Source organism: Gorilla gorilla, chromosome 6 (assembly GCF_029281585.2).
Source record: "Gorilla gorilla gorilla isolate KB3781 chromosome 6, NHGRI_mGorGor1-v2.1_pri, whole genome shotgun sequence".
In the NCBI taxonomy this organism is placed as follows: Eukaryota; Metazoa; Chordata; class Mammalia; order Primates; family Hominidae; genus Gorilla; species Gorilla gorilla.
The window spans coordinates 1093836-1165924 of NC_073230.2; positions in this window are offsets into that span (position 1 = coordinate 1093836).

The following is a 72089-nucleotide window of genomic DNA, read 5'->3' on the forward strand; positions in this document are numbered from 1 at the left end:
CATCTGTATAAAGAAGGAGATAACTACACCGCTACCTGTATGAACATGGAAATATCTACACCGCTATCTGTTTGAACATGGAAATATCTACACCGCTATCTGTATGAACATGGAAATATCTACACCGCTATCTGTATGAACATGGAAATATCTACACAGCCATCTGGATGAACATAGAAATATCTACACCGCTATGTGTATGAACATGGAAATATCTACACCGTTATCTGTATGAACATGGATATATCTACACAGCCATCTGGATGAACATGGAAATATCTACACCGCTATCTGTGTAAACATGCATACAATTTCACCGCTATCTGTATAAACATGGAAATATCTACACCGCTATCTGTATGAACATGGAAATATCTAAACCGCTATCTGTATGAACATGGAAATATCTACACTGCTATCTGTTTGAACATGGAAATATCTACACCGCTATCTGCATGAAAATGGAAATATCTACACTGCTATCTGCATATACATGGAAATATCTACTCAGCTATCTCTTTACACATGGAAATAACTACACCGCTATCTGTATGAACATGGAAATATCTACACCGCCATCTGTATGAACATGGAAATATCTGCACCGTCAACTGTATGAACATATAAGTATCTACACTGCCATCTTTATTAAGATGGAGATATCTACACCGCTATCTGTATAAACATGGAAATATCTACACCGCTATCTGTATAAACATGGAAATATCTACACCGGTACCTGTATAAACATGGAAATATCCGCACCGCTATCTGTATGAACATGGAAATATCTACACCGCTATCTGTATGAACATGGAAATATCTACACCGCTATCTGTATGAACATGGAAATATCTACACCGCTATCTGAATGAACATGGAAATATCTACACCGCTATCTGTTTGAACATGGAAATATCTACACCGCTGGCTGCATGAAAATGGAAATATCTACACAGCTATCTGCATATACATGGAAATATCTACACAGCTACCTCTTTACACTTGCAAATAACTACACCACTATCTCTATAAACTTGGAAATATCTACACCGCCATCTGTATGAACATGGAAATATCTGCACCGCCATCTGTATGAACATATAAACATTTACACAGCCATCTGTATTAAGAAGGAGATATCTACACCGCTATCGGTATAAACATGGAAATATCTACACCGCTACCTGTATAAACAAGGAAATATCAGCACCGCTATATGTATGAACATGGAAATATCTACACCGCTATCTGTATGAACATGGAAATATCTACACCGCTATCTGTATGAACATGGAAATATCTACACCGCTACCTGTATAAACATGGAAATATCAGCACCGCTATCTGTATGAACATGGAAATATCTACACCGCTATCTCTATGAACATGGAAATATCTACTGCGCTATGTGTTTGAACATGGAAATATCTAAACCGATATCTGCATGAAAATGGAAAAATCTACACAGCTATCTGCATATACATGGAAATATCTACACAGCTATCTCTTTACACATGGAAATAACTACACCGCTATCTGTATGAACATGGAAATATGTTCACCGCCATCTGTATGAACATGGATATATCTACACAGCCATCTGGATGAACATGGAAATATCTACACCGCTATCTGTATGAACATGGAAATATCTACTCCGCTATCTGTGTAAACATGCATACATCTTCACCGCCACCTGTATAAACATGGAAATATCTACACTGCTATCTGCATGAACATGGAAATGTCTACACCGCTATCTGTTTGAACATGGAAATATCTTCACCGCTATCTGGATGAAAATGGAAATATCTACACAGCGATCTGCATATACATGGAAATATCTAAACAGCTATCTCTTTACACATGGAAATAACTACAGCGCTATCTCTATAAACATGCAAATATCTACACCGCCACCTGTATGAACATGGAAATATCTGCACCGCCATCTGTATGAAGATATAAATATCTACACACCCATCTATATTAAGATGGAGATATCTACACCGCTATCTGTATAAACTTGGAAATATCTACACGGCTACATGTATAAACATGGAAATATCTACACCGCTATCTGTATTAACATGGAAATATCTACACCGCTACTTGTATAAACATGGAAATATCAGCACCGCTATCTGTTTGAACATGGGAATACCTACACCGCTATTTCTATGAACATGGAAATATCTACACCGCTATCTGTATGAACATGGAAATAGCTACACCGCTATCTGTATGAACATGGAAATATCTACACCACTACCTGTATGAAAATGGAAATATCTACACCGCTATCTGTATGAACATGGATATATCTACACAGCCATCTGGATGAACATGGAAATATCTACACCGCTATCTGGATGAACATGGAAATATCTACACCGCTATCTGTGTAAATATGCATACACCTTCACCGCAATCTGTATAAACATGGAAATATCTACACCTCTATCTGTATGAACATGGAAAAATCTACACCGCAATCTCAATGAACATGGAAATATCTACAACGCTATCTTTGTAAACATGCATACATCTTCACCGCTATCTGTATAAACATGGAAATATCTACACTGCTATCTGTATGAACATGGAAATAACTACACCGCTATCTGTATGAACATGGAAATATCTACACCGCTATCTGTTTGAACATGGAAATATCTACACCGCTATCTGCATGAAAATGGAAAAATCTACATGCTATCTGCATATACATGGAAATATCCACACAGCTATCTCTTTACACATGGAATTAACTACAACGCTATCTGTATGAACATGGAAATATCTACACCGCCATCTGTATTAAGATGGAGATATCTATACCGCTATCTGTATAAACATGGAAATATCTTCACCGCTATCTGTATAAACATGGAAATATCTACACCGCTATCTGTATAAACATGGAAATATCTACACCGCTACCTGTATAAACAAGGAAATATCAGCACCGCTATATGTATGAACATGGAAATATCTACACCGCTATCTGTATGAACATGGAAATATCTACACCGCTATCTGTATGAACATGGAAATATCTACACCGCTATCTGTATGAACATGGAAAAATCTACACCGCTATCTGTTTGAACATGGAAATATCTACACCGCTGTCTGCATGAAAATGGAAATATCTACACAGCTATCTGCATATACATGGAAATATCTACACAGCTACCTCTTTACACATGGAAATAACTACACCGCTATCCCTATAAACTTGGAAATATCTACACCGCCATCTGTATGCACATGGAAATATCTGCACCGCCATCTGTATGAACATATAAACATCTACACCGCCATCTGTATTAAGAAGGAGATATCTACACCGCTATCTGTATAAACATGGAAATATCTACACCGCTAGCTGTATAAACATGGAAATCTCTACACCGCTATCTGTATAAACATGGAAATATCTACACCGCTGCCTGTACAAACATGGAAATATCAGCACCGCTATCGGTATGAACATGGAAATATCTACACCGCTATCTGTATGAACATGGAAATATCTACACCGCTATCTGTATGAACATGGAAATACCTTCACCGTCATCTGTATGAACATGGATATATCTACACAGCCATCTGTATGAACATGGAAATATCTACACCGCTATCTGTATGAACATGGAAATATCTACACCGCTGTCTGTATGAACATGGAAATACCTTCACCGCCATCTGTATGAACATGGATATGTCTACACAGCCATCTGTATGAACATGGAAATATCTACACCGCGATCTGTATGAACATGGAAATATCTACACGGCTATCTGTTTGAACATGGAAATATCTAAACCCCTATCTGCATGAAAATAGAAATATCTACACAGCCCTCTGCATATACATGGAAATATCTACAAAGCTATCTCTATACACATGGAAATAACTGCACCGCTATCTCTATAAACATGGAAATATCTACAGCGCCATCTGAATGAACATGGGAATATCTGCACCGCCATCTGTATGAACATATAAATATCTACACCGCCATCTGCTTTAAGATGGAGATATCATCACCGCTCTCTGTATAAACTTGGAAATATCTACACCGCTACCTGTATAAACATGGAAATATCAGCACCGCTATCTGTATGAACATGGAAATATCTACACCGCTATCTCTATGAACATGGAAATATCTACACCGCTATCTGTTTGAACATGGAAATATCTAAACCGCTATCTGCATGAAAATGGAAATATCTACACAGCTATCTGCATATACATGGAAATATCTACACAGCTATCTCTTTACACATGGAAATAACTACACCGCTATCTGTATGAACATAGAAATATCTTCACCGCCATCAGTATGAACATGGATATATCTACACAGCCATCTGGATGAACATGGAAATATCTACACCGCTATCTATATGAACATGGAAACATCTACTCCGCTATCTGTGTAAACATGCATACATCTTCACCGCCATCTGTATAAACATGGAAATATCTACACTGCTATTAGCATGAACATGGAAATATCTACACCGCTATCTGTTTGGACATGGAAATATCTTCTCCGCTATCTGCATGAAAATGGAAATATCTACACAGCGATCTGCATATACATGGAAATATCTACAAAGCTATCTCTTTACACATGGAAATAACTACAGCGCTATCTCTATAAACATGCAAATATCTACACCGCCATCTGTATGAACATGGAAATATCTGCACCGCCATCAGTATGAAGATATAAATATCTACACCCCCATCTATATTAAGATGGAGATATCTACACCGCTATCTGTAAAAACATGGAAATATCTACACCGCTACCTGTATAAACATGGAAATATCAGCACCGCTATCTGTATGAACATGGAAATATCTACACCGCTATCTCTATGAACATGGAAATATCTACACCGCTATCTGTATGAAAATGGAAATAGCTACACCGCTATCTGTATGAACATGGAAATATCTACACCACTACCTGTATGAAAATGGAAATATCTACACCGCTATTTGTATGAACATGGATATATCTACACAGCCATCTGGATGAACATGGAAATATCTACACCGCTATCTGTATGAACATGGAAATATCTACACCGCTATCTGTGTAAATATTCATACATCTTCACCGCAATCTGTATAAACATGGAAATATCAACACCGCTATCTGTATGAACATGGAAATATCTACACTGCTGTTTGAACATGGAAACATCTACACCGCTATCTGTGTAAACATGCATACATCTTCACCGCTATCTGTATAAACATGGAAATATCTACACTGCTATCTGTATGAACATGGAAATATCTACACCGCTATCTGTATGAACATGGAAATATCTACACCGCTATTTGTTTGAACATGGAAATATCTACACAGCTATCTGCATGAAAATGGAAATATCTACACTGCTACCTGCATATTCATGGAAATATCTACACAGCTATCTCTTTACACATGGAAATAACTACACCGCTATCTGTATGAACATGGAAATATCTACACCGCCATCTGCATGAACAAGGAAATATCTGCACCGCCAACTGTATGAACATATAAATATCTACACCGCCATCTGTAGTAAGTTGGAGATATCTACACCGCTATCTGTGTAAACATGGAAATATCAGCACCGCTATCTGTATGAACATGGAAATATCTACACCACTATCTGAATGAACATGGAAATATCTACACCGCTATCTGTATGAACATGGAATTATCTTCACCGCCATCTGTATGAACATGGATATATCTACACAGCCATCTGGATGAACATGGAAATATCTACACCTCTATCTGTATGAACATGGAAATAGCTACACAGCTATCTGTATGAACATGGAAATATCTATACCGCTATCTGTATGAACATGGAAATATCTACCCTGCTATCTGTATGAACATGGAAATATCTTCACCGCCATCTGCATGAACAAGGATATATCTACACAGCCATCTGGATGAACATGGAAACATCTACACAGCTATCTGTATGAACATGGAAATATATACACCGCTATCTGTGTAAACATGCATACATCTTCACCGCTATCTGTATAAACATGGAAATATCTACACCGCTATCTGTATGAACATGGAAATATCTACACCGCTATCTGTATGAACATGGAAATATCTACACCGCTATCTGTATGAACATGGATATATCTACACAACCATCTGTATGAACATGGAAATATCTACACCACTACCTGTATGAAAATGGAAATATCTACACCGCTATCTGTATGAACATGGATATATCTACACAGCCATCTGGATGAACATGGAAATATCTACACCGATATCTGTATGAACATAGAAATATCTACACCGCTATCTGTATGAACATGGAAATAGCTACACCGCTATCTGTTTGAACATGGAAATATCTATACCGCTATCTGCATGAAAATGGAAATATCTACACCGCTATCTCTATGAACATGGAAATATCTACACCGCTATCTGTTTGAACATGGAAATATCTACACCGCTATCTCTATGAACATGGAAATATCTTCACCGCCATCTGTATGAACATGGAAATATCTTCACCGCTATCTGTTTAAACATGCATACATCTTCACCGCTATCTGTATAAACATGGAAATATCTACACCGCTATCTGTATGAACATGGAAATACCTACACTGCTATCTGCTTGAACATGGAAATATCTAAACTGCTATCTGCATAAAAATAGAAATATCTACACAGCTATCTGCATATACATGAAAATATCTACAAAGCTATCTCTTTACACATGGAAATAACTACACCGCTATCTCTATAAACATGGAAATATCTACACCGCCATCTGAATGAACATGGAAATATCTACACCGACATCTGTATGAACATATAAATATCTACACCGCCATCTGTATTAAGATGGAGATATCTTCACCGCTATCTGTATAAACTTGGAAATATCTACACCGCTATCTGTATGAACATGGAAATATCTACACCGCTATCTGTATAAACATGGAAATATCTACACCGCAACCTGTATAAACACGGAAATATCAGCACCGCTATCTGTAATGAACATGGAAACATCTACACCGCTATCTCTATGAACATGGAAATATCTTCACTGCTAACTGTATGAACATGGAAATAGCTACAACGCTATCTGTATTAACATGGAAATATCTACACCACTATCTGTATGAACATGGAAATATCTACACCGCCATCTGTATGAACGTAGAAATATCTACACAGCCATCTGGATGAACACGGAAATATCTACACCGCTATCTGCATGAACATGGAAATATCTACACCGCTATCTGTGTAAACATGCATATATCTTCACCGCTATCTGTATAAGCATGGAAATATCTACACCGCTATCTGTATGAACATGGAAATATCTACACTGCTATCTGTTTGAACATGGAAATATCTACACCGCTATCTGCATGAAAATGGAAATATCTACACAGCTATCTGCATATACATGGAAATATCTACAGAGCTATCTCTTTACACATGGAAATAACTACACTGCTATCTGTATGAACATGGAAATATCTACACCGACATCTGTATGAACATGGAAATATCTGCACCGCCATCTGTATGAACATATAAATATCTTCACCGCCATCTGTACTAAGATGGAGATATCTACACCGCTATCTGTAAAAACATGGAAATATCTACACCGCTATCTGTATAAACATGGAAATATCTACACTGCTATCTGTATAAACATGGAAATATCTACACCGCTACCTGTATAAACATGGAAATATCAGCACCGCTATCTGTAAGAACATGGAAATATCAGCCCCTCTATCTGTATGAACATGGAAATATCTACACCGGTATCTCTATGAACATGCAAATATCTACACCGCTATCTGTTTAAACATGGAAATATCTAAACCGCTATCTGCATGAAAATGGAAATATCTACACAGTTATCTGCATATACATGGAAATATCTACACAGCTATCTCTTTACAAATGGAAATAACTACACCGCTATCTGTATGAACATGGAAATATCTTCACCGCCATCTGTATGAACATGGATATATCTACACAGCCATCTGGATGAACATTTAAATATCTACACCGCTATCTGTATGAACATGGAAATATCTACACCGCTATCTGTATAAACATTTAAATATCAGCACCGCTATCTGTATGAACATGGAAATATCTACACCGCTATCTCTATGAACATGGAAATATCAACACCACTATCTGTATGAACATGGAAATAGCTACTCGGCTATCTGTTTGAACATGGAAACATCTACACCACTATCTGCATGAACATGGAAATATCTACACCTCTATCTCTATAAACTTGGATATATCTACACAGCCATCTGGATGAACATGGAAATATCTACACCGCTATCTGTTTGAACATGTAAATATCTACACCGCTATATGCATGAAAGTGGAAATATCTACAAAGCTATCTGCATATACATGGAAATATCTACAAAGCTATCTCCTTACACATGGAAATAACTACACCGCTATATCTATAAACATGGAAATATCTACACCGCCATCTGTATGAACATGGAAGTATCTGCACCGCCATCTGTATGAACATATAAATATCTACACCGCCATCTGGATTAAGAAGGAAATATCTAAACCGCTATCTGTATAAACATGGAAATATCTACAACGCTGCCTATATAAACATGGAAATATCAGCACCGCTATCTCTATGAACATGGAAATATCTACACCGCTATCAGTATGAACATGGAAATATCAACACCGCAATCAGTTTGAACATGGAAATATCTACACCGCTATCTGTATGAACATGGAAATGCCTTCACCGCCATCTGTATGAACATGGGTATGTCTACACAGCCATCTAGATGAACATGGAAAGATCTACACCGAGATCTGTATGAACATGGAAATATCTACACCGCTATCTGTGTAAACATGCATACATCATCACCGCTATCTGTATAAACATGGAAATATCTACACCGCTGTCTGTATGAACATGGAAATATCTACACCGCTATCTGTATGAACATGGAAATAGCTACACCGCTATCTGTATGAACATGGAAATATCTTCACCGCCATCCGAATGAACATGGATATATCTACACAGCCATCTGGATGAACATGGAAATATCTACACAGCTATCTGTATGAATTTGGAAATATATACACCGCTATCTGTGTAAACATGCATACATCTTCACCGCTATCTGTATAAACATGGAAATATCTACACCGCTATCTGTATGAATATGGAAATATCTACACTGCTATCTGTTTGAACATGAAAACATCTACACCGCTATCTGCATGAAAATGGATATATCTGCACAGCTATCTGCATATACATGGAAATATCTACACAGCTATCTCTTTACACATGGAAATAACTACACCGCTATCTGTATGAACATGGAAATATCTACACCGCCATCTGTATGAACATGGAAATATCTGCACCGCCAACTGTATGAACATATAAATATCTACACTGCCATCTTTATTAAGATGGAGATATCTACACCGCTATCTGTATAAACATGGAAATATCTACACCGCTATCTGTATAAACATGGAAATATCTACACCGCTACCTGTATAAACATGGAAATATCAGCACCGCTACCTGAATGAACATGGAAATATCTACACCGCTATCTGTATGAACATGGAAATATCTACACCGCTATCTGTATGAACATGGAAATATCTACACCGCTATCTGTATGAACATGGAAATATCTACACCGCTATCTGTTTGAACATGGAAATATCTACACCGCTGTCTGCATGAAAATGGAAATATCTACACAGCTGTCTGCATATACATGGAAATATCTACACAGCTACCTCTTTACACATGCAAATAACTACACCGCTATCTCTATAAACTTGGAAATACCTACAGTGCCATCTGCATGAACATGGAAATATCTGCACCGCCATCTGTATGAACATATAAACATCTACTCCGCCATCTGTATTAAGGAGATATCTACACCGCTACCTGTATAAACATGGAAATATCTACACCGTTATCTGTATAAACATGGAAATATCTACACAGCTATCTGTATAAACATGGAAATATCTACACCGCTCTCTGTATAAACATGGAAATATATACACCGCTACCTGTATGAACATGGAAATATCTACACCGCTATCTGTATGAACATGGAAATATCTTCACCGTCATCTGTATGAACATGGATATATCTACAAAGACATCTGTATGAATATGGATATATCTACACCGCTATCTGTATGAACATGGAAATATCTACACCGCTGTCTGTATGAACATGGAAATATCTTCACCGCCATCTGTATGAACTTGGATATGTCTACACAGCCATCTGGATGAACATGGAAATATCTACACCGCGATCTCTATGAACACGGAAATATCTACACCGCTATCGGTGTAAACATGCATACATCTTCACCGCTATCTGTTTAAACATGGAAATATCTACACCGCTATCTGTATGAACATGGAAATATCTACACCGCTATCTGTTTGAACATGGAAATATCTAAACCCCTATCTGCATGAAAATAGAAATATCTACACAGCTATCTGCATATACATGGAAATATCTACAAAGCTATCTCTATACACATGGAAATAACGACACTGCTATATCTATAAACATGCCAATATCTACAGCGCCATCTGTATGAACATGGAAATATCTGCACCGCCATCTGTATGAACATATAAATATCTACACCGCCAACTGCTTTAAGATGGAGATATCTTCACCGCTCTCTGTATAAACTTGGAAATATCTACACCGCTATATGTATAAACATGGAAATATCTACACAGCTACCTGTATAAACATGGAAATATCTACACCGCTACCTGTATAAACATGGAAATATCAGCACCGCTATCTGTATGAACATGGAAATATCTACACCGCTATCTCTATGAACATGGAAATTTCTACACCGCTATCTGTTTTAACATGGAAATATCTAAACCGCTAACTGCATGAAAATGGAAATATCTACACAGCTAAATGCATATTCATGGAAATATCTACACATCTATCTCTATACACATGGAAATAACTACACCGCTATCTGTATGAACATGGAAATATCTACACCGCTATCTGTATGAACATGGATATATGTACACAGACATCTGGATGAACATGGATATATCTACACAGCCATCTGGATGAACATGGAAATATCTACACCGCTATCTGTATGAACATGGAAATATCTACACCGCTATCTGTATAAACCTGGAAATATCTACACAGCCATCTGGATGAACATGGAAATATCTACACCGCTATCTGTGTAAACATGCATACATCTTCACCGCATTCTGTATAAACATGGAAATATCTACACCGCTGTCTGTATGAACATGGAAATATCTACACCGCTATCTGTATGAACATGGAAATATCTACACCGCTATCTGTATGAACATGGAAATATCTACACCGCCATCTGTATGAACATGGAAATGTCTGCCCCGCCATCTGTATGAAGATATAAATATCTACACGGCCATCTGTATTAAGATGGAGATATCTACACCGCTATCTGCATAAACATGGAAATATCTACACCGCTATCTGTATAAACATGGAAATAACTACACCGCTATCTGTATAAACATGGAAATATCTACACCGCTACCTGTATAAACATGGAAATATCAGCACCACTATCTGTATGAACATGGAAGTATATACACCGCTATCTGTATGAACATGGAAATATCTACACCGCTATCAGTATGAACATGGAAATATCTACACTGCTATCTGTATGAACATGGAAATATCTACACCGCTATCTGTTTGAGCAAGGAAATATCTACACCGCTGTCTGCATGAAAATGGAAATATCTACACAGCTATCTGCATATACATGTAAATATCTACACAGCTATCCCTTTACACATGGAAATAACTACACCGCTATCTGTATGAACATGGAAATATCTACATTGCCATCTGTATGAACATGGAAATATCTGCACCGCCATCTGTATGAACTTATAAATATCTACACCACCATCTGTATTAAGAAGGAGATATCTTCACCGCTATCTGTATAAACTTGGAAATATCAGCACCGCTATCTGTATGAACATGGAAATATCTACACCGCTATCTCTATGAACATGGATATATCTACACCGCTATCTGTATGAACATGGAAATAGCTACACCGCCATCTGTATGAACATGGAAATATCTGCAACGCCATCTGTATGAGCCTCTAAATACCTACAGCGCCATCTGTATTAACAAGGAGATATCTACACCGCTATCTGTATAAACATGGAAATATCTACACCGCTGCCTGTATAAACATGGAAATATCTACACCGCTATCTATATGAACATGGATATATCTACACCGCTATCTGTATGAACATGGATATATCTACACAGCCATCTGGATGAACATGGAAATATCTACACCGCGATCTGTATGAACATGGAAATATCTACACCGGTATCTGTATGAACATGGAAATATCTACACCGCTATCTGTTTGAACATGGAAATATCTGCACTGCTATCTGCTTGAAAATGGAAATATCTAGTCTGCTATCAGCATATACATGGAAATATCTACACAGCTATCTCTTTACACATGGAAATAACTACACCGCTATATGTATGAACATAGAAATATCTACACCGCAATCTGTATGAACATGGAAATATCTACACCGCCATCTGTATGAACATATAAATATCTACACCCCCATCTATATTAAGATGGAAATATCCACACCGCTATCTGTATAAACATGGAAATATCGACACCGCTATCTGTATAAACATGGAAATATCTACACCGCTACCTGCATAAACATGGAAATATCAGCACCGCTATCGGTATGAACATGGAAATATCTACACCGCTATCTTTACGAACATGGAAATATCTACACCGCTATCTGTATGAACATGGAATTATCTTCACCGCCATCTGTATGAACATGGATATATCTACACAGCCATCTGGATGAACATGGAAATATCTACACCGCTATCTGTATGAACATGGAAATAGCTACAAAGCTATCTGTATGAACATGGAAATATCTACACCGCTATCTGTATGAACATGGAAATATCTACACTGCTATCTGTATGAACATGGAAATATCTACACGGCTATCTGTATGAACATGGATATATCTACACAACCATCTGGATGAACATGGAAATATCTACACCGCTATCTGTATGAACATGGAAATATCTACACCGTTATCTGTAAGAACATGGATATATTTACACAGCCATCTGGATGAACATGGAAATATCTACACCGCTATCTGTGTAAACATGCATATATCTTCACCGCTATCTGTATAAACATGGAAATATCTACACGGCTATCTGAACATGGAAATACCTACACCGCTATCTGTATGAACATGGAAATATCTACACTGCTATCTGTTTGAACATGGAAATATCTACACCGCTATCTGCATGAAAATGGAAATATCTATACTGCTATCTGCATATACATGGAAATATCTACTCAGCTATCTCTTTACACATGGAAATAACTACACCGCTATCTGTATGAACATGGAAATATCTACACCGCCATCTGTATGAACATGGAAATATCTGCACCGCCAACTTTATGAACATATAAATATCTACACCGCCATCTTTATTAACATGGAGATATCTACACCGCTATCTGTATAAACATTTAAATATCTACACCGCTATCTGTATAAACATGGAAATATCTACACCGCTATCTGTATAAACATGGAAATATCTACACCGCTACCTGTATAAACATGGAAATATCATCACCGCTATCTGTATGAACATGGAAATATCTACACTGCTATCTGTATGAACATGGAAATATCTACACCGCTATCTGTATGAACATGGAAATATCTACACCGCTATCTGTATGAACGTGGAAATATCTACACCGCTATCTGTTTGAACATGGAAAAATCTACACCGCTGTCTGCATGAAAATGGAAATATCTACACAGCTATCTGCATATACATGGAAATATCTACACAGCTACCTCTTTACACATGCAAATAACTACACCGCTATCTCTATAAACTTGGAAATATCTACAATGCCATCTGTATGCACATGGAAATATCTGCACCGCCATCTGTATGAACATATAAACATCTACACCGCCATCTGTATTAAGAAGGAGATATCTACACCGCTATCTGTATAAACTTGGAAATATCTACACCGCTATATGTATAAACATGGAAATATCTACACCGCTATCTGTATAAACATGGAAATATCTACACCGCTACCTGTATTAACATCGAAATATCAGCACCGCTATCTGTATGAACATGGAAATATGTACACCGCTATCTCTATGAACATGGAAATATCTACACCACTATCTGTATGAACATGGAAATAGCTACACCGCTATCTGTATGAACATGGAAATATCTACACCACTACCTGTATGAACATGGAAATATCTACACCGCTATCTGTATGAACATGGATATATCTACACAGCCATCTGGATGAACGTGGAAATATCTACACCGCTATCTGTATGAACATGGAAATATCTACACCGCTATCTGTGTAAATATGCATACATCTTCACCGCTATCTGTATAAACATGGAAATATCTACACCGCTATCTGTGTGAACATGGAAATATCTACACCGCTATCTGTTTGAAGATGCAAATATCTACACCGGTATCTGCATGAAATTGGAAACATCTACAGAGCTATCTACATATACATAGAAATATCTACACAGCTATCTCTTTACACATGGAAATAACTACACCGCTATCTGTATGAACATGGAAATATCTACACCGCTATCTGAATGAACATTTAAATATCTGCACCGCCATCTGTATGAACATATAAATAGCTACACGGCCATCTGTATTAAGATGGAGATATCTACACCGCTATTTTTATAAACATGGAAATATCTACACCGCTATCTGTATAAACATGGAAATATCTACCCCGCTACCTGTATAAACATGGAAATACCAGCACCGCTATCTGTATGAACATGGAAATATCTACACCACTATCAGTATGAACATGGAAATATCTACACCGCTATCTGTATGAACATGGAATTATCTTCACCGCCATCTGTATGAACATGGATATATCTACACAGCCATCTGGATGAACATGGAAATATCTACACCGCTATCTGTATGAACATGGAAATAGCTACACAGCTATCTGTATGAACATGGAAATATCTACACCGCTATCTGTATGAACATGGAAATATCTACACTGCTATCTGTATGAACATGGAAATATGAACACCGCTATCTATATGAACATGGATATATCTACACAACCATCTGGATGAACATGGAACTATCTACACCGTTATCTGTAAGAACATGGATATATCTACATAGCTATCTGCATATACATGGAAATATCTACAAAGCTATCTCTTTACACGTGGAAATAACTACACCGCTATCTCTATAAACATGGAAATATCTACACCGCCATCTGTATGAACATGGAAATATCTGCACCGCCATCTGTATGAACATATAAATATCTACACCGCCATCTGTATTAAGATGGACATATCTACACCGCTATCTGTATAAACCTGGAAATATCTACACAGCTATCTGTGTAAACATTCATACATCTTCACCGCTATCTGTATAAACATGGAAATTTCGACACCGCTATCTGTATGAACATGGAAATAGCTACACCGCTATCTGTATGAACATGGAAATATCTACACCACTATCTGTTTGAACATGGAAATATCCACACCGCTATCTGCACGAAAATGGAAATATCTACAACGATATATGTATGAACATGGAAATATCTACACCGTTATCTGTATGAACATGGAAATATCTTCACCGCCATCTGTATGAACATGGATATATCTACACAGCCATCTGGATGAACATGGAAATACCTACACAGCTATCTGTATGAACATGGAAATATATACACCGCTATCTGTGTAAACATGCATACATCTTCACCGCTATCTGTATAAACATGGAAATATCTACACTGCTATCTGTATGAACATGGAAATATCTACACTGCTATCTGTATTAACATGGATATATCTACACAACCATCTGGATGAACATGGAAATATCTACACCGCTATCTGTATGAACATGGAAATAGCTACACCGCTATCTGTTTGAACATGGAAATATCTGAACCGCTATCTGCATGAAAATGGAAATATCTACACAGCTATCTGCATATTCATGGAAATATCTGCACAGCTATCTCTTTACACATGGAAATAACTACACCGCTATCTGTATGAACATGGAAATATCTGCACGGCCATCTGTATGAACATATAAATATCTACACCGCCATCTGTATTAAGATGGAGATACCTACACCGCTATCTGTATAAACATGGAAATACCTACACCGCTATCTGTATAAACATGGAAATATCTACACCGCTATCTGTATAAACATGATAATATCTACACCGCTACCTGTATAAACATGGAAATATCAGCACCGCTATCTGTATGAACATGGAAATATCAGCCCCTCTATCTGTATGAACATGGAAATATCTACAACGCTATCTGTATGAACATGGAAATATCTACACCGCTAGATGTATGAACATGGAATTATCTACAACGCCATCTGTGTGAACATGGATATGTCTACACAGCCATCTGGAGGAACATGGAAATATCTACACCGCTATCTGTATGAACATGGAAATAGCTGCTACGCTATCTGTATGAACATGGAAATATCTGCACCGCCATCTGTATGAACATATAAATATCTACACCGGCATCTGTATTAAGATGGAGATATCTACACCACTATCTGTATAAACATGTAAATATCTACACCGCTATCTGTATAAACATGGAAATATCTACACCACTATCTGTATAAACATGGAAATATCTACACCGCTACCTGTATAAACATGGAAATATCAGCACCGCTATCTGTATGAACATGGAAATATCTACTCCGCTATCTGTATGAACATGGAAATATCTACACCGCTATCTGTATGAACATGGAAATAACTACACCGCTATATGTATGAACTTGGAAATATCTACACCGCTATCTGTTTGAACATGGAAATATCTACACCGCTGTCTGCATGAAAATGTAAATATCTACACAGCTATCTGCATATACATGGAAATATCTACACAGCTATCTCTTTACACATGGAAATAACTACACCGCTATCTCCATAAACATGGAAATATCTACACCGCCATCTGTATGAACATAGAAATATCTTAACCGCCATCTGTATGAACATATAAATATCTACACCGCCATCTGTATAAAGAAGGAGATAACTACACCGCTACCTGTATGAACATGGAAATATCTACACCGATATCTGTATGAACATGGAAATATCTACACCGCTATCTGTTTGAACATGGAAATATCTACACCGCTATCTGTATGAACATGGAAATATCTACACCGCTATCTGTATGAACATGGAAATATCTACACAGCCATCTGGATGAACATAGAAATATCTACACCGCTATGTGTATGAACATGGAAATATCTACACCGTTATCTGTATGAACATGGATATATCTACACAGCCATCTGGATGAACATGGAAATATCTACACCGCTATCTGTGTAAACATGCATACAATTTCACCGCTATCTGTATAAACATGGAAATATCTACACCGCTATCTGTATGAACATGGAAATATCTAAACCGCTATCTGTATGAACATGGAAATATCTACACTGCTATCTGTTTGAACATGGAAATATCTACACCGCTATCTGCATGAAAATGGAAATATCTACACTGCTATCTGCATATACATGGAAATATCTACTCAGCTATCTCTTTACACATCGAAATAACTACACCGCTATCTGTATGAACATGGAAATATCTACACCGCCATCTGTATGAACTTGGAAATATCTGCACCGTCAACTGTATGAACATATAAGTATCTACACTGCCATCTTTATTAAGATGGAGATATCTACACCGCTATCTGTATAAACATGGAAATATCTACACCGCTATCTGTATAAACATGGAAATATCTACACCGGTACCTGTATAAACATGGAAATATCCGCACCGCTATCTGTATGAACATGGAAATATCTACACCGCTATCTGTATGAACATGGAAATATCTACACCGCTATCTGTATGAACATGGAAATATCTACACCGCTATCTGAATGAACATGGAAATATCTACACCGCTATCTGTTTGAACATGGAAATATCTACACAGCTGGCTGCATGAAAATGGAAATATCTACACAGCTATCTGCATATACATGGAAATATCTACACAGCTACCTCTTTACACTTGCAAATAACTACACCACTATCTCTATAAACTTGGAAATATCTACACCGCCATCTGTATGAACATGGAAATATCTGCACCGCCATCTGTATGAACATATAAACATTTACACAGCCATCTGTATTAAGAAGGAGATATCTACACCGCTATCGGTATAAACATGGAAATATCTACACCGCTACCTGTATAAACAAGGAAATATCAGCACCGCTATATGTATGAACATGGAAATATCTACACCGCTATCTGTATGAACATGGAAATATCTACACCGCTATCTGTATGAACATGGAAATATCTACACCGCTACCTGTATAAACATGGAAATATCAGCACCGCTATCTGTATGAACATGGAAATATCTACACCGCTATCTCTATGAACATGGAAATATCTACTGCGCTATGTGTTTGAACATGGAAATATCTAAACCGATATCTGCATGAAAATGGAAAAATCTACACAGCTATCTGCATATACATGGAAATATCTACACAGCTATCTCTTTACACATGGAAATAACTACACCGCTATCTGTATGAACATGGAAATATGTTCACCGCCATCTGTATGAACATGGATATATCTACACAGCCATCTGGATGAACATGGAAATATCTACACCGCTATCTGTATGAACATGGAAATATCTACTCCGCTATCTGTGTAAACATGCATACATCTTCACCGCCACCTGTATAAACATGGAAATATCTACACTGCTATCTGCATGAACATGGAAATGTCTACACCGCTATCTGTTTGAACATGGAAATATCTTCACCGCTATCTGGATGAAAATGGAAATATCTACACAGCGATCTGCATATACATGGAAATATCTAAACAGCTATCTCTTTACACATGGAAATAACTACAGCGCTATCTCTATAAACATGCAAATATCTACACCGCCACCTGTATGAACATGGAAATATCTGCACCGCCATCTGTATGAAGATATAAATATCTACACACCCATCTATATTAAGATGGAGATATCTACACCGCTATCTGTATAAACTTGGAAATATCTACACGGCTACATGTATAAACATGGAAATATCTACACCGCTATCTGTATTAACATGGAAATATCTACACCGCTACTTGTATAAACATGGAAATATCAGCACCGCTATCTGTTTGAACATGGGAATACCTACACCGCTATTTCTATGAACATGGAAATATCTACACCGCTATCTGTATGAACATGGAAATAGCTACACCGCTATCTGTATGAACATGGAAATATCTACACCACTACCTGTATGAAAATGGAAATATCTACACCGCTATCTGTATGAACATGAATATATCTACACAGCCATCTGGATGAACATGGAAATATCTACACCGCTATCTGGATGAACATGGAAATATCTACACCGCTATCTGTGTAAATATGCATACACCTTCACCGCAATCTGTATAAATATGGAAATATCTACACCTCTATCTGTATGAACATGGAAAAATCTACACCGCAATCTCAATGAACATGGAAATATCTACAACGCTATCTTTGTAAACATGCATACATCTTCACCGCTATCTGTATAAACATGGAAATATCTACACTGCTATCTGTATGAACATGGAAATAACTACACCGCTATCTGTATGAACATGGAAATATCTACACCGCTATCTGTTTGAACATGGAAATATCTACACCGCTATCTGCATGAAAATGGAAAAATCTACATGCTATCTGCATATACATGGAAATATCCACACAGCTATCTCTTTACACATGGAATTAACTACAACGCTATCTGTATGAACATGGAAATATCTACACCGCCATCTGTATTAAGATGGAGATATCTATACCGCTATCTGTATAAACATGGAAATATCTTCACCGCTATCTGTATAAACATGGAAATATCTACACCGCTATCTGTATAAACATGGAAATATCTACACCGCTACCTGTATAAACATGGAAATATCAGCACCGCTATCTGTAAGAACATGGAAATAACCCCTCTATCTGTATGAACATGGAAATATCTACACCGCTATCTGTATGAACATGGAAATATCTACACCGCTATCTGTATGAACATGGAAAAATCTACACCGCTATCTGTTTGAACATGGAAATATCTACACCGCTGTCTGCATGAAAATGGAAATATCTACACAGCTATCTGCATATACATGGAAATATCTACACAGCTACCTCTTTACACATGGAAATAACTACACCGCTATCCCTATAAACTTGGAAATATCTACACCGCCATCTGTACGCACATGGAAATATCTGCACCGCCATCTGTATGAACATATAAACATCTACACCGCCATCTGTATTAAGAAGGAGATATCTACACCGCTATCTGTATAAACATGGAAATATCTACACCGCTAGCTGTATAAACATGGAAATCTCTACACCGCTATCTGTATAAACATGGAAATATCTACACCGCTGCCTGTACAAACATGGAAATATCAGCACCGCTATCGGTATGAACATGGAAATATCTACACCGCTATCTGTATGAACATGGAAATATCTACACCGCTATCTGTATGAACATGGAAATACCTTCACCGTCATCTGTATGAACATGGATATATCTACACAGCCATCTGTATGAACATGGAAATATCTACACCGCTATCTGTATGAACATGGAAATATCTACACCGCTGTCTGTATGAACATGGAAATACCTTCACCGCCATCTGTATGAACATGGATATGTCTACACAGCCATCTGTATGAACATGGAAATATCTACAACGCGATCTGTATGAACATGGAAATATCTACACGGCTATCTGTTTGAACATGGAAATATCTAAACCCCTATCTGCATGAAAATAGAAATATCTACACAGCCCTCTGCATATACATGGAAATATCTACAAAGCTATCTCTATACACATGGAAATAACTGCACCGCTATCTCTATAAACATGGAAATATCTACAGCGCCATCTGAATGAACATGGGAATATCTGCACCGCCATCTGTATGAACATATAAATATCTACACCGCCATCTGCTTTAAGATGGAGATATCATCACCGCTCTCTGTATAAACTTGGAAATATCTACACCGCTACCTGTATAAACATGGAAATATCAGCACCGCTATCTGTATGAACATGGAAATATCTACACCGCTATCTCTATGAACATGGAAATATCTACACCGCTATCTGTTTGAACATGGAAATATCTAAACCGCTATCTGCATGAAAATGGAAATATCTACACAGCTATCTGCATATACATGGAAATATCTACACAGCTATCTCTTTACACATGGAAATAACTACACCGCTATCTGTATGAACATAGAAATATCTTCACCGCCATCAGTATGAACATGGATATATCTACACAGCCATCTGGATGAACATGGAAATATCTACACCGCTATCTATATGAACATGGAAACATCTACTCCGCTATCTGTGTAAACATGCATACATCTTCACCGCCATCTGTATAAACATGGAAATATCTACACTGCTATTAGCATGAACATGGAAATATCTACACCGCTATCTGTTTGGACATGGAAATATCTTCTCCGCTATCTGCATGAAAATGGAAATATCTACACAGCGATCTGCATATACATGGAAATATCTACAAAGCTATCTCTTTACACATGGAAATAACTACAGCGCTATCTCTATAAACATGCAAATATCTACACCGCCATCTGTATGAACATGGAAATATCTGCACCGCCATCAGTATGAAGATATAAATATCTACACCCCCATCTATATTAAGATGGAGATATCTACACCGCTATCTGTAAAAACATGGAAATATCTACACCGCTACCTGTATAAACATGGAAATATCAGCACCGCTATCTGTATGAACATGGAAATATCTACACCGCTATCTCTATGAACATGGAAATATCTACACCGCTATCTGTATGAAAATGGAAATAGCTACACCGCTATCTGTATGAACATGGAAATATCTACACCACTACCTGTATGAAAATGGAAATATCTACACCGCTATTTGTATGAACATGGATATATCTACACAGCCATCTGGATGAACATGGAAATATCTACACCGCTATCTGTATGAACATGGAAATATCTACACCGCTATCTGTGTAAATATTCATACATCTTCACCGCAATCTGTATAAACATGGAAATATCAACACCGCTATCTGTATGAACATGGAAATATCTACACTGCTGTTTGAACATGGAAACATCTACACCGCTATCTGTGTAAACATGCATACATCTTCACCGCTATCTGTATAAACATGGAAATATCTACACTGCTATCTGTATGAACATGGAAATATCTACACCGCTATCTGTATGAACATGGAAATATCTACACCGCTATTTGTTTGAACATGGAAATATCTACACAGATATCTGCATGAAAATGGAAATATCTACACTGCTACCTGCATATTCATGGAAATATCTACACAGCTATCTCTTTACACATGGAAATAACTACACCGCTATCTGTATGAACATGGAAATATCTACACCTCCATCTGCATGAACAAGGAAATATCTGCACCGCCAACTGTATGAACATATAAATATCTACACCGCCATCTGTAGTAAGTTGGAGATATCTACACCGCTATCTGTGTAAACATGGAAATATCAGCACCGCTATCTGTATGAACATGGAAATATCTACACCACTATCTGAATGAACATGGAAATATCTACACCGCTATCTGTATGAACATGGAATTATCTTCACCGCCATCTGTATGAACATGGATATATCTACACAGCCATCTGGATGAACATGGAAATATCTACACCGCTATCTGTATGAACATGGAAATAGCTACACAGCTATCTGTATGAACATGGAAATATCTATACCGCTATCTGTATAAACATGGAAATATCTACCCTGCTATCTGTATGAACATGGAAATATCTTCACCGCCATCTGCATGAACAAGGATATATCTACACAGCCATCTGGATGAACATGGAAATATCTACACAGCTATCTGTATGAACATGGAAATATATACACCGCTATCTGTGTAAACATGCATACATCTTCACCGCTATCTGTATAAACATGGAAATATCTACACCGCTATCTGTATGAACATGGAAATATCTACACCGCTATCTGTATGAACATGGAAATATCTACACCGCTATCTGTATGAACATGGATATATCTACACAACCATCTGTATGAACATGGAAATATCTACACCACTACCTGTATGAAAATGGAAATATCTACACCGCTATCTGTATGAACATGGATATATCTACACAGCCATCTGGATGAACATGGAAATATCTACACCGATATCTGTATGAACATAGAAATATCTACACCGCTATCTGTATGAACATGGAAATAGCTACACCGCTATCTGTTTGAACATGGAAATATCTATACCGCTATCTGCATGAAAATGGAAATATCTACACCGCTATCTCTATGAACATGGAAATATCTACACCGCTATCTGTTTGAACATGGAAATATCTACACCGCTATCTCTATGAACATGGAAATATCTTCACCGCCATCTGTATGAACATGGAAATATCTTCACCGCTATCTGTGTAAACATGCATACATCTTCACCGCTATCTGTATAAACATGGAAATATCTACACCGCTATCTGTATGAACATGGAAATACCTACACTGCTATCTGCTTGAACATGGAAATATCTAAACTTCTATCTGCATAAAAATAGAAATATCTACACAGCTATCTGCATATACATGAAAATATCTACAAAGCTATCTCTTTACACATGGAAATAACTACACCGCTATCTCTATAAACATGGAAATATCTACACCGCCACCAGAATGAACATGGAAATATCTACACCGACATCTGTATGAACATATAAATATCTACACCGCCATCTGTATTAAGATGGAGATATCTTCACCGCTATCTGTATAAACTTGGAAATATCTACACCGCTATCTGTATGAACATGGAAATATCTACACCGCTATCTGTATAAACATGGAAATATCTACACCGCAACCTGTATAAACACGGAAATATCAGCACCGCTATCTGTAATGAACATGGAAACATCTACACCGCTATCTCTATGAACATGGAAATATCTTCACTGCTAACTGTATGAACATGGAAATAGCTACAACGCTATCTGTATTAACATGGAAATATCTACACCACTATCTGTATGAACATGGAAATATCTACACCGCCATCTGTATGAACGTAGAAATATCTACACAGCCATCTGGATGAACACGGAAATATCTACACCGCTATCTGCATGAACATGGAAATATCTACACCGCTATCTGTGTAAACATGCATATATCTTCACCGCTATCTGTATAAGCATGGAAATATCTACACCGCTATCTGTATGAACATGGAAATATCTACACTGCTATCTGTTTGAACATGGAAATATCTACACCGCTATCTGCATGAAAATGGAAATATCTACACAGCTATCTGCATATACATGGAAATATCTACAGAGCTATCTCTTTACACATGGAAATAACTACACTGCTATCTGTATGAACATGGAAATATCTACACCGACATCTGTATGAACATGGAAATATCTGCACCGCCATCTGTATGAACATATAAATATCTTCACCGCCATCTGTACTAAGATGGAGATATCTACACCGCTATATGTAAAAACATGGAAATATCTACACCGCTATCTGTATAAACATGGAAATATCTACACTGCTATCTGTATAAACATGGAAATATCTACACCGCTACCTGTATAAACATGGAAATATCAGCACCGCTATCTGTAAGAACATGGAAATATCAGCCCCTCTATCTGTATGAACATGGAAATATCCACACCGGTATCTCTATGAACATGGAAATATCTACACCGCTATCTGTTTAAACATGGAAATATCTAAACCGCTATATGCATGAAAATGGAAATATCTACACAGTTATCTGCATATACATGGAAATATCTACACAGCTATCTCTTTACAAATGGAAATAACTACACCACTATCTGTATGAACATGGAAATATCTACACCGCTATCTGTATGAACATGGATATATCTACACAGCCATCTGGATGAACATGGAAATATATACACCGCTATCTGTATGAACATGGAAATATCTACACCACTAAGTGTGTAAGCATGCATACATCTTCACCGCTATCTGTATAAACATGGAAATATCTACACCGCTATCTGTTTGAACATGGAAATATCTAAACCGCTATCTGCATGAAAATGGAAATATCTACACAGCTATCTGCATATACATGGAAATATCTACACAGCTATTTCTTTACACATGGAAATAACTACACCGCTATCTGTATGAACATGGAAATATCTCCACGGCCATCTGTATGAACATATTAATATCTACACCGCCATCTGTATTAAGATGGAGATATCTACACCGCTATCTGTATAAACATGGAAATATCTACACCGCTATCTGTATAAACATGGAAATATCTACACCGCTATCTGTATAAACATGGAAATATCTACACCGCTACCTGTATAAACATGGAAATATCAGCACCGCTACCTGTATAAACATGGAAATATCAGCACCGCTATCTGTATGAACTTGGAAATATCTACACCACTATCTGTATGAACATGGAAATATCTACACCGCTAGATGCATAAACATGGAATTATCTTCACTGCCATCTGTATGAACATGGATATGTCTACACAGCCATCTGGATGAACATGGAAATATCTACACCGCTATCTGTATGAACATGGAAATAGCTACACCGCTATCAGTATGAACATGAAAATATCTGCACCGCCATCTGTATGAACATATAAATATCTACACCGCCATCCGTATTAAGAAGCAGATATCTACACCTCTATCTGTATAAACCTGGAAATATCTACACCGCTATCTGTATAAACATGGAAATATCTACACCGCTATCTGTATAAACATGGAAATATCTACACCGCTATCTGTATGAATATGGAAATAACTACACCGCTATCTGTATGAACATGGATATATCTACACAGCCATCTGGATGAACATGGAAATATCTACACCGCTATCTGTATGAGCGTGGAAATATCTACACCGCTATCTGTGTAAACATGCATACATCTTCAGCGCTATCTGTAAAAACATGGAAATATCTACACCGCTATCTGTATAAACATGGAAATATCTACACCGCTACCTGTATAAACATGGAAATATCAGCACCGCTATCTGTATGAACATGGAAATATCAGCCCCTCTGTCTGTATGAACGTGGAAATAACTACTCTGCTATCTGTATGAACATGGAAATATCTACACCGCTATCTGTATGAACATGGAAATATCTACAACGGCATCTGTTTGAACATGGATATATCTACACAGCCATCTGGATGAACATGGAAATATCTACACCGATATCTGTATGAACATGGAAATAGCTACACCGCTATCTGTATGAACATGGAAATATCTACACCACTATCTGTATGAACATGGAAATATCTACACCGCTATCTGTATGAACATGGAATTATCATCACCGCCATCTGTATGAACATGGATATATCTGTACAGCCATCTGGATGAACATGGAAATATCTACACCGCTATCTGTATGAACATGGAAATAGCTACAGAGCTATCTGTATGAACATGGAAATATCTTCACCGCTACCTGTATAAACATGGAAATATCAGCACAGCTATCTGTATGAACATGGAAATATCTACACCGCTATGTGTACGAAGATGGAAATATCTACACCGCTATCTGTATGAACATGGAAATAGCTACACCGCTATCTGTATGAACATGGAAATATCTACACCACTATCTGTATGAACATGGAAATATCTACACCGCTATCTGTATGAACATGGATATATCTACACAGCCATCTGGATGAACATGGAAATATCTACACCGCTATCTGTATGAACATGGAAATATCTACACCACTAAGTGTGTAAGCATGCATACATCTTCACCGCTATCTGTATAAACATGGAAATATCTACACCGCTATCTGTTTGAACATGGAAATATCTAAACCGCTTTCTGCATGAAAATGGAAATATCAACACAGCTATCTGCATATACATGGAAATATCTACACAGCTATTTCTTTACACATGGAAATAACTACACCGCTATCTGTATGAACATGGAAATATCTGCACGGCCATCTGTATGAACATATTAATATCTACACCGCCATCTGTATTAAGATGGAGATATCTACACCGCTATCTGTATAAACATGGTAATATCTACAGCGCTATCTGTATAAACATGGAAATATCTACACCGCTATCTGTATAAACATGGAAATATCTACACCTCTACCTGTATAAACATGGAAATATCAGAACCGCTATCTGTTTGAACATGGAAATATCTAAACCACTATCTGCATGAAAATGGAAATATCTACACAGCTATCTGCATATACATGGAAATATCTACACAGCTATCTCTTTACACATGGAAATAACTACACAGTTATCTGTATGAACATGGAAATATCTACAACGCTATCTGTATGAACATGGAGATATCTACACCGCTATCTGTATGAACATGGAAATATCTACACCGCAATCTGTATGAACATGGAAATATCTTCACCGCCATCTGTATGAATATGGATATGTCTACACAGCGATCTGGATGAACATGGAAATATCTACACCGCGATCTGTATGAACATGGAAATATCTACACCGCTATCTGTATAAACATGGAAATAACTACACCGCTATCTGTATAAACATGGAAATATCTACACCGCTACCTGTATAAACATGGAAATATCAGCACCACTATCTGTATGAACATGGAAGTATATACACCGCTATCTGTATGAGCATGGAAATATCTACACCGCTATCAGTATGAACATGGAAATATCTACACTGCTATCTGTATGAACATGGAAATATCTACACCGCTATCTGTTTGAACAAGGAAATATATACACCGCAGTCTGCATGAAAATGGAAATATCTACACAGCTATCTGCATATACATGGAAATATCTACACAGCTATCTCTTTACACATGGAAATAACTACACCGCTATCTGTATGAACATGGAAATATCTACATTGCCATCTGTATGAACATGGAAATATCTGCACCGCCATCTGTATGAACTTATAAATATCTACACCGCCATCTGTATTAAGAAGGAGATATCTTCACCGCTATCTGCATAAACTTGGAAATATCAGCACCGCTATCTGTATGAACATGGAAATATCTACACCGCTGCCTGTATAAACATGGAAATATCTACACCGCTATCTGTATGAACATGGATATATCTACACCGCTATCTGTATGAACATGGATATATCTACACAGCCATCTGGATGAACATGGAAATATCTACACCGCGATCTGTATGAACATGGAAATATCTACACTGCTATCTGTATGAACATGGAAATATCTACACCGCTATCTGTTTGAACTTGGAAATATCTACACTGCTATCTGCTTGAAAATGGAAATATCTACTCTGCTATCTGCATATACATGGAAATATCTACACAGCTATCTCTTTACACATGGAAATAACTACACCGCTATCTGTATGAACATAGAAATATCTACACCGCAATCTGTATGAACATGGAAATATCTACACCGCCATCTGTATGAACATGGTAATCTCTGCACCGCCATCTGTATGAACAAATAAATATCTACACCCCCATCTATATTAAGATGGAAATATCCACAACGCTATCTGTATAAACTTAGCAATATCTACACTGCTATCTGTATAAACATGGAAATATCTACACCGCTATCTGTATAAACATGGAAATATCTACACCGCTACCTGTATAAACATGGAAATATCAGCACCGCTATCTGTATGAACATGGAAATATCTACACCGCTATCTGTATGAACATGGAAATATCTACACTGCTATCTCTATGAACATGGAAAGAGCTACACTGCTATCCGTATGAACATGGAAATATCTACACCACTACCTGTATGAAATTGGAAATATCTACACAGCTATCTGTATGATCATGGATATATCTACACAGCCATCTGGATGAACATGGAAATATCTACACCGCCATCTGGATGAACATGGAAATATCTACACCGCTATCTGTATGAAAATGGAAATATCTACACCGCTATCTGAGTAAATATGCATACATCTTCACCGCAATCTGTATAAACATGGAAATATCTACACCGCTATCTGTTTGAACATGGAAATATCTAAACCGCTATCTGCATGAAAATGGAAATATCTACACAGCTATCTGCATATACATGGAAATATCTACACAGCTATCTCTTTACACATGGAAATAACTACACCGCTATCTGTATGAACATGGAAATATCTGCACGGCCATCTGTATGAACATATAAATATCTACACCGCCATCTGTATTAAGATGGAGATACCTACACCGCTATCTGTATAAACATGGAAATATCTACAGCGCTATCTGCATAAACATGGAAATATCTACACCGCTATCTGTATAAACATGGAAATAACTACACCGCTATCTGTATAAACAGGGAAATATCTACACCGCTATCTGTATAAACATGGAAATATCTACACCGCTATCTGTATTAACATGGAAATATATACACCGCTATCTGTATGAACATGGATATATATACACCGCTATCTGCATGAACATGGAAATATCTACACCGGTATCTGTTTGAACATGGAAATATCTACACCGCTGTCTGCATGAAAATGGAAATATCTACACAGCTATCTGCATATACATGGAAATATCTACACCGCTATCTGTATAAACATGGAAATATCAGCACCTCTATCTGTATGAACATGGAAATATCTGCACCGCTATCTGTATGAACATGGAAATATCTACACCGCTATCTGTATGAACATGGAAATATATTCACCACCATCTGTATGAACATGGATATATCTACACAGCCATCTGTATGAACACGGAAATATCTACACCGCTATCTGTATGAACATGGAAATCTCTACACCGCTATCTGTATGAACATGGAAATATCTTCACCGCCATCTGTATGAACATATATATGTCTACACAGCCATCTGGATGAACATGGAAATATCTACACCGCGATCTGTATGAACATGGAAATATCTACACCGCTATCTCTGTAAACATGCATACGTTTCACCGCTATCTGTATAAACATGGAAATATCTACACCGCTATCTGTATGAACATGGAAATATCTACACCGCTGTCTGCATGAAAATGGAAATATCTACACAGCTATCTGCATATACATGGAAATATCTACACCGCTATCTGTATAAACATGGAAATATCAGCACCGCTATCTGTATGAACATGGAAATATCTGCACCGCTATCTGTATGAACATGGAAATATCTACACTGCTATCCCTATGAACATGGAAAGAGCTACACTGCTATCCGTATGAACATGGAAATATCTACACCACTACCTGTATGAAATTGGAAATATCTACACAGCTATCTGTATGAACATGGATATATCTACACAGCCATCTGGATGAAAATGGAAATATCTACACCGCCATCTGGATGAACATGGAAATATCTACACCGCTATCTGTATGAAAATGGAAATATCTACACCGCTATCTGAGTAAATATGCATACATCTTCACCGCAATCTGTATAAACATGGAAATATCTAAACCGCTAACTGCATGAAAATGGAAATATCTACACAGCTATCTGCATATACATGGAAATATCTACACAGCTATCTCTTTACACATGGAAATAACTACACCGCTATCTGTATGAACATGGAAATATCTCCACGGCCATCTGTATGAACATATTAATATCTACAAAGCCATCTGTATTAAGATGGAGATATCTACACCGCTATCTGTATAAACATGGAAATATCTACAGCGCTATCTGTATGAACATGGAAATATCTACACCGCTATCTGTATAAACATGGAAATATCTACACCGCTACCTGTATAAACATGGAAATATCAGCACCGCTACCTGTATAAACATGGAAATATCAGCACCGCTATCTGTATGAACTTGGAAATATCTACACCACTATCTGTATGAACATGGAAATATCTACACCGCTAGATGCATAAACATGGAATTATCTTCACTGCCATCTGTATGAACATGGATATGTCTACACAGCCATCTGGATGAACATGGAAATATCTACACCACTATCTGTATGAACATGGAAATAGCTACACCGCTATTTGCATGAACATGAAAATATCTGCACCGCCATCTGTATGAACATATAAATATCTACACCGCCATCCGTATTAAGAAGCAGATATCTACACCTCTATCTGTATAAACCTGGAAATATCTACACCGCTATCTGTATAAACATGGAAATATCTACACCGCTATCTGTATAAACATGGAAATATCTACACCGCTATCTGTATGAATATGGAAATAACTACACCGCTATCTGTATGAACATGGATATATCTACACAGCCATCTGGATGAACATGGAAATATCTACACCGCTATCTGTATGAGCGTGGAAATATCTACACCGCTATCTGTGTAAACATGCATACATCTTCAGCGCTATCTGTATTAACATGGAAATATCTACACCGCTATCTGTATAAACATGGAAATATCTACACCGCTACCTGTATAAACATGGAAATATCAGCACCGCTATCTGTATGAACATGGAAATATCAGCCCCTCTATCTGTATGAACGTGGAAATACCTACTCCGCTATCTGTATGAACATGGAAATATCTACACCGCTATCTGTATGAACATGGAAATATCTACAACGCCATCTGTTTGAACATGGATATATCTACACAGCCATCTGGATGAACATGGAAATATCTACACCGATATCTGTATGAACATGGAAATAGCTACACCGCTATCTGTATGAACATGGAAATATCTACACCACTATCTGTATGAACATGGAAATATCAACACCGCTATCAGTATGAACATGGAATTATCATCACCGCCATCTGTATGAACATGGATATATCTGTACAGCCATCTGGATGAACATGGAAATATCTACACCGCTATCTGTATGAACATGGAAATAGCTACAGAGCTATCTGTATGAACATGGAAATATCTACACCGCTACCTGTATAAACATGGAAATATCAGCACAGCTATCTGTATGAACATGGAAATATCTACACCGCTATGTGTACGAAGATGGAAATATCTACACCGCTATCTGTATGAACATGGAAATAGCTACACCGCTATCTGTATGAACATGGAAATATCTACACCACTATCTGTATGAACATGGAAATATCTACACCGCTATCTGTATGAACATGGATATATCTACACAGCCATCTGGATGAACATGGAAATATCTACACCGCTATCTGTATGAACATGGAAATATCTACACCACTAAGTGTGTAAGCATGCATACACCTTCACCGCTATCTGTATAAACATGGAAATATCTACACCGCTATCTGTTTGAACATGGAAATATCTAAACCGCTATCTGTATGAACATGGAAATATCTACACAGCTATCTGCATATACATGGAAATATCTACACAGTTATTTCTTTACACATGGAAATAACTACACCGCTATCTGTATGAACATGGAAATATCTGCACGGCCATCTGTATGAACATATTAATATCTACACCGCCATCTGTATTAAGATGGAGATATCTACACCGCTATCTGTATAAACATGGAAATATCTACACCGCTATCTGTATAAACATGGAAATATCTACACAGCTATCTGTATAAACATGGACATATCTTCACCGCTATCTGTATAAACATGGAAATATCTACACCGCTACCTGTATAAACATGGAAATATCAGCACCGCTATCTGTATGAACATGGAAATATCTACCCCGCTATCTCTATGAACATGGAAATATCTACACCGCTATCTGTATGAACATGGAAATAGCTACACCGCTATCTGTATGAACATGGAAATATCTACACCACTATCTGAATGAACATGGAAATATCTACACCGCTATCTGTATGAACATGGATATTTCTACACCGCTATCTGTTTGAACATGGAAATATCTACACCGCTATCTGCATGAAAATGGAAATATCTACACAGCTATCTGCATAAACATGGAAATATTTACACAGCAATCTCTTTACACATGGAAATAACTACACCGCTATCTGTATGAACATGGAAATATTTACACCGCCATCTTTATGAACATGGAAATATCTGCACTGACATCTGTATGAACATATACATATCTACACGGCCATCTGTATTAAGATGGAGATATCTACACCGCTATCTCTATAAACATGGAAATATCTACACCGCTATCTGTATAAACATGGAAATATCTACACCGCTATCTGTATAAACATGGAAATATCTACAACGCTACCTGTATAAACATGGAAATATCAGCACCGCTATCTGCATGAACATGGAAATAGCCCCTCTATCTGTATGAACATGGAGATATCTACACCGCTATCTGTATGAACATGGAAATATCTACACCGCTATCTGTATGAACATGGAAATATCTTCACCGCCATCTGTATGAACATGGATACATCTACAAAGCCATCTGGATGAACATGGAAATATCTACACCGCTATCTGTATGAACATGGAAATATATACACCGCTATCTGTGTAAACATGCATACATCTTCACCGCTATCTGTATGAACATGGAAATATCTCCACCGCTATCTGTATGAACATGGAAATATCTACACTGCTATCTGCATGAAAATGGAAATAAATACACAGCTATGTGCATATACATGGAAATATCTACAAAGCTATCTCTTTACACATGGAAATAACTACACCGCTATCTCTATAAACATGGAAATATCTACACTGCCATCTGTATGAAAATGGAAATATCTGCACCGCCATCTTTATGAAGATATAAATATCTACACCGCCATCTGCATTAAGATGGAGATATCTAAACCGCTATCTGTATAAACCTGGAAATATCTACACCGCTATCTGTATAAACATGGAAATATCTACACCGCTATCTGTATAAACATGGAAATATCTACACCGCTACCTGTATAAACATGGAAATATCAGCACCGCTATCTGTATGAATATGGAAATATCTACACCACTATCTGCATGAACATGGAAATATCTACACCGCTATCTGTATGAACATGGAAATATCCACACCGCTATCTGTATAAACATGGAAATATCTACACCGCTATCTGTTTGAACATGGAAATATCTACACCGCTGTCAGCATGAAAATGGAAATATCTACACAGCTATTTGCATATACATGGAAATATCTACACAGCTATCTCTTTACACATGGAAATAACTACACCGCTATCTCTATAAACACGGAAATATCTACTCCGCCATCTGTATGAACATGGAAATATCTGCACCGGCATGTGTATGAACATATAAATATCTGCACCGCCATCTGTATTAAGAAGGAGATATCTACACCGCTATCTGTATAAACATGGAAATATCTACACCGCTATCTGTATAAAAATGGAAATATCAACACCGCTATCTGTATAAACAAAGAAATATCAGCACAGCTATCAGTATGAACATGGAAATATCTACACCGCTATCTGTATGAACGTGGAAATGTCTACACCGCTGTCTGTATGAACATGGAAATACCTTCACCGCCATCTGTATGAACATGGATATATCTACACAGCCATCTGTATGAACATGGAAATATCTACACCGCTATCCGTATGAACATGGAAATATCTACACCGCTATCTGTATGAACATGGAAATATCTTCACCACCATCTGTATGATCATCGATATGTCTACACAGCCATCTGGATGAACATGGAAATATCTACACCGCGATCTGTATGAACATGGAAATATCTACACCACTGTCTGCGTAAACATGCATACATTTCACCGCTATCTGTATAAACATGGAAATATCTACACCGCTACCTGTATAAACATGGAAATATCAGCACCGCTATCTGTATGAACATGGAAATATCTACACCGCTATCTGCATGAACATGGAAATATCTACACCGCTATCTGTATGAACATGGAAATATCCACACCGCTATCTGTATAAACATGGAAATACCTACACTGCTATCTGTTTGAACATGGAAATATCTACAGCGCTGTCAGCATGAAAATGGAAATATCTACACAGCTATTTGCATATACATGGAAATATCTACACAGCTATCTCTTTAGACATGGAAATAACTACACCGCTATCTCTATAAACATGGAAATATCAACTCCGCCATCTGTATGAACATGGAAATATCTGCACCGGCATGTGTATGAACATATAAATATCTGCACCGCCATCTGTATTAAGAAGGAGATATCTACACAGCTATCTGTATAAACATGGAAATATCTGCACCGCTATCAGTATGAACATGGAAATATCTACACCGCTATCTGTATAAACATGGAAATATCAGCACCGCTATCAGTATGAACATGGAAATATCTACACCGCTATCTGTATGAACGTGGAAATATCTACACCGCTGTCTGTATGAACATGGAAATACCTTCACCGCCATCTGTATGAACATGGATATATCTACAAAGCCATCTGGATGAACATGGAAATATCTACACCGCTATCCATATGAACATGGAAATATCTACACCGCTATCTGTATGAACATGGAAATATCTTCACCACCATCTGTATGATCATCGATATGTCTACACAGCCATCTGGATGAACATGGAAATATCTACACCGCGATCTGTAAGAACATGGAAATATCTACACCACTATCTGCGTAAACATGCATATATTTCCCCGCTGTCTGTATAAACATGGAAATATCTACACCGCTATCTGTATAAACATGGAAATATCTACAAAGCTATCTGTTTGAACATGGAAATACCTAAACCGCTATCAGCATGAAAATAGAAATATATACACAGCTATCTGCATATACATGGAAATATATACAAAGCTATCTCTTTACACATGGAAATAACTACACCGCTATCTTTATAAACATGGAAATATCTACACCGCCATCTGTATGAACATGGAAATACCTGCACTGCCATCTGTATGAACATATAAATATCTACACCGCCATCTGTATTAAGATGGGGATATCTTCACCGCTATCTGTATAAACTTGGAAATATCTACACCGCTATCTGTATAAACCTGGAAATATCTACACCGCTATCTGTATAAACATGGAAATATCTTCACCGCTATCTGTATAAACATGGAAATATCTACACCGCTACCTGTATAAACATGGAAATATCAGCACCGCTATCTGCATGAACATGGCAGTAACAGCCCCTCTATCTGTATGAACATGGAGATATCTACACCGCTATCTGTAAGAACATGGAAATATCTACACCACTATCTGTATGAACATGGAAATAACTTCAACGCAATCTGTATGAACATGGATATATCTACACAGCCATCTGGATGAAGATGGAAATAGCTACACCGCTATCTGTATGAACATGGAAATAGCTACACCGCTATCTGTATGAACATGGAAATATCTACAACACTATCTGTATGAACATGGAAATGTATACACCGCTATCTGTATGAACATGGAAATATCTTCACCGCCATCTGTATGAACATGGATATATCTACACAGCCATCTGGATGAACATGAAAATATCTACACCGCTATCTGTATGAACATGGAAATAGCTACACCGCTATCTGTGTGAACATGGAAATATCTACACCGCTATCTGTATGAACATGGAAATATCTACACCACTATCTGTATGAACATGGAAATATATTCACCGCCATCTGTATGAACATTGATATATCTACAGAGCCATCTGGATGAACATGGAAATATCTACACCGCTATCTGTATGAACATGGAAATATCTACACCGCTATCTGTGTAAACATGCATACATCTTCACCGCTATCTGTATGAACATGGAAATATCTACACCGCTGTCTGTATGAACATGGAAATATCTACACCGCTATCTGCATGAAAATGGAAATATCTACACAGCTATCTGCATATACATGGAAATATCTACAAAGCTATCTCTTTACACATGGAAATAACTACACCGCTATCTCTATAAACATGGAAATATCTACACCGCCATCTGTATGAACATGGAAATATCTGCACCGCCATCTGTATGAACATATAAATATCTACACCACCATCTGTATTAAGATGGAGATATCTACACCGCTATATGTATAAACATGGAAATATCTACACCGCTATCTGTATGAACATGGAAATAGCTACACCGCTATCTGTATGAATATGGAAATAGCTACACCGCTATCTGTATGAACATGGATATATCTACACAGCCATCTGGATGAACATGGAAATATCTACACCGCTATCTGTGTAAACATGCATACATCTTCACCGCTATCTGTATGAACATGGAAATATCTCCACCGCTATCTGTATGAACATGGAAATATCTACACCGCTATCTGTTTGAACATGGAAATATCTACACCGCTATCTGCATGAAAATGGAAATAAATACACAGCTATCTGCATATACATGGAAATATCTACAAAGCTATCTCTTTACACATGGAAATAACTACACCGCTATCTCTGTAAACATGGAAATATCTACACCGCCATCTGTATGAACATGAAAATATCTGCACCACCATCTGTATGAAGATATAAATATCTACACCGCCATCTGTATTAAGATGGAGGTATCTACACCGCTATCTGTATAAACCTGGAAATATCTACACTGCTATCTGTATAAACATGGAAATATCTACACCACTATCTGTATAAACATTGAAATATCTACACCGCTACCTGTATAAACATGGAAATATCAGCACCGCTATCTGTATGAACATGGAAATATCTACACCGCTATCTGCATGAACATGGAAATATCTACACCGCTATCTGTATGAATATGGAAATATCCACACCGCTATCTGTATAAACATGGAAATACCTACACTGCTATCTGTTTGAACATGGAAATATCTACAGCGCTGTCAGCATGAAAATGGAAATATCTACACAGCTATTTGCATATACATGGAAATATCTGCACAGCTATCTCTTTAGACATGGAAATAACTACACCGCTATCTCTATAATCATGGAAATATCTACTCCGCCATCTGTATGAACATGGAAATATCTACAACGCTATCTGTATGAACATGGAAATATCTTCACCGCCATCTGTATGATCATCGATATGTCTACTCAGCCATCTGGATGAACATGGAAATATCTACACCGCGATCTGTATGAACATGGAAATATCTACACCACTATCTGAGTAAACATGCATACATTTCACCGCTATCTGTATAAACATGGAAATATCTACACCGCTATCTGTATGAACATGGAAATATCTACAAAGCTATCTCTTTGAACATGGAAATACCTAAACCGCTATCTGCATGAAAATAGAAATATCTACACAGCTATCTGCATATACATGGATATATATAGAAAGCTATCTCTTTACACATGGAAATAACTACACCGCTATCTTTATAAACATGGAAATATCTACACCGCCATCTGTATGAACATGGAAATATCTGCACTGCCATCTGTATGAACATATGAATATCTACACCGCCATCTGTATTAAGATGGGGATATCTTCACCGCTATCTGTATAAACTTGGAAATATCTACACCGCTATCTGTATAAACCTGGAAATATCTACACCGCTATCTGTATAAACATGGAAATATCTTCACCGCTATCTGTATAAACATGGAAATATCTACACCGCTACCTGTATCAACATGGAAATATCAGCACCGCTATCTGCATGAACATGGCAATATCAGCCCCTCTATCTGTATGAAAATGGAAATATCTACACCACTATCTGTATGAACATGGAAATAGCTACACCGCTATCTGTATGAACATGGAAATATCTACAACACTGTCTGTATGAACATGGAAATATATACACCGCTATCTGTATGAACATGGAAATATCATCACCGCCATCTGTATGAACATGGATATATCTTCACAGCCATCTGGATGAACATGAAAATATCTACACCGCTATCTGTATGAACATGCAAATAGCTACACCTCTATCTGTATGAACATGGAAATATCTACACCGCTATCTGTATGAACATGGAAATATCTACACTGCTATCTGTATGAACATGGAAATATATTCACCGCCATCTGTATGAATATGGATATATCTACAGAGCCATCTGGATGAACATGGAAATATCTACACCGCTATCTGTATGAACATGGAAATATCTACACCGCTATCTGTGTAAACATGCATACATCTTCACCGCTATCTGTATGAACATGGAAATACCTACACCGCTATCTGTATGAACATGGAAATATCTACACCGCTATCTGTTTGAACATGGAAATATCTACACCGCTATCTGCACGAAAATGGAAATATCTACACAGCTATCTGCATATACAGGGAAATATCTACAAAGCTATCTCTTTACACGTGGAAATAACTACACCGCTATCTCTATAAACATGGAAATATCTACACCGCCATCTGTATGAACATGGAAATATCTGCACCGCCATCTGTATGAACATATAAATATCTACACCGCCATCTGTATTAAGATGGACATATCTACACCGATATCTGTATAAACCTGGAAATATCTACACCGCTATCTGTATGAACATGGAAATAGCTACACCGCTATCTGTATCAACATGGAAATATCTACACCACTATCTGTATGAGCATGGAAATATCTACACCGCTATCTGTATGAACATGGATATATCTACACAGCCATCGGGATGAACATGGAAATATCTACACCGCTATCTGTATGAACCTGGAAATATCTACACCGCTATCTGTGTAAACATGCATACATCTTCACCGCTATCTGTATAAACATGGAAATATCGACACCGCTATCTGTATGAACATGGAAATAGCTACACCGCTATCTGTATGAACATGGAAATATCTACACCGCTATCTGTTTGAACATGGAAATATCTACACCGCTATCTGCACGAAAATGGAAATAGCTACACTGCTATCTGCATATACATGGAAATATCTACACAGCTATCTCCTTACACATGGAAATAACTACACCGCTATCTCTATAAACATGGAAATATCTACACCGCCATCTGTATGAACTTAGAAATATCTTCACCGCCATCTGTATGAACATATAAATATCTACACCGCCATCTGTATAAAGAAGGAGATATCTACACCGCTATCTGTATAAACATGGAAATATCTACACCGCTGCCTGTATAAACATGGAAATATCAGCACCGCTATCTCTATGAACATGGAAATATCTACACAGCTACCTGTATGAACATGGAAATATCTACACCGCTATCTGTATGAACATGGAAATATCTACACCGCTATCTGTTTGAACATGGAAATATCTACACCGCTATCTGTATGAACATGGAAATATCTACACAGCCATCTGGATGAACATGGAAATATCTACACCGCTATCTGTATGAACATGGAAATATCTACACCGTTATCTGTATGAACATTGATATATCTACACAGCCATCTGGATGAACATGGAAATATCTACACCGCTATCCGTGTAAACATGCATACATCTTCACCGCTATCTGTATAAACATGGAAATATCTACACCGCTATCTGTATGAACATGGAAATATCTAAACCGCTATCTGTATGAACATGGAAATATCAACACTGCTATCTGTTTGAACATGGAAATATCTACACCGCTATCTGCATGAAAATGGAAATATCTACACTGCTATCTGCATATACATGGAAATATCTACTCAGCTATCTCTTTACACATGGAAATATCTACACCGCCATCTGTATGAACATGGAAATATCTGCACCGACAACTGTATGAACATATAAATATCTACACTGCCATCTTTATTAAGATGGAGATATCTACACCGCTATCTGTATAATCATGGAAATATCTACACCGCTATCAGTATAAACATGGAAATATCTACACCGGTACCTGTATAAACATGGAAATATCCGCACCGCTATCTGTATGAACATGGAAATATCTACACCGCTATCTGTATGAACATGGAAATATCTACACAGCTATCTGTATGAACATGGAAATATCTACACCGCTATCTGTATGAACATGGAAATATCTACACCGCTATCTGTTTGAACATGGAAATATCTACTCCGCTGGCTGCAAGAAAATGGAAATATCTACACAGCTATCTGCATATACATGGAAATATCTACACAGCTACCTCTTTACACTTGCAAATAATTACACCGCTATCTCTATAAACTTGGAAATATCTACACCGCCATCTGTATGAACATGGAAATATCTGCACCGCCATCTGTATGAACATATAAACATTTACACAGCCATCTGTATTAAGAAGGAGATATCTACACCGCTATCGGTATAAACATGGAAATATCTACACCGCTACCTGTATAAACAAGGAAATATCAGCACCGCTATATATATGAACATGGAAATATCTACACCGCTATCTGTATGAACATGGAAATATCTACACCGCTATCTGTATGAACATGGAAATATCTACACCGCTACCTGTATAAACATGGAAATATCAGCACCGCTATCTGTATGAACATGGAAATATGTACACCGCTATCTCTATGAACATGGAAATATCTACTCCGCTATCTGTTTGAACATGGAAATATCTAAACCGATATCTGTATGAAAATGGAAATATCTACACAGCTATCTGCATATACATGGAAATATCTACACAGCTATTTCTTTACACATGGAAATAACTACACCGCTATCTGTATGAACATGGAAATATCTTCACCGCTATCTGAACATGGAAATATGTACACCGCTATCTGTATGAACATGGAAATATATTCACCGCCATCTGTATGAATATGGATATATCTACAGAGCCATCTGGATGAACATGGAAATACCTACACCGCTATCTGTATGAACATGGAAATATCTACACCGCTATCTGTGTAAACATGCATACATCTTCACCGCTATCTGTATGAACATGGAAATACCTACACCGCTATCTGTATGAACATGGAAATATCTACACCGCTATCTGTTTGAACATGGAAATATCTACACCGCTATCTGCACGAGAATGGAAATATCTACACAGCTATCTGCATATACATGGAAATATCTACAAAGCTATCTCTTTACACGTGGAAATAACTACACCGCTATCTCTATAAACATGGAAATATCTACACCGCCATCTGTATGAACATTGAAATATCTGCACCGCCATCTGTATGAACATATAAATATCTACACCGCCATTTGTATTAAGATGGACATATCTACACCGCTATCTGTATAAACCTGGAAATATCTACACCGCTATCTGTATGAACATGGAAATAGCTACACCGCTATCTGTATCAACATGGAAATATCTACAGCACTATCTGTATGAACATGGAAATATCTACACCGCTATCTGTATGAACATGGATATATCTACACAGCCATCGAGATGAACATGGAAATATCTACACCGCTATCTGTGTAAACATGCATACATCTTCACCGCTATCTGTATAAACATGGAAATATCGACACCGCTATCTGTATGAACATGGAAATAGCTACACCGCTATCTGTATGAACATGGAAATATCTACACCGCTATCTGTTTGAACATGGAAATATCTACACCGCTATCTGCACGAAAATGGAAATATCTACACTGCTATCTGCATATACATGGAAATATCTACACAGCTATCTCCTTACACATGGAAATAACTACACCGCTATCTCTATAAACATGGAAATATCTACACCGCCATCTGTATGAACATAGAAATACCTTCACCGCCATCTGTATGAACATATAAATATCTACACCGCCATCTGTATAAAGAAGGAGATATCTACACCGCTATCTGTATAAACATGGAAATATCTACACCGCTGCCTGTATAAACATGGAAATATCAGCACCGCTAACTCTATGAACATGGAAATTTCTACACCGCTACCTGTATGAACATGGAAATATCTACACTGCTATCTGTATGAACATGGAAATATCTACACCGCTATCTGTTTGAACATGGAAATATGTACACCGCTATCTGTATGAACATGGAAATATCTACACCGCTATCTGTATGAACATGGAAATATCTACACAGCCATCTGGATGAACATGGAAATATCTACACCGCTATCTGTATGAACATGGAAATATCTACACCGTTATCTGTATGAACATGGATATATCTACACAGACATCTGGATGAACATGGAAATATCTACACCGCTATCCGTGTAAACATGCATACATCTTCACCGCTATCTGTATAAACATGGAAATATCTACACCGCTATCTGAATGAACATGGAAATATCTAAACCGCTATCTGTATGAACATGGAAATATCTACACTGCTATCTGTTTGAACATGGAAATATCTACACCGCTATCTGCATGAAAATGGAAATATCTACACTGCTATCTGCATATACATGGAAATATCTACTCAGCTATCTCTTTACACATGGAAATAACTACACCGCTATCTGTATGAACATGGAAATATCTACACCGCCATCTGTATGAACATGGAAATATCTGCACCGACAACTGTATGAACATATAAATATCTACACTGCCATCTTTATTAAGATGGAGATATCTACACCGCTATCTGTATAAACATGGAAATATCTACACCGCTATCTGTATAAACATGGAAATATCTACACCGGTACCTGTATAAACATGGAAATATCCGCACAGCTATCTGTATGAACATGGAAATATCTACACCGCTATCTGTATGAACATGGAAATATCTACACCGCTATCTGTATGAACATGGAAATATCTACACCGCTATCTGTATGAACATGGAAATATCTACACTGCTATCTGTTTGAACATGGAAATATCTACACCGCTGGCTGCAAGAAAATGGAAATATCTACACAGCTACCTCTTTACACTTGCAAATAACTACACCGCTATCTCTATAAACTTGGAAATATCTACACCGCCATCTGTATGAACATGGAAATATCTGCACCGCCATCTGTATGAACATATAAACATTTACACAGCCATTTGTATTAAGAAGGAGATATCTACACCGCTATCGGTATAAACATGGAAATATCTACACCGCTACCTGTATAAACAAGGAAATATCAGCACCGCTATATGTATGAACATGGAAATATCTACACCGCTATCTGTATGAACATGGAAATATCTACACCGCTATCTGTATGAACATGGAAATATCTACACCGCTACCTGTATAAACATGGAAATATCAGCACCGCTATCTGTATGAACATGGAAATATCTACACCGCTATCTCTATGAACATGGAAATATCTACTCCGCTATCTGTTTGAACATGGAAATATCTAAACCGTTATCTGCATGAAAATGGAAATATCTACACAGCTATCTGCATATACATGGAAATATCTACACAGCTATCTCTTTACACATGGAAATAACTACACCGCTATCTGTATGAACATGGAAATATCTTCACCGCCATCTGTATGAACATGGATATATCTACAAAGCCATCTGGATGAACATGGAAATATCTACACCGCTATCTGTATGAACATGGAAATATCTACTCCGCTATCTCTGTAAACATGCATACATCTTCACCGCCACCTGTATAAACATGGAAATATCTACACTGCTATCTGCATGAACATGGAAATGTCTACACCGCTATCTGTTTGAACATGGAAATATCTACACCGCTATCTGCATGAAAATGGAAATATCTACACAGCGATCTGCATATACATGGAAATATCTAAACAGCTATCTCTTGACACATGGAAATAACTACAGCACTATCTCTATAAACATGAAAATATCTTCACCGCCAACTGTATGAACATGGAAATATCTGCAACGCCATCTGTATGAAGATATAAATATCTACACACCCATCTATATTAAGATGGAGATATCTACACCGCTATCTGTATAAACTTGGAAATATCTACACCGCTACATGTATAAACATGGAAATATCTACACCGCTATCTGTATTAACATGGAAATATCTACACCGCTACTTGTATAAACATGGAAATATCAGCACCGCTATCTGTTTGAACATGGGAATACCTACACCGCTATCTCTATGAACATGGAAATATCTACACCGCTATCTGTATGAACATGGAAATAGCTACACCGCTATCTGTATGAACATGGAAATACCTACACCACTACCTGTATGAAAATGGAAATATCTACACCGCTATCTGTATGAACATGGATATATCTACACAGCCATCTGGATGAACATGGAAATATCTACACCGCTATCTGGATGAACATGGAAATATCTACACCGCTATCTGTGTAAATATGCATACACCTTCACCGCAATCTGTATAAACATGGAAATATCTACACCTCTATCTGTATGAACATGGAAATATCTACACCGCAATCTCAATGAACATGGAAATATCTACAACGCTATCTGTGTAAACATGCATACATCTTCACCGCTATCTGTATAAACATGGAAATATCTACACTGCTATCTGTATGAACATGGAAATAACTACACCGCTATCTGAATGAACATGGAAATATCTACACCGCTATCTGTTTGAACATGGAAATATCTACACCGCTATCTGCATGAAAGTGGAAATATCTACATGCTATCTGCATATACATGGAAATATCCACACAGCTATCTCTTTACACATGGAAATATCTACAACGCTATCTGTATGAACATGGAAATATCTACACCGCCATCTGTATGAACATGGAAATATGTGCACCGCCAACTGTATGAACATATAAATATCTACACCGCCATCTGTATAAAGATGGAGATATCTACACCGCTATCTGTGTAAATATGCATACACCTTCACCGCAATCTGTATAAACATGGAAATATCTACACCGCTATCTGTATAAACATGGAAATATCTACACCGCTATCTGTATAAACATGGAAATATCAACACCGCTACCTGTATAAACAAGGAAATATCAGCACCGCTATATGTATGAACATGGAAATATCTACACCGCTATCTGTATGAACATGGAAATATCTACACCGCTATCTGTATGAACATGGAAATATCTACACCGCTATCTGTACGAACATGGAAATATCTACACTGCAGTTTGAACATGGAAATATCTATTCCGCTGTCTGCATGAAAATGGAAATATCTACACAGCTATCTGCATATACATGGAAATATCTACACAGCTACCTCTTTACACATGGAAATAACTACACCGCTATCCGTATAAACTTGGAAATATCTACACCGCCATCTGTATGCACATGGAAATATCTGCAACGCCATCTGTATGAACATATAAACATCTACACCGCCATCTGTATTAAGAAGGAGATATCTACACCGCTATCTGTATAAACATGGAAATATCTACACCGCTATCTGTATAAACATGGAAATCTCTACACCGCTATCGGTATGAACATGGAAATATCTACACCGCTATCTGTATGAACATGGAAATATCTACACCGCTATCTGTATGAACATGGAAATACCTTCACCGTCATCTGTATGAACATGGATATATCTACACAGCCATCTGTATGAACATGGAAATATCTACACCGCTATCTGTATGAACATGGAAATATCTACACCGCTGTCTGTATGAACATGGAAATATCTTCACCGCCATCTGTATGAACATGGATATGTCTACACAGCCATCTGGATGAACATGGAAATATCTACACCGCGATCTGTATGAACATGGAAATATCTACACCGCTATCTGTTTGAACATGGAAATATCTAAACCCCTATCTGCATGAAAATAGAAATATCTACACAGCTATCTGCATATACATGGAAATATCTACAAAGCTATCTCTATACACATGGAAATAACTGCACCGCTATCTCTATAAATATGGAAATATCTACAGCGCCATCTGTATGAACATGGGAATATCTGCACCGCCATCTGTATGAACATATAAATATCTACACCGCCATCTGCTTTAAGATGGAGATATCATCACCGCTCTCTGTATAAACTTGGAAATATCTACACCGCTACCTGTATAAACATGGAAATATCAGCACCGCTATCTGTATGAACATGGAAATATCTACACCGCTATCTCTATGAACATGGAAATATCTACACCGCTATCTGTTTGAACATGGAAATATCTAAACCGCTATCTCCATGAAAATTCAAATATCTACACAGCTATCTGCATATACATGGAAATATCTACACAGCTATCTCTTTACACATGGAAATAACTACACCGCTATCTGTATGAACATGGAAATATCTTCACCGCCATCTGTATGAACATGGATATATCTACACAGCTATCTGGATGAACATGGAAATATCTACACCGCTATCTATATGAACATGGAAATATCTACTCCGCTATCTGTGTAAACATGCATACATCTTCACCGCCATCTGTATAAACATGGAAATATCTACACTGCTATCAGCATGAACATGGAAATATCTACACCGCTATCTGATTGAACATGGAAATATCTTCACCGCTATCTGCATGAAAATGGAAATATCTACACAGCGACCTGCATATACATGGAAATATCTACAAAGCTCTCTCTTTACACATGGAAATAACTACAGCGCTATCTCTATAAACATGCAAATATCTACACCGCCATCTGTATGAACATGGAAATATCTGCACCGCCATCAGTATGAAGATATAAATATCTACACCCCCATCTATATTAAGATGGAGATATCTACACCGCTATCTGTAAAAACATGGAAATATCTACACCGCTACCTGTATAAACATGGAAATACCAGCACCGCTATCTGTATGAACATGGAAATATCTACACCGCTATCTCTATGAACATGGAAATATCTACACCGCTATCTGTATGAAAATGGAAATAGCTACACCGCTATCTGTATGAACATGGAAATATCTACAACACTACCTGTATGAAAATGGAAATATCTACACCGCTATTTGTATGAACATGGATATAACTACACAGCCATCTGGATGAACATGGAAATATCTACACCGCTATCTGTATGAACATGGAAGTATCTACACCGCTATCTGCGTAAATATGCATACATCTTCACCGCAATCTGTATAAACATGGAAATATCTACACCGCTATCTGTATGAACATGGAAATATCTACACCGCTGTTTGAACATGGAAATATCTACACCGCTATCTGTGTAAACATGTATACATCTTCACCGCTATCTGTATAAACATGGAAATATCTACACTGCTATCTGTATGAACATGGAAATATCTACACCGCTATCTGTATGAACATGGAAATATCTACACTGGTATCTGTATGAACATGGAAATATCTTCACCGCCATCTGTATGAACATGGATATATCTACACAGCCATCTGGATGAACATGGAAATATCTACACAGCTATCTGTATGAACATGGAAATATATACACCGCTATCTGTGTAAACATGTATACATCTTCACCGCTATCTGTATAAACATGGAAATATCTACACCGCTATCTCTATGAACATGGAAATATCTACACCGCTATCTGTATGAACATGGATATATCTACACAACCATCTGTATGAACATGGAAATATCTACACCACTACCTGTATGAAAATGGAAATATCTACACCGCTATCTGTATGAAAATGGATATATCTACACAGCCATCTGGATGAACATGGAAATATCTACACCGATATCTGTATGAACATGGAAATATCTACACCGCTATCTGTATGAACATGGAAATAGCTACACCGCTATCTGTTTGAACATGGAAATATCTAAACCGCTATCTGCATGAAAATGGAAATATCTACACCGCTATCTCTATGAACATGGAAATATCTACACCGCTATCTGTTTGAACATGGAAATATCTACACCGCTATCTCTATGAACATGGAAATATCTTCACCGCCATCTGTATGAACATGGATATGTCTACACAGCCATCTAGATGAACATGGAAATATCTACACCCCGATCTGTATGAACATGGAAATATCTACACCGCTATCTGTGTAAACATGCATACATCTTCACCGCTATCTGTATGAACATGGAAATATCTACACCGCTGTCTGTATGAACATGGAAATATCTACACCGCTATGTGCATGAAAATGGAAATATCTACACAGCTGTCTGTATATACATGGAAATATCTACAAAGCTATCTCTTTACACATGGAAATAACTACACCGCTATCTCTATAAACATGGAAATATCTACACCGCCATCTGTATGAACATGGAAATATCTGCACCGCCATCTGTATGAACATATAAATATCTACACCGCCATCTGTATTAAGATAGAGATATCTACACCGCTATCTGTATAAACCTGGAAATATCTACACCGCTATCTGTATGAACATGGAAATAGCTACACCGCTATCTGTATCAACATGGAAATATCTACACCACTATCTGTAAGAACATGGAAATATCTACACCGCTATCTGTATGAACATGGATATATCTACACAGACATTGGGATGAACATGGAAATATATACACCGCTATCTGTATGAACCTGGAAATATCTACACTGCTATCTGTGTAAACATGCATACATCTTCACCGCTATCTGTATAAACATGGAAATATCTACACCGCTATCTGTATGAACATGGAAATAGCTACACCGCTATCTGTATGAATATGGAAATAGCTACACCGCTATCTGTATGAACTTGGATATATCTACACAGCCATCTGGATGAACATGGAAATATCCACACCGCTATCTGTATAAACATGCATACATCTTCACCGCTATCTGTATGAACATGGAAATATCTCCACCGCTATCTGTATGAACATGCAAATATCTACACCGCTATCTGTTTGAACATGGAAATATCTACACCGCTATCTGCATGAAAATGGAAATAAATACACAGCTATCTGCATATACATGGAAATATCTACAAAGCTATCTCTTTACACATGGAAATAACTACACCGCTATCTCTGTAAACATGGAAATATCTACACCGCCATCTGTATGAACATGGAAATATCTGCACCGCCATCTGTATGAAGATATAAATATCTACACCGCCATCTGTATTAAGATGGAGATATCTACACCGCTATCGGTATAAACCTGGAAATATCTACACCGCTATCTGTATAAACATGGAAATATCTACACCGCTATCTGTATAAACATGGAAATATCTACACCGCTACCTGTATAAACATGGAAATATCAGCACCGCTATCTGTATGAACATGGAAATATCTACACCGCTATCTGCATGAACATGGAAATATCTACACCGCTATCTGTATGAACATGGAAATATCCACACCGCTATCTGTATAAACATGGAAATACCTACACTGCTATCTGTTTGAACATGGAAATATCTACAGCGCTGTCAGCATGAACATGGAAATATCTACACCGCTATCTGCTTGAATATGGAAACATCTAAACTGCTATCTGCATAAAAATAGAAATATCTACACAGCTATCTGCATATACATGAAAATATCTACAAAGCTATCTCTTTACACATGGAAATAACTACAGCGCTATCTCTATAAACATGGAAATATCTACACCGCCATCTGAATGAACATGGAAATATCTACACCGACATCTGTATGAACATATAAATATCTACACCGCCATCTGTATTAAGATGAAGATATCTTCACCGCTATCTGTATGAACATGGAAACATCTACACGGCTATCTCTATGAACATGGAAATATCTTCACCGCTATCTGTATGAACATGGAAATAGCTACAACGCTATCTGTATGAACATGGAAATATCTATACCACTATCTGTATGAACATGGAAATATCTACACCGCCATCTGTATGAACATAGAAATATCTACACAGCCATCTGGATGAAAACGGAAATATCTACACCGCTATCTGCATGAACATGGAAATATCTACACCGCTATCTGTGTAAACATGCATATATCTTCACCGCTATCTGTATAAGCATGGAAATATCTACACCGCTATCTGTATGAACATGGAAATATCTACACCGCTATCGGTATGAACATGGAAATATCTACACTGGTATCTGTATGAACATGGAAATATCTTCACCGCCATCTGTATGAACATGGATATATCTACACAGCCATCTGGATGAACATGGAAATATCTACACAGCTATCTGTATGAACATGGAAATATATACACCGCTATCTGTGTAAACATGTATACATCTTCACCGCTATCTGTTTAAACATGGAAATATCTACACCGCTATCTCTATGAACATGGAAATATCTACACCGCTATCTGTATGAACATGGATATATCTACACAACCATCTGTATGAACATGGAAATATCTACACCACTACCTGTATGAAAATGGAAATATCTACACCCCTATCTGTATGAACATGGATATATCTACACAGCCATCTGGATGAACATGGAAATATCTACACCGATATCTGCATGAAAATGGAAATATCTACACCGCTGGCTGAAAGAAAATGGAAATATCTACACAGCTACCTCTTTACACTTGCAAATAACTACACCGCTATCTCTATAAACTTGGAAATATCTACACCGCCATCTGTATGAACATGGAAATATCTGCACCGCCATCTGTATGAACATATAAACATTTACACAGCCATTTGTATTAAGAAGGAGATATCTACACCGCTATCGGTATAAACATAGAAATATCTACACCGCTACCTGTATAAACAAGGAAATATCAGCACCGCTATATGTATGAACATGGAAATATCTACACCGCTATCTGTATGAACATGGAAATATCTACACCGCTATCTGTATGAACATGGAAATAGCTACACCGCTATCTGTTTGAACATGGAAATATCTAAACCGCTATCTGCATGAAAATGGAAATATCTACACCGCTATCTCTATGAACATGGAAATATCTACACCGCTATCTGTTTGAACATGGAAATATCTACACCGCTATCTCTATGAACATGGAAATATCTTCACCGCCATCTGTATGAACATGGATATGTCTACACAGCCATCTAGATGAACATGGAAATATCTACACCCCGATCTGTATGAACATGGAAATATCTACACCGCTATCTGTGTAAACATGCATACATCTTCACCGCTATCTGTATGAACATGGAAATATCTACACCGCTGTCTGTATGAACATGGAAATATCTACACCGCTATCTGCATGAAAATGGAAATATCTACACAGCTGTCTGTATATACATGGAAATATCTACAAAGCTACCTCTTTACACATGGAAATAACTACACCGCTATCTCTATAAACATGGAAATATCTACACCGCCATCTGTATGAACATGGAAATATCTGCACCGCCATCTGTATGAACATATAAATATCTACACCGCCATCTGTATTAAGATAGAGATATCTACACCGCTATCTGTATAAACCTGGAAATATCTACACCGCTATCTGTATGAACATGGAAATAGCTACACCGCTATCTGTATCAACATGGAAATATCTACACCACTATCTGTAAGAACACGGAAATATCTACACTGCTATCTGTATGAACATGGATATATCTACACAGCCATTGCGATGAACATGGAAATATATACACCGCTATCTGTATGAACCTGGAAATATCTACACCGCTATCTGTGTAAACATGCATACATCTTCACCGCTATCTGTATAAACATGGAAATATCTACACCGCTATCTGTATGAACATGGAAATAGCTACACCGCTATCTGTATGAATATGGAAATAGCTACACCGCTATCTGTATGAACTTGGATATATCTACAGAGCCATCTGGATGAACATGGAAATATCCACACCGCTATCTGTATAAACATGCATACATCTTCACCGCTATCTGTATGAACATGGAAATATCTCCACCGCTATCTGTATGAACATGGAAATATCTACACCGCTATCTGTTTGAACATGGAAATATCTACACCGCTATCTGCATGAAAATGGAAATAACTACACAGCTATCTGCATATACATGGAAATATCTACAAAGCTATCTCTTTACACATGGAAATAACTACACCGCTATCTCTGTAAACATGGAAATATCTACACCGCCATCTGTATGAACATGGAAATATCTGCACCGCCATCTGTATGAAGATATAAATATCTACACCGCCATCTGTATTAAGATGGAGATATCTACACCGCTATCTGTATAAACCTGGAAATATCTACACCGCTATCTGTATAAACATGGAAATATCTACACCGCTATCTGTATAAACATGGAAATATCTACACCGCTACCTGTATAAACATGGAAATATCAGCACCGCTATCTGTATGAACATGGAAATATCTACACCGCTATCTGCATGAACATGGAAATATCTACACTGCTATCTGTATGAACATGGAAATATCCACACCGCTATCTGTATAAACATGGAAATACCTACACTGCTGTTTGAACATGGAAATATCTACAGCGCTGTCAGCATGAACATGGAAATATCTACACCGCTATCTGCTTGAACATGGAAACATCTAAACTGCTATCTGCATAAAAATAGAAATATCTACACAGCTATCTGCATATACATGAAAATATCTACAAAGCTATCTCTTTACACATGGAAATAACTACAGCGCTATCTCTATAAACATGGAAATATCTACACCGCCATCTGAATGAACATGGAAATATCTACACCGACATCTGTATGAACATATAAATATCTACACCGCCATCTGTATTAAGATGGAGATATCTTCACCGCTATCTGTATGAACATGGAAACATCTACACGGCTATCTCTATGAACATGGAAATATCTTCACCGCTATCTGTATGAACATGGAAATAGCTACAACGCTATCTGTATGAACATGGAAATATCTATACCACTATCTGTATGAACATGGAAATATCTACACCGCCATCTGTATGAACATAGAAATATCTACACAGCCATCTGGATGAAAACGGAAATATCTACACCGCTATCTGCATGAACATGGAAATATCTACACCGCTATCTGTGTAAACATGCATATATCTTCACCGCTATCTGTATAAGCATGGAAATATCTACACCGCTATCTGTATGAACATGGAAATATCTACACCGCTATCGGTATGAACATGGAAATATCTACACTGGTATCTGTATGAACATGGAAATATCTTCACCGCCATCTGTATGAACATGGATATATCTACACAGCCATCTGGATGAACATGGAAATATCTACACAGCTATCTGTATGAACATGGAAATATATACACCGCTATCTGTGTAAACATGTATACATCTTCACCGCTATCTGTATAAACATGGAAATATCTACACCGCTATCTCTATGAACATGGAAATATCTACACCGCTATCTGTATGAACATGGATATATCTACACAACCATCTGTATGAACATGGAAATATCTACACCACTACCTGTATGAAAATGGAAATATCTACACCGCTATCTGTATGAACATGGATATATCTACACAGCCATCTGGATGAACATGGAAATATCTACACCGATATCTGTATGAACATGGAAATATCTACACCGCTATCTGTATGAACATGGAAATAGCTACACCGGTATCTGTTTGAACATGGAAATATCTAAACCGCTATCTGCATGAAAATGGAAATATCTACACCGCTATCTCTATGAACATGGAAATATCTACACCGCTATCTGTTTGAACATGGAAATATCTACACCGCTATCTGTATGAACATGGAAATATCTTCACCGCCATCTGTATGAACATGGATATGTCTACACAGCCATCTAGATGAACATGGAAATATCTACACCCCGATCTGTATGAACATGGAAATATCTACACCGCTATCTGTGTAAACATGCATACATCTTCACCGCTATCTGTATGAACATGGAAATATCTACACCGCTGTCTGTATGAACATGGAAATATCTACACCGCTATCTGCATGAAAATGGAAATATCTACACCGCTGGCTGAAAGAAAATGGAAATATCTACACAGCTACCTCTTTACACTTGCAAATAACTACACCGCTATCTCTATAAACTTGGAAATATCTACACCGCCATCTGTATGAACATGGAAATATCTGCACCGCCATCTGTATGAACATATAAACATTTACACAGCCATTTGTATTAAGAAGGAGATATCTACACCGCTATCGGTATAAACATAGAAATATCTACACCGCTACCTGTATAAACAAGGAAATATCAGCACCGCTATATGTATGAACATGGAAATATCTACACCGCTATCTGTATGAACATGGAAATATCTACACCGCTATCTGTATGAACATGGAAATAGCTACACCGCTATCTGTTTGAACATGGAAATATCTAAACCGCTATCTGCATGAAAATGGAAATATCTACACCGCTATCTCTATGAACATGGAAATATCTACACCGCTATCTGTTTGAACATGGAAATATCTACACCGCTATCTGTATGAACATGGAAATATCTTCACCGCCATCTGTATGAACATGGATATGTCTACACAGCCATCTAGATGAACATGGAAATATCTACACCCCGATCTGTATGAACATGGAAATATCTACACCGCTATCTGTGTAAACATGCATACATCTTCACCGCTATCTGTATGAACATGGAAATATCTACACCGCTGTCTGTATGAACATGGAAATATCTACACCGCTATCTGCATGAAAATGGAAATATCTACACAGCTGTCTGTATATACATGGAAATATCTACAAAGCTACCTCTTTACACATGGAAATAACTACACCGCTATCTCTATAAACATGGAAATATCTACACCGCCATCTGTATGAACATGGAAATATCTGCACCGCCATCTGTATGAACATATAAATATCTACACCGCCATCTGTATTAAGATAGAAATATCTACACCGCTATCTGTATAAACCTGGAAATATCTACACCGCTATCTGTATGAACATGGAAATAGCTACACCGCTATCTGTATCAACATGGAAATATCTACACCACTATCTGTAAGAACACGGAAATATCTACACTGCTATCTGTATGAACATGGATATATCTACACAGCCATTGCGATGAACATGGAAATATATACACCGCTATCTGTATGAACCTGGAAATATCTACACCGCTATCTGTGTAAACATGCATAAATCTTCACCGCTATCTGTATAAACATGGAAATATCTACACCGCTATCTGTATGAACATGGAAATAGCTACACCGCTATCTGTATGAATATGGAAATAGCTACACCGCTATCTGTATGAACTTGGATATATCTACACAGCCATCTGGATGAACATGGAAATATCCACACCGCTATCTGTATAAACATGCATACATCTTCACCGCTATCTGTATGAACATGGAAATATCTCCACCGCTATCTGTATGAACATGGAAATATCTACACCGCTATCTGTTTGAACATGGAAATATCTACACGGCTATCTGCATGAAAATGGAAATAACTACACAGCTATCTGCATATACATGGAAATATCTACAAAGCTATCTCTTTACACATGGAAATAACTACACCGCTATCTCTGTAAACATGGAAATATCTACACCGCCATCTGTATGAACATGGAAATATCTGCACCGCCATCTGTATGAAGATATAAATATCTACACCGCCATCTGTATTAAGATGGAGATATCTACACCGCTATCTGTATAAACCTGGAAATATCTACACCGCTATCTGTATAAACATGGAAATATCTACACCGCTATCTGTATAAACATGGAAATATCTACACCGCTACCTGTATAAACATGGAAATATCAGCACCGCTATCTGTATGAACATGGAAATATCTACACCGCTATCTGCATGAACATGGAAATATCTACACTGCTATCTGTATGAACATGGAAATATCCACACCGCTATCTGTATAAACATGGAAATACCTACACTGCTGTTTGAACATGGAAATATCTACAGCGCTGTCAGCATGAACATGGAAATATCTACACCGCTATCTGCTTGAACATGGAAACATCTAAACTGCTATCTGCATAAAAATAGAAATATCTACACAGCTATCTGCATATACATGAAAATATCTACAAAGCTATCTCTTTACACATGGAAATAACTACAGCGCTATCTCTATAAACATGGAAATATCTACACCGCCATCTGAATGAACATGGAAATATCTACACCGACATCTGTATGAACATATAAATATATACACCGCCATCTGTATTAAGATGGAGATATCTTCACCGCTATCTGTATGAACATGGAAACATCTACACGGCTATCTCTATGAACATGGAAATATCTTCACCGCTATCTGTATGAACATGGAAATAGCTACAACGCTATCTGTATGAACATGGAAATATCTATACCACTATCTGTATGAACATGGAAATATCTACACCGCCATCTGTATGAACATAGAAATATCTACACAGCCATCTGGATGAAAACGGAAATATCTACACCGCTATCTGCATGAACATGGAAATATCTACACCGCTATCTGTGTAAACATGCATATATCTTCACCGCTATCTGTATAAGCATGGAAATATCTACACCGCTATCTGTATGAACATGGAAATATCTACACCGCTATCGGTATGAACATGGAAATATCTACACTGGTATCTGTATGAACATGGAAATATCTTCACCGCCATCTGTATGAACATGGATATATCTACACAGCCATCTGGATGAACATGGAAATATCTACACAGCTATCTGTATGAACATGGAAATATATACACCGCTATCTGTGTAAACATGTATACATCTTCACCGCTATCTGTATAAACATGGAAATATCTACACCGCTATCTCTATGAACATGGAAATATCTACACCGCTATCTGTATGAACATGGATATATCTACACAACCATCTGTATGAACATGGAAATATCTACACCACTACCTGTATGAAAATGGAAATATCTACACCGCTATCTGTATGAACATGGATATATCTACACAGCCATCTGGATGAACATGGAAATATCTACACCGATATCTGTATGAACATGGAAATATCTACACCGCTATCTGTATGAACATGGAAATAGCTACACCGCTATCTGTTTGAACATGGAAATATCTAAACCGCTATCTGCATGAAAATGGAAATATCTACACCGCTATCTCTATGAACATGGAAATATCTACACCGCTATCTGTTTGAACATGGAAATATCTACACCGCTATCTGTATGAACATGGAAATATCTTCACCGCCATCTGTATGAACATGGATATGTCTACACAGCCATCTAGATGAACATGGAAATATCTACACCCCGATCTGTATGAACATGGAAATATCTACACCGCTATCTGTGTAAACATGCATACATCTTCACCGCTATCTGTATGAACATGGAAATATCTACACCGCTGTCTGTATGAACATGGAAATATCTACACCGCTATCTGCATGAAAATGGAAATATCTACACCGCTGGCTGCAAGAAAATGGAAATATCTACACAGCTACCTCTTTACACTTGCAAATAACTACACCGCTATCTCTATAAACTTGGAAATATCTACACCGCCATCTGTATGAACATGGAAATATCTGCACCGCCATCTGTATGAACATATAAACATTTACACAGCCATTTGTATTAAGAAGGAGATATCTACACCGCTATCGGTATAAACATGGAAATATCTACACCGCTACCTGTATAAACAAGGAAATATCAGCACCGCTATATGTATGAACATGGAAATATCTACACCGCTATCTGTATGAACATGGAAATATCTACACCGCTATCTGTATGAACATGGAAATATCTACACCGCTACCTGTATAAACATGGAAATATCAGCACCGCTATCTGTATGAACATGGAAATATCTACACCGCTATCTCTATGAACATGGAAATATCTACTCCGCTATCTGTTTGAACATGGAAATATCTAAACCGATATCTGCATGAAAATGGAAATATCTACACAGCTATCTGCATATACATGGAAATATCTACACAGCTATCTCTTTACACATGGAAATAACTACACCGCTATCTGTATGAACATGGAAATATCTTCACCGCCATCTGTATGAACATGGATATATCTACACAGCCATCTGGATGAACATGGAAATATCTACACAGCTATCTGTATGAACATGGAAATATGTACACCGCTATCTGTGTAAACATGTATACATCTTCACCGCTATCTGTATAAACATGGAAATATCTACACCGCTATCTCTATGAACATGGAAATATCTACACCGCTATCTGTATGAACATGGATATATCTACACAACCATCTGTATGAACATGGAAATATCTACACCACTACCTGTATGAAAATGGAAATATCTACACCGCTATCTGTATGAACATGGATATATCTACACAGCCATCTGGATGAACATGGAAATATCTACACCGATATCTGTATGAACATGGAAATATCTACACCGCTATCTGTATGAACATGGAAATAGCTACACAGCTATCTGTTTGAACATGGAAATATCTAAACCGCTATCTGCATGAAAATGGAAATATCTACACCGCTATCTCTATGAACATGGAAATATCTACACCGCTATCTGTTTGAACATGGAAATATCTACACCTCTATCTCTATGAACATGGAAATATCTTCACCGCCATCTATATGAACATGGATATGTCTACACAGCCATCTAGATGAACATGGAAATATCTACACCCCGATCTGTATGAACATGGAAATATCTACACCGCTATCTGTGTAAACATGCATACATCTTCACCGCTATCTGTATGAACATGGAAATATCTACACCGCTGTCTGTATGAACATGGAAATATCTACACCGCTATCTGCATGAAAATGGAAATATCTACACCGCTGGCTGCAAGAAAATGGAAATATCTACACAGCTACCTCTTTACACTTGCAAATAACTACACCACTATCTCTATAAACTTGGAAATATCTACACCGCCATCTGTATGAACATGGAAATATCTGCACCGCCATCTGTATGAACATATAAACATTTACACAGCCATTTGTATTAAGAAGGAGATATCAACACCGCTATCGGTATAAACATGGAAATATCTACACCGCTACCTGTATAAACAAGGAAATATCAGCACCGCTATATGTATGAACATGGAAATATCTACACCGCTATCTGTATGAACATGGAAATATCTACACCGCTATCTGTATGAACATGGAAATATCTACACCGCTACCAGTATAAACATGGAAATATCAGCACCGCTATCTGTATGAACATGGAAATATCTACACCGCTATCTCTATGAACATGGAAATATCTACTCCGCTATCTGTTTGAACATGGAAATATCTAAACCGATATCTGCAGGAAAATGGAAATATCTACACAGCTATCTGCATATAGATGGAAATATCTACACAGCTATCTCTTTACACATGGAAATAACTACACCGCTATCTGTATGAACATGGAAATATCTTCACCGCCATCTGTATGAACATGGATATATCTACAAAGCCATCTGGATGAACATGGAAATATCTACACCGCTATCTGTATGAACATGGAAATATCTACTCCGCTATCTGTGTAAACATGCATACATCTTCACCGCCACCTGTATAAACATGGAAATATCTACACTGCTATCTGCATGAACATGGAAATGTCTACACCGCTATCTGTTTGAACATGGAAATATCTACACCGCTATCTGCATGAAAATGGAAATATCTACACAGCGATCTGCATATACATGGAAATATCTAAACAGCTATCTCTTGACACATGGAAATAACTACAGCACTATCTCTATAAACATGAAAATATCTTCACCGCCACCTGTATGAACATGGAAATATCTGCACCGCCATCTGTATGAAGATATAAATATCTACACACCCATCTATATTAAGATGGAGATATCTACACCGCAATCTGTATAAACTTGGAAATATCTACACCGCTACATGTATAAACATGGAAATATCTACACCGCTATCTGTATTAACATGGAAATATCTACACCGCTACTTGTATAAACATGGAAATATCAGCACCGCTATCTGTTTGAACATGGGAATACCTACACCGCTATCTCTATGAACATGGAAATATCTACACCGCTATCTGTATGAACATGGAAATAGCTACACCGCTATCTGTATGAACATGGAAATATCTACACCACTACCTGTATGAAAATGGAAATATCTACACCGCTATCTGTATGAACATGGATATATCTACACAGCCATCTGGATGAACATGGAAATATCTACACCGCTATCTGGATGAACATGGAAATATCTACACCGCTATCTGTGTAAATATGCATACACCTTCACCGCAATCTGTATAAACATGGAAATATCTACACCTCTATGTGTATGAACATGGAAATATCTACACCGCAATCTCAATGAACATGGAAATATCTACAACGCTATCTGTGTAAACATGCATACATCTTCACCGCTATCTGTATAAACATGGAAATATCTACACTGCTATCTGTATGAACATGGAAATAACTACACCGCTATCTGAATGAACATGGAAATATCTACACCGCTATCTGTTTGAACATGGAAATATCTACACCGCTATCTGCATGAAAGTGGAAATATCTACATGCTATCTGCATATACATGGAAATATCCACACAGCTATCTCTTTACACATGGAAATATCTACAACGCTATCTGTATGAACATGGAAATATCTACACCGCCATCTGTATGAACATGGAAATATGTGCACCGCCAACTGTATGAACATATAAATATCTACACAGCCATCTGTATTAAGATGGAGATATCTACACCGCTATCTGTGTAAATATGCATACACCTTCACCGCAATCTGTATAAACATGGAAATATCTACACCGCTATCTGTATAAACATGGAAATATCTACACCGCTATCTGTATAAACATGGAAATATCTACACCGCTACCTGTATAAACAAGGAAATATCAGCACCCCTATATGTATGAACATGGAAATCTCTACACCGCTATCTGTATGAACATGGAAATATCTACACCGCTATCTGTATGAACATGGAAATATCTACACCGCTATCTGTACGAACATGGAAATATCTACACCGCAGTTTGAACATGGAAATATCTACACCGCTGTCTGCATGAAAATGGAAATATCTACACAGCTATCTGCATATACATGGAAATATCTACACAGCTACCTCTTTACACATGGAAATAACTACACCGCTATCCCTATAAACTTGGAAATATCTACACCGCCATCTGTATGCACATGGAAATATCTGCAACGCCATCTGTATGAACATATAAACATCTACACCGCCATCTGTATTAAGAAGGAGATATCTACACCGCTATCTGTATAAACATGGAAATATCTACACCACTATCTGTATAAACATGGAAATCTCTACACCGCTATCGGTATGAACATGGAAATATCTACACCGCTATCTGAATAAACATGGAAATATCTACACCGCTATCTGTATGAACATGGAAATACCTTCACCGTCATCTGTATGAACATGGATATATCTACACAGCCATCTGTATGAACATGGAAATATCTACACCGCTATCTGTATGAACATGGAAATATCTACACCGCTGTCTGTATGAACATGGAAATATCTTCACCGCCATCTGTATGAACATGGATATGTCTACACAGCCATCTGGATGAACATGGAAATACCTACACCGCGATCTGTATGAACATGGAAATATCTACACCGCTATCTGTTTGAACATGGAAATATCTAAACCCCTATCTGCATGAAAATAGAAATATCTGCACAGCTATCTGCAAATACATGGAAATATCTACAAAGCTATCTCTATACACATGGAAATAACTGCACCGCTATCTCTATAAATATGGAAATATCTACACCGCCATCTGTATGAACATGGGAATATCTGCACCGCCATCTGTATGAACATATAAATATCTACACCGCCATCTGCTTTAAGATGGAGATATCATCACCGCTCTCTGTATAAACTTGGAAATATCTACACCGCTACCTGTATAAACATGGAAATATCAGCACCGCTATCTGTATGAACATGGAAATATCTACACCGCTATCTCTATGAACATGGAAATATCTACACCGCTATCTGTTTGAACATGGAAATATCTAAACCGCTATCTGCATGAAAATTCAAATATCTACACAGCTATCTGCATATACATGGAAATATCTACACAGCTATCTCTTTACACATGGAAATAACTACACCGCTATCTGTATGAACATGGAAATATCTTCACCGCCATCTGTATGAACATGGATATATCTACACAGCCATCTGGATGAACATGGAAATATCTACACCGCTATCTATATGAACATGGAAATATCTACTCCGCTATCTGTGTAAACATGCATACATCTTCACCGCCATCTGTATAAACATGGAAATATCTACACTGCTATCAGCATGAACATGGAAATATCTACACCGCTATCTGATTGAACATGGAAATATCTTCACCGCTATCTGCATGAAAATGGAAATATCTACACAGCGACCTGCATATACATGGAAATATCTACAAAGCTCTCTCTTTACACATGGAAATAACTACAGCGCTATCTCTATAAACATGCAAATATCTACACCGCCATCTGTATGAACATGGAAATATCTGCACCGCCATCAGTATGAAGATATAAATATCTACACCCCCATCTATATTAAGATGGAGATATCTACACCGCTATCTGTAAAAACATGGAAATATCTACACCGCTACCTGTATAAACATGGAAATACCAGCACCGCTATCTGTATGAACATGGAAATATCTACACCGCTATCTCTATGAACATGGAAATATCTACACCGCTATCTGTATGAAAATGGAAATAGCTACACCGCTATCTGTATGAACATGGAAATATCTACAACACTACCTGTATGAAAATGGAAATATCTACACCGATATTTGTATGAACATGGATATAACTACACAGCCATCTGGATGAACATGGAAATATCTACACCGCTATCTGTATGAACATGGAAGTATCTACACCGCTATCTGCGTAAATATGCATACATCTTCACCGCAATCTGTATAAACATGGAAATATCTACACCGCTATCTGTATGAACATGGAAATATCTACACCGCTGTTTGAACATGGAAATATCTACACCGCTATCTGTGTAAACATGTATACATCTTCACCGCTATCTGTATAAACATGGAAATATCTACACTGCTATCTGTATGAACATGGAAATATCTACACCGCTATCTGTATGAACATGGAAATATCTACACTGGTATCTGTATGAACATGGAAATATCTTCACCGCCATCTGTATGAACATGGATATATCTACACAGCCATCTGGATGAACATGGAAATATCTACACAGCTATCTGTATGAACATGGAAATATATACACCGCTATCTGTGTAAACATGTATACATCTTCACCGCTATCTGTATAAACATGGAAATATCTACACCGCTATCTCTATGAACATGGAAATATCTACACCGCTATCTGTATGAACATGGATATATCTACACAACCATCTGTATGAACATGGAAATATCTACACCACTACCTGTATGAAAATGGAAATATCTACACCGCTATCTGTATGAACATGGATATATCTACACAGCCATCTGGATGAACATGGAAATATCTACACCGATATCTGTATGAACATGGAAATATCTACACCGCTATCTGTATGAACATGGAAATAGCTACACCGCTATCTGTTTGAACATGGAAATATCTTCACCGCCATCTGTATGAACATGGATATGTCTACACAGCCATCTAGATGAACATGGAAATATCTACACCCCGATCTGTATGAACATGGAAATATCTACACCGCTATCTGTGTAAACATGCATACATCTTCACCGCTATCTGTATGAACATGGAAATATCTACACCGCTGTCTGTATGAACATGGAAATATCTACACCGCTATCTGCATGAAAATGGAAATATCTACACAGCTGTCTGTATATACATGGAAATATCTACAAAGCTATCTCTTTACACATGGAAATAACTACACCGCTATCTCTATAAACATGGAAATATCTACACCGCCATCTGTATGAACATGGAAATATCTGCACCGCCATCTGTATGAACATATAAATATCTACACCGCCATCTGTATTAAGATAGAGATATCTACACCGCTATCTGTATAAACCTGGAAATATCTACACCGCTATCTGTATGAACATGGAAATAGCTACACCGCTATCTGTATCAACATGGAAATATCTACACCACTATCTGTAAGAACATGGAAATATCTACACCGCTATCTGTATGAACATGGATATATCTACACAGCCATTGGGATGAACATGGAAATATATACACCGCTATCTGTATGAACCTGGAAATATCTACACCGCTATCTGTGTAAACATGCATACACCTTCACCGCTATCTGTATAAACATGGAAATAACTACACCGCTATCTGTATGAACATGGAAATAGCTACACCGCTATCTGTATGAATATGGAAATAGCTACACCGCTATCTGTATGAACTTGGATATATCTACACAGCCATCTGGATGAACATGGAAATATCCACACCGCTATCTGTATAAACATGCATACATCTTCACCGCTATCTGTATGAACATGGAAATATCTCCACCGCTATCTGTATGAACATGCAAATATCTACACCACTATCTGTTTGAACATGGAAATATCTACACCGCTATCTGCATGAAAATGGAAATAAATACACAGCTATCTGCATATACATGGAAATATCTACAAAGCTATCTCTTTACACATGGAAATAACTACACCGCTATCTCTGTAAACATGGAAATATCTACACCGCCATCTGTATGAACATGGAAATATCTGCAACGCCATCTGTATGAAGATATAAATATCTACACCGCCATCTGTATTAAGATGGAGATATCTACACCGCTATCTGTATAAACCTGGAAATATCTACACCGCTATCTGTATAAACATGGAAATATCTACACCGCTATCTGTATAAACATGGAAATATCTACACCGCTACCTGTATAAACATGGAAATATCAGCACCGCCATCTGTATGAACATGGAAATATCTACACCGCTATCTGCATGAACATGGAAATATCTACACCGCTATCTGTATGAACATGGAAATATCCACACCGCTATCTGTATAAACATGGAAATACCTACACTGCTATCTGTTTGAACATGGAAATATCTACAGCGCTGTCAGCATGAACATGGAAATATCTACACCGCTATCTGCTTGAACATGGAAACATCTAAACTGCTATCTGCATAAAAATAGAAATATCTACACAGCTATCTGCATATACATGAAAATATCTACAAAGCTATCTCTTTACACATGGAAATAACTACAGCGCTATCTCTATAAACATGGAAATATCTACACCGCCATCTGAATGAACATGGAAATATCTACACCGACATCTGTATGAACATATAAATATCTACACCGCCATCTGTATTAAGATGGAGATATCTTCACCGCTATCTGTATGAACATGGAAACATCTACACGGCTATCTCTATGAACATGGAAATATCTTCACCGCTATCTGTATGAACATGGAAATAGCTACAACGCTATCTGTATGAACATGGAAATATCTATACCACTATCTGTATGAACATGGAAATATCTACACCGCCATCTGTATGAACATAGAAATATCTACACAGCCATCTGGATGAAAACGGAAATATCTACACCGCTATCTGCATGAACATGGAAATATCTACACCGCTATCTGTGTAAACATGCATATATCTTCACCGCTATCTGTATAAGCATGGAAATATCTACACCGCTATCTGTATGAACATGGAAATATCTACACCGCTATCTGTTTGAACATTTAAATATCTATACCGCTATCAGCATGAAAATGGAAATATCTACACAGCTATCTACATATACATGGAAATATCTACAGAGCTATCTCTTTACACATGGAAATAACTACACCGCTATCTGTATGAACGTGGAAATAGCTACACCTCTATCTGTATGAAGAAGGAAATATCTACACCACTATCTGTATGAACATGGAATTATCTACACCGCTATCTGTATGAACATGGATATATCTTCACAGCCATCTGGATGAACATGGAAATATCTACACCGCTATCTGTGTGAACATGGAAATATCTACACTGCTATCTGTGTAAACATGCATACATCTTCACCGCTATCTGTATAAACACGGAAATATCTACACCGCTATCTGTATGAACATGGAAATATCTACACCGCTATCTCTTTGAACATGGAAATATCTAAACCGCTATCTGAATGAAAATGGAAATATCTGCACAGCTATCTGCATATACATGGAAATATCTACACAGCTATCTCTTTACCCATGGAAATAACTACACCGCTATCTGTATGAACATGGAAATATCTACACCGCCATCTGTATGAACATGGAAATATCTGCACCACCATCTGTATGAACATATAAATATCTACACTGCCATCTGTATTTAGAAGGAGATATCTAAACCGCTATCTGTATAAACATAGAAATATCTACACCGCTATCTGTATAAACATGGAAATATCTACACAGCTCTCTGTATAAACATGGAAATATCTACACCGCTACCTGTATAAACATGGAAATATCAGCACCGCTATCGGTATGAACATGGAAATATCTACACCGCTATCTGTATGAACATGGAAATATCTACACCGCTATCTGTATGAACATGGAAATATCTTCACCGCCATCTGTATGAACATGGATATATCTACACAGCCATCTGTATGAACATGGAAATATCTACACCGCTATCTGTATGAACATGGAAATAAGTACACCGCTATCTGTATAAACATGGAAATATCTTCACCGCCATCTGTATGAACATGGATATGTCTACACACCCATCTGGATGAACATCGAAATATCTACACCGCGATCTGTATGAACATGGAAATATCTACACCGCAATCTGTTTGAACATGGAAATATCTAAACTGCTATCTGCATGAAAATAGAAATATCTACACAGCTATCTGCATATACATGGAAATATCTAAAAAGCTATCTCTATAAACATGGAAATAACTACACCGACATCTGTATGAACATGGAAATATCTGCACCGCCATCTGTATGAACATATAAATATCTACACCGCCATCTGTATTAAGATGGAGATATCTTCACCGCTATCTGTATAAACTTGGAAATACCTACACAGCTATTTGTATAAACATGGACTTATCTTCACCGCTATCTGTATAAACATGGAAATATCTACACAGCTACCTGTATAAACATGGAAATATCAGCACCGCTATCTGTATGAACATGGAAATATCTACACCGCTATCTCTATGAACATGGAAATATCTACACCGCTATCTGTATGAACATGGAAATAGCTACACCGCTATCTGTATGAATATGGAAATATCTACACTGCTATCTGAATGAACATGGAAATATCTACACCGCTATCTGCATGAACATGGATATATCTACACCGCCATCTGTTTGAACATGGAAATATCTACACCGCTATCTGCATGAAAATGGAAATATCTACACCGCTATCTGTATGAACATGGAAATATCTTCACCGCCATCTGTATGAACATGTATATATCTACAGAGACATCTGGATGAACATGGAAATATATACACCGCAATCTATATGAACATGGAAATATATACACCGCTATCTGTGTAAACATGCATACATCTTCACCGCTATCTGTTTGAACATGGAAATATCTACACCGCTATCTGCATGAAAATGGAAATAACTACACTGCTATCTGCATATACATGGAAATATCTACACAGCTATCTCTTTACACATGGAAATAACTACACCGCTATCTGTATGAACATGGAAATATCTACACCACCATCTGTATGAACATGGAAATATCTGCACCGACATCTGTATGAACATATACATATCTACACGGCCATCTGTATTAAGATGGAGATATCTACACCCCTATCTCTATAAACATGGAAATATCTACACCGCTATCTGTATAAACATGGAAATATCTACACCGCTATCTGTATAAACATGGAAATATCTACAACGCTACCTGTATAAACATGGAAATATCAGCACCGCTATCTGCATGAACATGGAAATGACCCCTCTATCTGTATGAAGATGGAGATATCTACAACGCTATCTGTATGAACATGGAAATATCTACACCGCTATCTGTATGTACATGGAAATATCTTCACTGCCATCTGTATGATCATGGATATGTCTACACAGCCATCTGGACGAACATGGAAATATCTACACCGCGATCTGTATGAACATGGAAATATCTACACCACTATCTGTGTAAAAATGCATACTTTTCACCGCTATCTGTATAAACATGGAAATATCTACACCGCTATCTGTATGAACATGGAAATATCTACAAACTATCTGTTTGAACATGGAAATACCTAAACCGCTATCTGCATGAAAATAGAAATATCTACACAGCTATCTGCATATACATGGAAATATATACAATGCTATCTCTTTACACATGGAAATAACTACACCGCTATCTTTATAAACATGGAAATTTCTACACCGCCATCTGTATGAACATGGAAATATCTTCACGGCTATCTGTATAAACATGGAAATATCTACACCACTACCTGTATAAACATGGAAATATCAGCACCGCTATCTGCATGAACATGGCAATATCAGCCCCTCTATCTGTATGAACATGGAGATATCTACAACGCTATCTGTAAGAACATGGAAATATCTACACCGCTATCTGTATGAACATGGAAATATCTTCACCGCTATCTGTATGAGCATGGATATATCTACACAGCCATCTGAATGAACATGGAAATATCTACACCGCTACCTGTATAAACATGGAAATATCAGCACCGCTATCTGTATGAACATGGAAATATCTACACCGCTATCTCTATGAACATGGAAATATCTACTCCGCTATCTGTTTGAACATGGAAATATCTAAACCGCTATCTGCATGAAAATGGAAATATCTACACAGCTATCTGCATATACATGGAAATATCTACACAGCTATCTCTTTACACATGGAAATAACTACACCGCTATCTGTATGAACATGGAAATATCTTCACCGCCATCTGTATGAACATGGATATATCTACACAGCCATCTGTATGAACATGGAAATATCTTCACCGCCATCTGTATGAACATGGATATATCTACACAGCCATCTGTATGAACATGGAAATATCTACACCGCTATCTGTATGAACATGGAAATATCTACTCCGCTATCTGTGTAAACATGCATACATCTTCACCGCCACCTGTATAAACATGGAAATATCCACACTGCTATCTCTATGAACATGGAAATATCTTCACCGCTATCTGTATGAACATGGAAATAGCTACAACGCTATCTGTATGAACATGGAAATATCTATACCACTATCTGTATGAACATGGAAATATCTACACCGCCATCTGTATGAACATAGAAATATCTACACAGCCATCTGGATGAAAACGGAAATATCTACACCGCTATCTGCATGAACATGGAAATATCTACACCGCTATCTGTGTAAACATGCATATATCTTCACCGCTATCTGTATAAGCATGGAAATATCTACACCGCTATCTGTATGAACATGGAAATATCTACACCGCTATCTGTTTGAACATTTAAATATCTATACCGCTATCAGCATGAAAATGGAAATATCTACACAGCTATCTACATATACATGGAAATATCTACAGAGCTATCTCTTTACACATGGAAATAACTACACCGCTATCTGTATGAACGTGGAAATAGCTACACCGCTATCTGTATGAAGAAGGAAATATCTACACCACTATCTGTATGAACATGGAATTATCTACACCGCTATCTGTATGAACATGGATATATCTTCACAGCCATCTGGATGAACATGGAAATATCTACACCGCTATCTGTGTGAACATGGAAATATCTACACTGCTATCTGTGTAAACATGCATACATCTTCACCGCTATCTGTATAAACACGGAAATATCTACACCGCTATCTGTATGAACATGGAAATATCTACACCGCTATCTCTTTGAACATGGAAATATCTAAACCGCTATCTGAATGAAAATGGAAATATCTGCACAGCTATCTGCATATACATGGAAATATCTACACAGCTATCTCTTTACCCATGGAAATAACTACACCGCTATCTGTATGAACATGGAAATATCTACACCGCCATCTGTATGAACATGGAAATATCTGCACCACCATCTGTATGAACATATAAATATCTACACCGCCATCTGTATTTAGAAGGAGATATCTAAACCGCTATCTGTATAAACATAGAAATATCTACACCGCTATCTGTATAAACATGGAAATATCTACACAGCTCTCTGTATAAACATGGAAATATCTACACCGCTACCTGTATAAACATGGAAAT